The sequence below is a fragment of the Eschscholzia californica genome, unplaced genomic scaffold (assembly GCF_041429995.1).
Source record: "Eschscholzia californica isolate CP2 unplaced genomic scaffold, dmEscCali1.0.p SCAF_4, whole genome shotgun sequence".
Classification (NCBI taxonomy): Eukaryota; Viridiplantae; Streptophyta; class Magnoliopsida; order Ranunculales; family Papaveraceae; genus Eschscholzia; species Eschscholzia californica.
Window position 1 is genome coordinate 19594927 of NW_028238461.1, and position 72089 is coordinate 19667015.

General features: G+C 37.1%; 2 protein-coding genes, 2 long non-coding RNA genes and 2 pseudogenes across 4 annotated transcripts; 3 read left to right on the plus strand and 3 right to left on the minus strand.

Annotated features, from left to right (window-relative positions):
- Positions 1-208: 208 nt before the first annotated feature.
- Positions 209-9547, minus strand: LOC147543476 (receptor-like kinase TMK4; annotated as a pseudogene).
- A 3149-nt stretch (positions 9548-12696) lies between these two features.
- On the minus strand, positions 12697-16408 carry LOC147543477 (DNA binding / DNA-directed RNA polymerase). The gene is made up of 5 exons (XM_086634957.1): positions 16282-16408; positions 15712-16179; positions 14577-14699; positions 13446-13751; positions 12697-13334 (listed from the first exon to the last, which is right to left on the minus strand). The coding sequence occupies exons 2-5, from the start codon at positions 16162-16164 to the stop codon at positions 12918-12920; spliced, it is 1299 nt and encodes a 432-aa protein (XP_086491083.1). The 5' UTR covers positions 16165-16179; positions 16282-16408; the 3' UTR covers positions 12697-12917.
- An 8238-nt stretch (positions 16409-24646) lies between these two features.
- On the plus strand, positions 24647-26936 carry LOC147543478 (BTB/POZ domain-containing protein At5g17580-like). The gene is made up of 3 exons (XM_086637383.1): positions 24647-24786; positions 24858-24927; positions 25118-26936. The coding sequence occupies exons 1-3, from the start codon at positions 24758-24760 to the stop codon at positions 26690-26692; spliced, it is 1674 nt and encodes a 557-aa protein (XP_086493509.1). The 5' UTR covers positions 24647-24757; the 3' UTR covers positions 26693-26936.
- Positions 26937-49635: 22699 nt separating this feature from the next.
- LOC147543479 (protein FAR1-RELATED SEQUENCE 5 pseudogene) lies at positions 49636-50217 on the plus strand (annotated as a pseudogene).
- Positions 50218-52384: 2167 nt separating this feature from the next.
- On the minus strand, positions 52385-53769 carry LOC147543480 (uncharacterized). The gene is made up of 3 exons (XR_015224312.1): positions 53368-53769; positions 52655-53110; positions 52385-52568 (listed from the first exon to the last, which is right to left on the minus strand). It is a non-coding gene; the product is annotated as an uncharacterized LOC147543480 (long non-coding RNA).
- Positions 53770-53795: 26 nt separating this feature from the next.
- On the plus strand, positions 53796-54471 carry LOC147543481 (uncharacterized). The gene is made up of 2 exons (XR_015224182.1): positions 53796-53973; positions 54068-54471. It is a non-coding gene; the product is annotated as an uncharacterized LOC147543481 (long non-coding RNA).
- The last annotated feature ends 17618 nt before the right edge of the window (positions 54472-72089 follow it).

Sequence of the window (72089 nt, forward strand, 5' to 3'; positions counted from 1 at the left end):
GAGCAAGAAGTAGAGCAGAAAGCAGGAACTCGAAGCTAACAACACTCAACTTAACAGAATAATCAAACATAACGGAGGCTGTCATGCATCAACTCCCTATTTCATGTTGATCTGACGGAAAGTCATTTTTTGACATCAGCAATGACGAACCAGACTAATGATAAAAAAGGCACCCGCCTTATTTTTTTGTTATAGGAATTATCATTTTTTATCTGCAATGAATTAAACCCAACGTCTCGGCAAACCCGGGTGGCTTATCGGATAAACTTCTTTGGGTATCCCCTAAGCTATAGAAGTCCGTATCCATTGTTGAAGTTCCTACATTTGATTGCCATCTTTGTAAAGCTTGGAGCAAGCTCATATAGAGATCAATGCCATCTCCATCTTCTTCATCTTGATCATGAGAAGGCTTCTAGTGTCCTACAAGAGGACTCAAGACATTTACTGCATGACTAATTTTCAGGTCTTTGAGAAGGATCACGAGCTGTGCAATGGGCCCATCAGTTCAGCCATTGTGAGAATCCTCTGGAATGATTCCTCATTAGGGTTGGGTCTACAACTTTTATGATGTTATCTTTGTTGATGAGCACTCTTAGAAACCATGTAACTAGACAAGATTGTTCTTATGGTAAGTTCATGTGTAGTGCTTTTCTACCTGTAAGAAGCTCCATTAAGACCACTCCATATACATGAACATCAACCATTCTAGTCACCCTTCCATTGCCTGTAACAATATGATAGGCATTAGATTCAACATCAGTAGAAGTTTCCAATTTAGTTTTGGAATTCCACGTTTTAAAGACCAATTTTAAACTATAATATGAGGAAGGGTATAATTAAATTAGAAATGATAAAGCTGAGAAGGAAAAGTAAGCTACTTCACCTTCACTTCTTAGTAGATAAAACCAAAATCTTATTTCAAGTTGGTCTAATGATCAAATTTTATCGTTGAATATATTTAATCATATAAAAAATTCAAACGTCCAAAATGTTGCACAGAAAAAAAGGAGAGACTACAACCTTCTCTAATGGTAAAAAGACATCTAATAAAATAAAATTGATGAACCATCTAAATATATGTGTTACAAGGCAGCTACAAATAAAAGATCAGCCATAGTTGCATACTTGGGTGCAAGATATCCAAATGCCCATGCTAATCGCATTTCTGGGGAGTATTTCGTCTGAAATAGAATGATATTTCATTTATATATTAAGAGTTGTGTTACAATGGGTACTTATACAAAGTGAGGCAATATACAAGAATGGAAACTACCAAATTCATATTATTCTATACTCTAATTATAAAGATATTATATACTAATTAATACTCATTGATACTAGGCCTGTAAACGGTGGTCCGAAAATCCGAATCCGATCCGCATCCGCACTCAAATAATCCGACATTTCGGATTTCGGATTCGAATTTCGGATGTCTTGTCGGATAATTTTCGGATATCGGTTTCGGATTCGGATATAGCTATATCCGACTTCGAAAAAATCCGATCCGATTCGCATTTGAAATCAACGGTTAAGATTCACCCAATGGATTAAAAAATAAACAAAACTTTATCCTCAAGTAGTCAACTTAAAGTCTAAGACTAAGTCTTCAGACTTCAAAGAATCAAAGTTCAACTTCAAGTCTTCAACTCTTATCGGAATTTCGGATCAGATAATATTGTATTTGAATTTCGGATCGGATAATATTCGAATTTCGGATAATATTGTGTTATAATGTTATGGCTTAAAATTCAGAATTTTGGATCGGATAATATTCGATATTCGAATAGCATTTCGAATATCGGATTCGGATGTCATTTTTTACCATCCGTCGGATATCGAACCCTTATCGGATAGTTCGAATAATTTCGGATTTCGAATTCGGATAGTACTGTATCCGGAAATAGTTCGGTCCGTTTACAGCCCTAATTGATACTCTCCCTCAAGTTGGAGCGTAGATGTCTTCGAGACCCAATTTGCTTAATGCGTTGGAGAAGATTTGACTGTTGATTGCTTTGGTTAGGAAATCTGCTAATTGATCTTCAGACCGGACAAACGACACCTTAATAATATTTTAATCAAGTTTCTCTTTTATGAAGTGTCGATCTAACTCAACATGTTTGGCCCTGTCATGTTGCACTAGGTTATTTGCAATATCAATTGCAGCTTTACTATTAAAATGCAATTCCGTAGCTTGTTTGGATTTAAAACTTAGTTTTTCCATCAAATTTCTAATCCATAATGATTCACATATTCCTTGTGACATATCATTCAGATTCAGCACTTGACCTAGATACTACTTTTTGCTTCGCCAAGTAAACAAATTTCCTCCTACAAAAGTGAAGTACCCAGATGTAGATCACCTATCTGTTACATTCATCTGCCCAATCTGCATCTGTATAACCTTCAACATCAAAATGACCATGAGAAGAAAACATCAATCATTTACCAGGTGTTGACTTCAAGTACCTCAAAATTCGAGTTATAGCATCCATGTTTGCCTCACTCAGTGCATGCATAAATTGACTTGCCAAACTTACCGCATATGCTATATCAGGTCTAGTATGTGATATGTATATCAATTTACCGACTAGACGTTGATATCTATCTTTGTTGGTGGGCACCTGGTCCGGTAATAACTCAAGTTTGTGATTCTCCTCCACGGGAGTGATTGTTGGCTGACAATCCAACATGTCTGTTTCAGTTAAAATATCAATGACATATTTTTGTCATGACAAAAAAAATTCCTTGATTCGAGCGGGCGACTTCAATACCAAAAAAAAAATATTTCAAAGCTCTAAGATCTTTTATCTCGAAATCTTTTGCCGAATGATGTTGTAATGCTAGTCTTTCTTCAGTATCATTTCTTGTTACTATCATACCGTCAACATAAACACTGAGGCACGTAATCATGCTATTTTTATGTTTGAAAAATAAAGTATAATACGCATTAATTCTCTGTTCGTATCCAAAATTTCTCATTGATTTACTAAACCTTCCAAACCACGCTCTTGGAGATTGTTTTAGTCCATACAAAGATTTCTTCTGTTTGTAACTTTTAATAGAATTCTTCTTGCATCGTGTAGGGTCCATGTAAACTTCTTCTCCTAAATCACCATGTAATAATGCATTTTTTAAGTGAAATTGTTGCAAATGCCAATCAAATTTGTTTCTAATGAGATGAGAACTCGAACTGTGTTCATCTTAGCCACTAGAGCAAATGTCCAGAATAATCAATACCATAGGTTTGAGTGTAACCATTTGCTACAAGTCTAGTTTTGTAGCGTTCAATAGTTCCATCTGCCTTATACTTAACTGTATGTATCCATCTGCATCCTACTGCTTGTTTTCCTTCTGGGAGGGTGGTCACTTTCCAAGTTGAGTTCTTTTGGAGTGCCTCCATTTCTTCGTGCATAGCTTGAGTCCACTTCGGGTCCTTCAAAGCTTCTTGCGCATTACATGAAATCAATACAGCAGACAATTGACATGTAAATGACGCACGTGAAGGAGACTATTTATCCATAGATACATAATTAGCTATGGGATATTTTATGTTCGAGTTAAAATCAGGTTCATATTATTTTTTGGGGATGCCTCTAGTAGTTCGAGGAGGTAACTGGTAGCTTGTATTTTCTATGCTTCTACAGTTAAGGAATTACCAGAGGAATCTAGTTCAGTTACCTGTGAAGGATCAACTGGATCCGCATAATCCGATTAGATGAGTGGCGGTAGTACTACATGAGGAGTTGTAGTTGGAATGATATCTTGTTCAACATTTATTGTACACTGATCGGAAGATATCACATCTTCAAATACATGAGAAGTTGGAGTTGCAATGATATCTTGTTCAACTTTTATTATAGATTGATCGGAAGCTATCACATCTTCAACTTGGGTGAAATAGTGTTGTCAATAGTATCCTCTACAAATATATAGTTCTCTCCCTGCAGGAGATACTCAGAGTCTCCCCCTGAGAAATAATATTCACTCTCACAGAAAGTAACATCAGCGGTAACATACATATTCTGGGTAGGTGGACGGTAACACCTATATCCCTTCTGAGTATTCGAGTAACCAACAAATACACATTTACGTGCTCTTGGATCAAGTTTACTCTGTTTATGAGGATAAATCTGAGTGTATGCAACACAACCAAATATGCGTGGTTCTAAACTTGTTGAAGAAAGAATTTTATGGAATGAACTCAATGTCTGTCAAAGAGTTTGGTATTGGAGAGTACTAGATGGTGTTCTGTTTATAAGATATGCAGCAGAACAAAGAGCTTGATCCCAAAAATACTGTGGCATATGGGCTCCCAACAAAGAGGCGCGAACAACTTCCAAAAGATGTTGATTTTTTTGCTCAGCAACACCATTTTGCTGGGGGTGTATTAGCACGTGTCGTTTGATGAAGAATGTCCTTTTGAATAAAAAAATTACTCATCTTATTAGAAGTATACTCTCTACAATTATCGGACTGTGGTGCCATAATCTTTTTCGAAAATTATGTTTGAACATATTGATGAAACTGTTTGAACTTGTCAAAAACTTCACTTTTCTGCTTGAGAAGAAAAATCCATGTCATTCTAGAGCAATCATCAATAAAGGTCACAAACCACCTGAAACCGCTAATGATAGGGATTTTAGCCGGACCCCAAACATCAGAGTGAACAATCATAAAAGGCATAGAACTTTTATGCAATCTCAAAGGATAAGAAATTCGACGACTTTCAGCCAAAATACAAGTTTCATAATGAAAATCGGATTCCGTAAACTTATAAAATAAATCTGGAAACAAATGTTTCAATTAACTAAATGATGAGTGCCCCAAACGCCTATGCCATAACCAAATTTGTTTCATTCTTTCTGATTCATCTCCTCTAACATGATGTGCCTGCCTCAACCTTTCACTACAACCTTCTGTCGACTCCAAATAATATAGTCGTCCTCTCTTTGTACCACGCCCAATCACGACCCTGGTGAGAAGATCCTGAAAAAGACAATACGAGGTGTGACGCCCCGTGTTCCGAGTCACGGTTTACCCGGCAGTTTATAAAAGAAACTCGGTCTAATACAAACTCAAACCAGTTTCAAATATAAACCCAAGCCAATAATCTCCTCACGGGTTATAAATCAAGAACAAACACAGCGGATAATCAAATATAGTTTAAACCTTTGAAAATATGTTCGGAAAATGTGTAACCCAAAATAGTTCTTCATAAAGATAAAATAATTTGAATTCATTTATATGAACAATTCACAGAAGGGACTGGATTTGGACAGAGTCTCCTCTATAAATTGAACATATCAAACCTGAAAAATATGTCAAACATACATACATTTTTCACAAACTCCAACATATCAATAACATCAAATTCAAAATGATAGTGTGCACAATATTTACATGTGTACAATCACAGACATGTGAGAGAACGATCCTAACTATTCTAGATGATACATATATAATATTAACGTTGTGATTATGTTGAAAATATAATAGAAATTATAATCTTACATAATGTGAGTTGTCGAAGTAAATTATGTCTCTCCGGGTCCCCAATACCTGCAAATGAACAACAACAAATAGGAATGAGATAACCCGAAGGTCATCTCAGTAGGATACCTAGACATCCTACCCGCACTACACACATCAGCATTTTAATATATCAATAGTTATAAGTGTTACATATATACAGAGATATCAATATGCACACGAAGCAAATCAATATAGCAAGATAATTCTTCTAGCTTACCAAGATCACGACTGAATACGCCCTCAGTCGGGGTCACCTACTATTCGGCTAGGAAGAACCGGTAGGCCTTTGTTAGTGCGTAGCCAGGCGGCGCCTTATCGAACGTTTGACTACTGCAGTGTACACATGGATCCACGTAATACCCCGGTAAGAGCTTCCGTAACTCTCCCTTCGTCATCATCGCCCAACGGGCTGGCTTGTGATCTCAATACGCATCGAATAGCAAATCCCACCTAAACAATGATACGCTTAAAATATGTCATGACTTACCCAGATGCCTATAAGAGTATCGTCGCTTAATAGAGCCATATACCCACGGCGATACAATTATCTCATCTTGAGGCGCGTCCTACCTCCGGTCAGATCTGACGCTCCCTCGCAAGGTACCTCATTAACCATTCGAAGAATACCCAAACATATGCATGCACCTATAATAATATTAAATGATCTGAAGCTACAAGAACAGAGTCCTCCTAACAAGTCCCATCAACCGAAAGAGGAGAGCGTTCTTGTGTATCAAGGTAGGGTAAACCCTGTTTAAAGCCAAACTTTTACAAGTGTCCACTTTCAGGGATCAAGTATTTTCTTATTAAGAAAACATGGACAAACACCCTCTTCCAGTTCGGTGAAAACATTGTAAGTATCAACCACAAGTCATTACAAAATTCAAACCACACTCACCAGTGGCTTAGCAGAATAAATAAACCAACATGGCACTGGTCAATCCCCTAATCACTCTAAGGGTCGGAATACCCCAACTCTCAATCTCTCTCGGACCCCATTCTGGGTAAACAAGAATGGTCGTTACCAAACGGCTAGCCACGCGCACCGAGTGTAACCCTTGACATGAATTCATGGCTAATCCATAACAGAAATATAAACAAGGGGACCAACCAATGCCCGACGTCAAACAATCAATACACGTAACACAGATCAAGCGATTCCGCCTCCATGTCATACACGCAGCTCGAGCGATTCCGCCGCCACGTGTTTACAATTCACACAGAACGATCACACAGATCAAGCGATTCCGCCTCCATGTGATTATCTTTCAGAAAAACTAATTTGTTTTAAAAAGAAAAACATCCATAACATAGAGCACACCACATACATTCACGTCATCACATATCATATCATAATTTGATTTAGATAAAGATAAAAAGAAGATAATAACTGAATACATATATAATGGTGAAACGGGGAATACCCGTGCTCCAAGTAAGATTCATAAGATCCTACCTCTCCTTGCGCTTCCGATAGTGTCTTTCACTAAGCTCCACCTCTCCTCGAGCTCCCTATAGCAGTATAGTAGTCTCGCTGGAATATAAAAGGACAAAACGGTCATTTGACAGTTACATAACTGTCAAGACTCCTCTTGCAAAGCAAGAATGCATAAAATGAATGAAACTATACTAGGAATGTCCTATTGGGCACTAAAGAGATCATTGAGACGTTCCATCGAACACCCAATACACCTTACGGACCAACCCAAAAACCCATGAACTCTATTTTACATTTCCGAGTCTTCATAAGCTGACAACTTATATAACGAACCCAATACTATGAAGCTAGAACTATCAAATCATAAAATTAACCCAATGGTACGAATCCATAACTCAACCTATCCATTTAGGTGAAATATGACAAAGTTCGGGTAACCATCTCTATTCCATTTCATTACCAAAACTAGTTCATATATGAAATTCGAGCCGTAAAATAATTCGAGCCGTAAAATAATTCGACAGCACCCCGTCTATATTTGGACAACCCGAAATAGTCTACAATCTCCTAAACATGTTTCTGGACACAAATCATTCGAAGAAATTGAATAATAATCGTCTAAACAACTTCAAATTTTGATCCAAAATGAAATTAGTACAACTATACAGTTATCGAAATAGCCATCAAATAACCACCAAATACGGACAAAACTGAAAATTCTAAACGGATAGATATGTAAAACAAGTCGAGTGGAATTACCTGGAACAAGTTTCATTGAATTCCGACGAAAACTCGCCAAGAAATGGACGACTAAAATTCATAGCTTTTATAACCTAAACATTCACTCGGTTTCTCAACTCCCTGCCTACACAAATGAGTTTTGACGAAATGAATAGGATGGGATGGGTTTATTAATGCTTGCAACGTGTACAGGTGAGGTGGGTTTGTTTCTTTTAAAAACCATAGCAATGCCATGTGTCATCATCTAAAGTGCCCATGTAAATAATTGCATTCCAACCCCTAGTTTATATATCCATCATAAATAAATCCCACTACATTTATATCTTACTAATTCAACCCTCAATTTAGACTTTTTCTTTCTTTTTCCTCCCAAAACCAACCGTGAAGAAACTACATGACCCCAATAAATCTGAGAACGAAGAAAACTATCAAAAACAAAACGATACCCAAATCATGTCCGATCTTTATGTATGACTAGTCAAAATTCATAATTTTTCAAGAACTATCCGATAAGCAGTCTGAATCAATCAAAATATGTATTCAATACGAAAACCCAAAGAAACCACAGAATCTGCTCGACGCTCTAACTCGTCCGATTCTCCGACTCGAAGGTCTGGCTGCTACACGAGGGCCAAAACCCACAGTGCAATTTAAAGGTTCATTTATTTGTGGAACTAATAATAAGTCATAATCAAGAGAGGGGACAACCAAGACATGATCATGACTCAATGATGGAGTGAGAAAAAAAGATCCTTATCCAAGGACATAAGAAGTAGTTCCATTAGCACTAGTAATACGGATTTAGCTAGATGGTTTAATGGAATGTAGACCGTCAAAGCTAGATGTCATGTTGTCAGTAGTACCAGTGTCAATTATCCATGATCTATTACAAGTAAACGAGGGATCTCCTGATATACCTGAAGTGGCTAAAACCGTAGCACTCGAAGTACCTGCTGGAGATGACCCATCGGTCAATGATTGAGTGTCTTTTTCACTAGCCATTAGAAAACAAACATGACGACTAAGAAACCTTCTTTTTTTAGAAGAAGAAAAGAAAAAATTAGAAAGAGAAAGCTAAGTTAATGGTAGAGAACACAAAAAACTGTGTAAACTTAAAACTGATGGTGTTACCTGATGAAGAAATTGATTGTAAATCACTGATTTGATGATGATATGAGAAGTAGACAGATTTGGTGTTGAATATATATTCAACTGGGACCTAAAAATTAGAATGAAGATGATCCGACGAAGAATTTCGCACAACTATTGTGAAGCTTCAAGATCGATGCTCTGATACCATGTCTGAAATAGAAAGATATTTCATTTATATATTAAGAGTTGTGTTACAATGGGTATTTATACAAAGTGAGGCAACATACAAGAATGGAAACTACCAAATTTATTTTATTCTATACTCTAATTATAAAGATATTATATACTAATTGATATATTTACTATCATGGGCATTTCTAACAAGACTAAAATCAGCAACCTTAACCCTCGTATCATCTCCAAGAAGAATATTTGGCGGCTTTAAATCTCTAATGCAACTAGAAAAGAATTTTTCCCACTCTATCTTTTCAGCCAAATTTTCTAAGAGGGAGGTATGTATGTCGAAGAAACAATATTTGCCTAACTTCTAAAAGAGTAATTCTAGTTGTTTGTTCGAAGAGCTATAATCTTCACAAGTTAAAGGATTCACCATCATAAGGAGAACCAGAAGGTTTTGGTTTGTGGTTTTAGCTAACCTCCAGGGGCAATCAAGTTGAAGCGTTCGTGTACCTCAAAGTAGAGGAACTCGACTAAAGTTCTTGATCTTTGGACAAGTAGAAGCATATTTATGTTGTTTATTTAAGGTAGCGAAAGTGAAGTATACATTCCTGGCTTTAGCTAGTTTATATTGATGGTGTGTTTGGTTGCAGGATTCCTAAGTAGGATTCCTATCAAAAGTGGAATTTGGTAGGAATCATGAATCCTTGGTCTGTTTGGCTACCAAGAATCCTAGGACTCTTGAATCCTAAGGATTCTTAATTCCAAAAATTGTATTGGACCAAAATCCCACCTTACCCCCTAGGATTTGCTAGGATTTTTTGGATTAATGAACCTAAATTTCAAACTTAAAATCAACAAAAAAATATTTCTTTCTACAAAATCATTATTTCTTTTCAAAATCATTATTTTTTTCAAAAATCATATTTTTTCTAAAGACTTTTAAAAATACTCAAATAATAATAAATCATAGGATTCTTAGTTGCCAAACAAGCCAAAAAATATTACTAGGATTCATGCATCCGTGGAATCATGAATCCCAAGGACTCATGAATCCGCGGATTCATGATTCCGCCATCCAAACACACCATGAGTTTGTTTTTGTGATCCTAAGTACCTAATGTTAGATGTTAGGCATCTGCAATTTCGCTTATAGCGTTAGGGGGCATTATAATTGAAAGATCGGCGTCATAGCAGGAGCTCAATACTCGCGTTTCTGTTTTCTCTCATAGGGGTTATTTCTTGTACTGGATTCCCATCTCCGGACATGGTGATGACATATTCGAGCACTCAAATATTTTGAAGATTGTTGGATTCGCGATAAAGAATATTTGGGATTGTTGGATTTGTGTTAACGAATGTTTGGGATCGCCGGAGTGACATCCCTTTCCTCTAGCGGCAAAGTGGCGATGTCGAAAAGCGGTTTCCCCGTAGCTCTGGAATAATCATCATTCTTACCTTTGATATAACTGCTTTCTAGTATTGATAACTCGATGGGTGCGGGGGGGGGGGGGGGGGGGGGGGGGGGGGACCTGCAAAAGACAATCCGACGCTTCAGTCAGCCCAATGTTACATGTTGAAAGCCAATGAGAAATCAAAGGTCAATTATTGGATCCCTTTTCAGGGTAAAACTGTGTCGTTTATTTAGGTTAGCTTGGTGGCGGTCAATCACTGGATTAATGAACGTCACATAGTAAGGTCGTTAATTACTTTCTGATCATGGGCATATGATCGTATCTTCGAATATGGAAAGCAAATACTCAACGCTATCTGGCCTTCCGCGCAACCGTCATTTTTCTCAGGCATAGCGGTGCTCAAGGTGTTGAGCAGATTTCTACATACCTCGTGTTCCAGGGTTTAGGTAGCAGAGCTGACTCAACTCCACCTTTCCTATGGTCTTTAAGTTGTGACATAGTTCAAGGAGACTCGTGCATACCTCTGACTTTATGGTTCAGGTGGCAGATCTCTTTCGGGTTCATCTCTCTGTTAGTTTAATCAAAGTCTCGCTGGTGCGTATTCAGGATTCTGACACATGTCGCACTACTCAATGGGATGACTTCTTAACTGGTATGGCTTACCAATATTTGATTCAGCATACATAACCTTTGACTTTATGTCTCTCTCCCTTGTGTTGTTTTTAATTATTAATCATTTTATTATGTTATCTTCTTTGTTCTTACTTAATCTGAGTTGATTTGTTGTTATCTTCTTATTCTTTTGGTTTTCGGCCGAAACCACCATTGCTGCTCACTGAAATTCGAAATACCCTCACAGTGAGTTGTTCTTTTTTTTTTCTTTTCTTTTTTTACTTTTCAACATCATTAATCATTTTATTATTTGTTCTTTGTTTTCTGACTTATTTTCAATTTATCTGTTTTCATCTTCTTCTTCTTTTCTGCCGGTCGGAACTACCGTGGCTTTTCTTTTTATGCTTTGCTGCCACTGTTGAATGGCTTGTTGCTGTTTTTGTTGACTTGTTATTGCTGCTTTGACAACTTGATGTCAGTGCCTTAATATCAGTATCAGTTTTTTAATTTTTGGACAACTTGAATTTGTAAGGCTTAATTATTCAGATGGATTGATACTTTGATACGCCTTTGACACTACCACTGGTCAATAAATAATTAGTACCCCGGAGCATGTGAGGGTAGAACGGCAACACACGAAGTGTGAATGTTCTATATCTAGGTTTCGGCAGAATGTGTTTTGTAAGTCCGGTGCCTGACCTTACGGCTGAAAGAAAGAAAAACTAAGGATGGGCATTTTCATAGAAGAAAGTGTGAAATGTCTATTTGATTTATCCAGTTGTCTGCCCGACAAGGCTGACTTGTGTCTGTTTCGCCCGGACCAGATTGTCCGCCCGGACTGATCCCTAGGCGAGTTGTTCATTTATTGGAGGGTGAAGAGAGAACTAATAACTTTGGTGGACTCTCTTGTTACCTCCATTTAGAGGGGATTGCTCTTTTGTAGTAGAGCATAACTTGAGAGGATGATTTTTTTTGTTTGTGAATTTAAATAAGTTAAAGCAATTACAAACAACCCCTAATTATATTAGGATTGTCTATAAAGTTCGAAGTGATTGTTTTTATACCCTCTCTACTCTTGTGCATTACCTTAAGGTTGTGGGTGCACGAGAACAAAATGCGATTATCAAGAACTGATAATGGTATTTGGCACACATGAATATACCATGAATCAGAAGGAAAATAAATTGAATAGGTTTGCAAGCAGTTGGAATTGTCAATTTGATGTTTACACGTAAGGTTAATCTCTAAGTCTACTCTTGACAAAACCAAATATTTCAACCAGATATTGCAATGACCACGAATCACATTATGCCAAACATAGCTAAAGGTGCTTGCACAAAGCCCTAACTTTGCCAAGTCCCCGTTCCCAGCCCATATCTTGTTCCTTGGAGAAACACATTGCTGTTCCATCTTTTTCCATATATCCTTTCAACACGAGAGAAGCCGAAGAAGGAACACAAGAATCTAGTTCACTAGCAGGATAGTTCACTGAATTTATTCCTTTTCTAAGTCAAATCCAAAACCTAACTTTATGTCTAGATTGACTCTACTCGGATTCCAAAATACTTGTTGGTCTGACCCAACTGAATGACTGATTTAGGTTGCTCTTCTTTTCGTTTGAATTTGAATAATCAAGATTCACACAATGAAAAATAAACAAAAACCACATTAATGATGATGCACCTATGGTTGGTCAATTTAGCCCTTTCCAGCAAAAGCTTATAGTCCTATTTTGATACAAGACAACGAAGATTTATAAAATACTTTTAAGAATCTTTCCTTTTAGTTGTTTCACAACATGTTGAAATCAAATAACTAAAATTCTTAAGATTCACTAGGCAAAATGAACGCCCCAGTGGATTGGGAAGTGAAGTATTCAAGCGAGAGAGAGCAAGAACACTGGTATCTGTTTATCTTCTGCGCCTCTCGTACTTGGATGCGGGGAAGACAAGAGGAAGAGGAAGAATCACCTCTTTATGAAGCTTATCCACCACTGTATACTTGCAACCCAAGTTCTCAAAATAATCTCTCAATGGAGCGTTCGACAGTCTCAAGTCTATCCCAATATCAGTTGGATCAGTCCTGTATCCATCTGCTATCAGACTCAGCACCAAAACGTAACTGATCAAGAGATTTTTCTTTTCTTGTGTAGGTTCAAATCTTCCTCCTTCATCAGTGAACATCGTTGCAAACTTCTGGTATAGAACAGCTGGGATTCTATGGTTCCTTACCGACTCAGAATGGTCTTTCGATTTTTGATCCTTAAACTTCACTAGATGAGTTATATAAGACAATATCCCAGCAAGTGCATCTCTCTCCATGGGATCCTATTTTTACCCGAAAAAGAAACCCAGAAACAGATGAGTGTATAAGCAGCGATGAAATCTGGAAATGTTGAGCAGAAACGAACAAGTTCAAAAAACAAAACAAACACAAACCTTGATCTTCATTAATTTCTTAGCTCGTTTGCGAACAAAACTTGGATAAGCATCAAGACTATTCCCTGATTGCACACAATTCAGAACATCGACAAGGGAATCCCAGTCCCCTTCGGAAATAATCCTGTTAAGAGGATAAGCTTTTTCTGGTTCTGTGGCTGTAATATTGTGGGGTGGGATATTACGAGGAGTATACGCATCAGCACTCTTCAGAGCATCCTTATTTACCACAACCTTCTGAACTTTCTCGTCCACATATTCCTGGGTCTCTGCGGTTTCTTTCCGGTTCGAGACAGCTTTTTGAGTCTGTCACAGTCAAAATGGATTTTATTTATCATGCAGGAAATCTCTTAGTAATGTATTGAAAATCTGTGACCAGCTGTCATTACACCTTAGGTTTTCAAAAATATTCAAGTTTGATCATGTCTATAGAAGTTGTACTACTACATGCTATTTTGTAGTTGGCTCCAAATTTAGTTTTGTTTCTTCACTCTCTTTTGTCAATCTAATGGAATAATAACAAAATAACTCGTGTACTTCTTCGAGAATAATATCTAGAAATGGAACTGCAACATAAAATAGCCCTTGTCTTATATGATGAAATACATGCTCCATGGGTACCTAGAAAATGGTAGTTACACACTAATGCTGAACTTTGATTGCTGATTCTTCTACTTCAAAGTTAATGCCCCGAATTTCATGGAAAACTAGTGTCTGGAATAAATGGACAAGGCAACTTAGATAAATATTCAACCTTACCCGAAGTCTCTTACGTTTGAATAATGTATGGACTTCAATAGTAGAGCTATAAACTACTTAAACTATTAAAGCTCGTGAATACCTCATAAATAAAAATTAATAGCTAAATTATTTATAATGCTTGCATGCCACACAATCTCGGCAAACACTGTGAACATATAGGCGCATTGGACTCGATTTTATAAATGTGTTCTATCTGTGGTCTTTATGTCATTCTTTCAAGGGTCCATACACTGCCTCATTTTCATGAGGACACGACTGATAATACTGCAGACTAATAAGTAATAACAGAACTGCATTCAGCAGATAGCCTCTTTAAGCAAGATCACAAAAACTGTCTTTCAGGAAATAACAAGAAAACCAAAAGCTTACCTTTACTCGGGCCTTCTTTGTTCCATACGCATTGGTAGCCTCATTTCCAGTTTTGCTAATGTCCGACTCTTTAGGTCCGTTGCTAATATTTGGCTCCTTAAATTTCGGTTCCATTCTAAAGATCTATTATCACATAGCCAACACCATTGAGTAATATATCTGTATATATAATTAATATCAAACACATACATTGTATGGAATTGTCATACAATGCAACCTTACAAAAATTGATATGTTTACTTGTTGATACAGTAGCAAGAAAGTCTACTACATTCTACCTAGAATCTTGAAAGGAATAACAGAAAATTAAACAGAACCACACGCTAAAAGCAAGGCTGGATAATACCTAAAGCTCATTGAGTGATGTCAAACGTATATGTGGAAGCTTAAACAGAGCTACCTATACACCATTAAACTCTTTTGAGCATGATATAACTAAAAGACTTATAAAAATAACTAAAATCTAATCCTACTATCCTAGTAAAACAATAAGTAACTAAAAAAATCCTAGTAAAGCAATGAGAAGTAACAAGAAGAAAACGAAAATTGTAGTAACTTCGACCTCTAAAGTGGCCCGCCCTCAGCAGAACTCGATTGACATCATTGTGTCTCCTATTGCAAATTCCTAAAATCCCAATACAATGAGATGTACCTTAAGACTCCAAAATTGTTTTTAGTGAATTCATCCATAGACATTTCAAGATGACAAAGATATAATTTCCTTTTCAGTAGTATCTACACGAAATAGAAGTCAATTACTAGAAGCTGTTTCGAGGGACAGGAAGGCCTATCTAATGCTACTTAGTCGCTTACAGACACGCAGTATTCTACCCACCTTTAGAATGCTATACAGGTCTTGGATATGCAATTTTGAGTTGTTTACATTTTTTAAACTATCATTTGACGAAAAGAAAAACATCATCATTATTTCTCAGCCCTAAACTCATTTGCTATGAGGAAAAAAGGGTAGATTTCATTCAAAACTCAAAAAGAAAACTTGATATATGAGAGACAAAATTCAATATTTAAGAACCCAAATGCAGAATCAAGTTCAATTATAGTCAATTAAAGCTATCAAACTTCAACTAAAATGGAAAAGAGAGATGAAACAGAAAGAAAATGGGATTGATTTTACCTTATTAGACGCAAATGGAACAATCTTAAGGGTTCGTGTCTCCTTGTCGAGAATTCCAAGGGAGTAACTGCAAATTTGAGGAGTTAAAGCTTCCCCAGTATAATTGGTTCCAACGAAACTGGTTTTCGATCCTTTAGGATTAACAACGAGTTCTAAACGTTTCGTCATGACACTGTTTCTGAAAACCCTAACTTGTGATTCAGTCTTGTGGGGATTAAAACCAGAAGGAAAATACCCTACCAAAGGAGCTATTTTATCAGCTTGTTCAGATACTTTCTCTATCTTCACGTCTATGGTTGCTTCTTCCTCCTCCTCCACATGTTCCCTCTTCCTCTTCTTCTTTTTCTTCTTCTCGCTTCGCATTAAGGTATTTTCTTCCTCCATCTCTGCTTCTTTTCTCTCCCTTTTCTTCTTCTTCTTCTCGCTTCGGCTTATGCTATTCACATCCTCCATATCGTCTCAGAAACCCTAAAATTTGAGTTGTTACAAAACTAATGAATCAATATCATAATTCAACAAGGAATTTGAGTTCTTAACAACATCAGAATCCAAAGAGAAAGCGATTTGTACCTGTTCCGAAGTTCAACGACGGTAACGGTGGTAAGCTGCGGCTGTTCGGAGTAGGAGAGAGAGAGAGAGAGAGAGAGAGAGAGAGAGGTGATTTAAGGGAGGAGAGAATTAGAGAGGAGGGTTTAGTTGAGTTCATATTGACCGTTGGATGGTTCAACTTAAGGTTATTTCCATGTTGGTCCCCTTATTACGACCAGCTCTCCAAAATGACCCCCTTAAGATGACCAGCTTCTAAAATAACCCTTTCACTTTGTCTCAGCTCTAACGGTTATTTTTTACCCTTTCATTTGTCAACTTTTATTCAAGTTTCTTTGGTATAGAGAGTCACCTGAAGTGAATCGGGACACTCGATTGTATAGAGACATTTTTCATTTTAGGAAATATCCATTAAACATATGTGTGTTTAATATACCTTGTTTAAGACACTTGAACCGTTAAACTCAACCCACTCTAAAGTAAAATCTTGAACATATAAACTCTCGTTTTCTTTTTAAACACCTAAATATGTTTAATGGAATTTTCTTTTTAACTAATCATTCCAATGGACCACTGGGAAAGATGCCCAAACAAAAAAAATGTAGGTCTTTTCGTTCCCACTACATAAAATTTTATGAATTCCTTTTTTCCATGGCTAACAGGTAAGAGGGTCTTAATATCTTTGTTTCAAACCTATAAAGTCGATTGTAAACAATTTCTACCCGTTGGACCATAATTTTGTCACACACTGCGTAAGCAAAATTTTTTTATTAATAAATCTTCTTGGTTTGAGAATCTTCTTAAAATCTGAAAAGAGTATTCACTAAATAATCAGGACTCGAATTTTCGTTGAGAATGGCATTATCCTATATGTTAAAACAACTCAGTCGGTTATCCAGAGGATAAGTCTGGCCGTCCATTTTATTTTAGAGATTTGGTTGGAATCTGATCTAACGGAGGATAATTAATGAGTAGAACCCGTTCAAGTAATTACACAGATATTTTTAGGCTAATTAAGTAAATATTTCTCCATGATATTCACGGTTACAAATCTCTCCATGGTATTCTATCCCACGTAATTATCTTTCAATTCAGTTTCTCCGAATATATACTGTTTTATTATTTCGCACGACACCCACTCTTTGTTCTCCTTCGTTGTTTAATCTTCCCATTTGGAACCCTAATTACCCTCATCAGCATCAAACGTGTCCACTTGATTTGCACAGAGATCTTTGATTAGCATAAAGATCACACAGAGACCATTTGGAGACCATCTAAGATCGAGGATGTGTATCTAACCTCTTCGAATTTCTGACGACAGGGGAAAAAAAAGGTTGACCTAAAAAAAAATACTTCAACAAAAATACTTTCAAAATAAACATCAAGGATGTGTTTCTAACCTCTTCGGACAAGTCTTTACTAACACTTTCTTTAGTTGAGTGAAAGAGTAATAGTTTGCAAAATTGAGAGAAATCTTCATCTTAGTGGAGCATCATCTTCCACGAATACGAATGAAGCATCATCTGTGCCTTGAGGTATAATAAATGCATTAATTAAAATGAAGCAAATGAGAAGAATCGAATAGTTATAGTTATCATGTTTATTGTTTGTGGTGGTTGCTTTATAAGAGATCAAAACTTGAGTTTGCGGAGTTTCTAGGAATCAAGGAAAAGAAAATCGAAAATGCTAGGGTGCCTTAGAGGATGCCCAGTCCAGTCAACCTCGTGACGTGGCGGGTTGAAAATGTTGACTGAGATCTGGTCGTTCAATCTTGAATGGCCAAGATTTAAAAAAGAAAACCAATACCTCAATAACCCAACAAACCAAAATCAGATCATTCATCTTCCTACCTCTCGTCGCTCTCTTCCGTCTCTTTCTCTCGTCCCTCACCCTTTCCCTCTCAATCTCTAAGCAACAACTTCAATAGGTGATTGATACATAACAATCAAGACTTTCTCCCTCCCTCTCTTTCTTTCTCTCTCCCGTATCTCTCTCTGTAGATCAAGGCCAAATCGAAAACCCTAACACCAAAGAGAAATTGAAGTCAAGAGCTTTGAGTGATGATCTTTCAAGATGAGTTATTGTTGAAACCAGAATAAAAGACGAATGTAAGTAGATCAAAGACGAATGAAGTCAGGAGCTTTGAGTTTGGTGATCCATACATGAAAAACAATAAATCAAAATACAATACATGATGATTCAAACAATAAACCAAAACATCAAAGCACAATACATGAATATTCCAATATAACATTTTCCATCCATGAAAACAATAAATCAAAATATCAAACAACAAATCAATAGCACTCCTGGATTCTCTTGATTATAAACAGCAAAGCAAATAGCCAATCAATATCACTATTGGATCCTTTTGATTACCAACAATTTTTCTAAGTTCAAAGTCAGAAGTTGTCATCTGGGGTTTCTCTTTTTGAGTTTGATATGAGGAACAATATAGTAAAGTTTGTGTAAGAAAATGCAAAATAGAGCGAGAGGTGAGAAAGTCTTTATTGTCATATCAATCATCCATTGAAGGTGTTGCATAGAGAGTGAGGGAGAGGGGCGAAGAGAGAGATACAGAGAGACTGTTGGGAGGGAGGAAGATGCCCATGATCAGATTTGAGTTTTTGGTTATTGGGTTTTTTTTTAAATCTTGACCGTTCAAGATTGAACGCCCAGATCTCATTCAACATATTTGACCCGCCACGTCATGAGGGTGACTGGATTGGGCATCCTCTAAGTCACCCTAACATTTCCGAAAGAAACATGAATATAAAAAAAATTGGCTTATTTTTATTCCTATTTTTTTATTTTTAGTTTTATATAAAAATGTATGTATTTATTTAATTTTGATTCCCAGAACATGTCGTCGAGGGACATAAAATCTAAAACAAAATGATATATTATAAATGTCCCCATATTATTTAACCTTGTCGTCTCCAACCAAACACCCTTATCTTCAACAGTCAAAAGAGTTACTTTGTGGCTATTGTTTTGTTTACTTTATTATGTCGATGCTTCTTTTGTTAATAGGATAGTGTTTTCTGTCATGAATTCATTCTTTGGGATGACCAATGTGTTATGAATATGTTGTTGGGAGTTGTTCCAAATCATAGTGCAACTTATGAGTTGTTTGATGTGTTACATTCATGATTATGTGATAATCGGAGATAGACATTGAAATAATGACACGATAATATAACGCGGTTAGGTCGGTTAATCACGACCTACATCCACAGAGAAATAAACTTTTCATTAAGAATCACCACAACTCGTGAGTTTGACCGGTTACATTGGTCAGACATAACTCGATGATTTAAACCCTAAAACCCTCTCTTATTTATAGATAACTTAGAGGTTAGGGTTTCCTAGTTTCCACTAACTAAACTAGAAAATAATATAAAATCTATCTAATATTACCGTTAGATAGTTACAAGATATTCTAAATATAAGAAAGTAAATATTATGGATCTTCATATGTCTTCTCGATCCGTCACGTATTATCACATATCCTATCCCCCCCCCCCCCCCCCCCCCCCCCCCCGTCGCAAGTTGGACCACGTAAATTTTGAAGTTTCTGACTTGGAGAGAAAAACTTGTTGATACTTCTTATTTGTCTAGCTACTTGCAACTCTCGGATTTTGGATGCTAGGTGAAGGATGATTAAGTCACAATGAAAATCTTAGAATTGTGGCCATAAATTGAACGATAATGAATAACAACGAAATTACATGTATTGTTGTCATGTATATAAAGGTGGTCATTGTGGGAACAATGTGAAAGAAAATGTCAACAAAAATGTTGTGAAGATGAATCTCGACAAGAGAGTCATTGTCGGGTGAAAATGGTCAAGAAGTGACCTAATGCGTAACAAAATAAAGTTGTTTTATTTAAAAGCAGCAAACATCATTGTCAGGATGCCAAAAATTATTGGATAAGTAACAATCAAAACGATGGTCGACATGAAATACATTGCCAAAAAATGCAAGATCATGGATATAATGCCGAAATTAAAAATAGAGATATTCTATCCGTTGAAGAGATATTCCAAAATGTAATTTGGTAGGAAAGAGAAGTCATCGTATACAAATGACGGTGGTAAAAATGTCACAGGTGAATCCGAAAAGACATTAATGAAATTAAGTTATTAAGTGTCACAAATATAATGGAAAGATGACAGAAAAATTACGTCGCAACTAGAAACAATTGGATACAAATGACAGTTAGAGTCTGTCGCAAAAGAAATTTTTCAACAGTTGAAAACTATGGCAAATGACTGTCACGAAACAATAGTAAGAGAAGCTGTCTCAAATAAGTAATTTGGGGAAATTGAAATTTCTAACAAAAAATTAGGATTTTCCTATAGTTAGGGTTTCTCAATCTCTAATTAGGATTAAAATTAAATAAGAGAAATCACATGTGATGTGTATTAGACTCCTAATCCATGATTGGTATAGTCCATATTTATCAAACTTGACCAAGAATTGACCGGTGATGAATCGAGTTCTAAAGAGGGAAAACTCCAAAAAAATGAATTTTTGGGTATGAAATTCGTCAAGGTGATGTCGCCCGAAGGGGATAAGAGACCTTATAGGTCCAGGGTTCGTCGAGAAGTGTTTCGGAAAGAAGTGAAATGGCCGATCAAGGCTGACTCGTCGCCGCCGACAGAAAACTCTAGAGAGAGTTATCGGTAGTGGTTTAAAACCGAGAAAAATGATCGTTTCTTCACTAAATCGAAAGGGGAATTGCTGGTGGTTTATCCGAATCGATGGAAGCAATCAATTGGTAATGGAAAACTCGTCGGAAAGTAAGTTGAAAGGCGTCGAGGGCCTAGGTGGTGGCAGCAGTCGGAAACCCTTAGGCCATGTTTGGCGCGCGAGAATCGCGTGGGAATGGAATGTGATTCCTGGGAATCACAATCCTGATATTTTTGCCTCGCGAGAATGCAGGGGGAATCCTATTCTCGGAAGAATAAGATTCCCTCAAAATGGGGTAATAGCAAACCCAGGGAGGGGTGGGTTTGTGATTCCCATTCCCGGGAATGCTTTGTTTTAATATTTATAGACCAAATTATCTTTAATAAAACATTAGAATGACTATTATTAAAATCGTCCTCCACATAATATCACAACTAAAAAACTTAAAAACCTATAGTTAGCCACCACCATAGCAATTCTTTTTCTCGCTCAAATGTAACCCTCTCTCTAGTTTTTTTCCTTTTCTCTTATTCTCTTTTCATTCCAATCAATTTCATAATGTTTAAAAAGAAAAGTTTTTAGCTGTGACCTTTATTTATTTTAAATAAAATTTTAAATACTACTTAATTGGTGTGTCATGTTACTATTTCATATCTACAGATTTGAATAAATAATACTGATTAAAGTATATAAAAAAATTGACGTTTTATTTATGTAGTTTAAGGATATAATAGGACTTTTATAAAAAATTATATTCCGATTCCTACACGAACCAACACCAAGTTAGGAATCTATGGAGAATCGAATTCCTATTCCTTGTCAAACTGAATGATCTGATTCCCAGGAATCGCGTTACGGGAATGCAATTCCCGGGAATCACATTTCATTCTCGTTCGCCAAACATGGCCTTAGGGTTTCACGCGGGAGAGAACATCTCTCGGGAAGATGAAGAAAGAGGTGGTAAGGGTGGGCTGAAAGGACCGGTTGGAAATGGACCAAAAGTAAATTCTAAGGGCATTAGTGATGCAAAGTCTAAAAGGGGTCAGTCAAAATTAATTGACTGAGTTACCAATGTGGTCACGGGTCAACTAAGTTGACTCAGTTAGGGGGTTCCATCAGCAAGGACGATGGTTCGAGATAGCTAGGGTTTCGTCAAACATTAGTTCCGGTTACCCTAGGTTTTTTGAAAAAAAAAACGAATCGGTTGATGGGGGAAATGGATGATAATGGTGTAGCTTAGGGCTTCTGTTCATTATCGACGAGAAGAGAGACCGATTGTGGTATGAATCGTCACTGTCCACGAGGTTTTCTTGAGAGAGAAAGAGATAGGTGGTGGTCATAAAGGACAGTGAAAGAGTCGATTTTCCATCGAAGTGAAAGGGAAAACGTTTTTAGATGATGGTCCAAGACGTGGGAGGTATTCGTCTGGTGAGAAAGGTAGCCAGAAAAACAATCGGCTGAAAGCTCTAGATGGCATTCGTCGAAGAAGACGACCCAAGTGCAAGGTCAGATGATGTTGACCTGGTCAGCAAAATCAAATGGACGTTTTGGCTTGGGTGCGTCCACGGGTCGGTCAGTGCGGGTCCACGGGTTGGTCAGTCGAGGCAACTTGGTGGACTGTGAACTATTTGGGTCAGGCGAGTCAAAATCTTTTGACTTCGGTCAGCGTCAGAGAAAACCAGGTTAGGATTTTTCTCTATAGGTCAGGAACGGGTGAATTGGTCGTAAAGGAGAACCAAATCTGATGGATTTTGGTTCTCAAACTTGTATTTTGAATTTCAGACCTATTTTAGGTATAAAAAAATCGATTTTTTTTTAAATTTAGAAATAGAAGTATAACTAATCTTTGTCGGGGAGGAAGTCTTTAGCGCATCCTCTAAGAGTACAAATAGAATCCCAAAAAAATGATCTTCTCTAATACGATGTTGAAGGAAATAGCGGAAGTAAAAAAATTTCTATGATACAGGATGTGATAAACCCGTTGATGAGAATCATAAGGTTAACTTGGAAAAAAATATCGACAAAGTGATATGTCGATTACTTAATCACAACGATTAACTACATGCTCAGATACCATGTTAAATTCAAGATTATGTGATAATCGGAGATAGACATTGAAATAATGACACGATAATATACCGGTCGGTTAATCACGACCTACATCCACGGAGAAATAACTGTTTCATTAAGAATCACCACAACTCGTTGGTTTGATCGGTTACATTGGTCAGACATAACTCGATGATTTAAAACCTAAAACCCTCTCCTATTTATAGATAAATTAGGGTTTAGGTTTTCCTATTTTCTACTAACTAAACTACGAAATAATATAATATTACCATTAGATAGTTACAAGAGATATTCTAAATATAAGAAAGTAAATATTATGGATCTTCATATATCCGGACATATCTTCATACATCTTGAATTATTGTTGATCGTCAGATCATGTCTTCTCGATCCGTCACGTACATGTACGTGTTACACACGTATCTCTTTTCTTGAACTCATCTTGATCATCAGATCTCTTAGTTTCAATCTGTCTTATATTACATATCCTATTATTATGATGTCCAACACTCATGTGTGTATAAAAACAAATAAAGTTGTTGGTTTCCTACCTAGAATTGCCAGTGTTCAGGTGAAGTAAAAGATACCCCTTTTCAGTTCTGTTAAAGGAATTGCAAACAAAGATAAATGAAGATAAAACACGTGTTAGTAGGATCAAAGCTAGGAAATGATGTTCGTGTATATGTTTTCTTGTTTTGTTTCTTGTTTGCTGGTTTGTGTACATGCTAGGGTTTATTGTATGGGTAACTGATTAGAATTCATGGTTTTTTGTGAGTTGAGAGTTGAGCGTGTGTGAGGATACGCAAATGTTGCCTTTGTTTGAATTGTATTTGATTTACTCTTTGTAATTGATGGGTTCTGCCTCCCTTAGCCGGCTGATGTATGCAAGAAAAAAACACTCAAAAGAAAATGGGACACTCTCCCTTAATCTCCTAGCCAATAAGTCATTTTCTCTCTTTCAATTCCCTCATCTCTCATCCTCCCACTTCTTTCTTTCTTAGGCGAAGGTGAGACTTTCCCCTTAGTTTGATCAAGATTAAAGAAAGGGACAATCTCCCATTCGTCTAAGTTAGAAAGGCGAGGGATGAAGAGAATGGCGAGAGAAAGGAAAAAAGAGAAATAAAATGATTTGCCTGGAGAGATGGCCAGTTGAGAATCTAACCCCAAGTCTTTGTGACCATCTCATCAAAAAAAAAAAGTCTTTGTGACCAAAAAGTGGTTTAGTGGGCCACGTTAGATGATGGTCATTCGAGGAGGTCATTTTGGTGGGTTGATCATTTGTAGGGGGCAAAATGGAATTAACTCAGGCCTAAGTAAAAATGTAGAAGGACAACAAGAAAGACCTTTTTCTTCCCCTCTCTTCTCCCTATTAACAAACGCCCCACGTTTTTCTGAAATACAAATACGAGAATTAATCTTACTTCTAATTTACATCATTTCCTCTCACTTCAATTTCATTGTGGCCGTTAGATTATTTTAATGAGTGAGAATTAACCGTTGGTTTCATATAACCGTTTGGGACTTAGTCAAACGAAATATTTTTTGAATTTTCAAAAGAAGATACAGGGGCAATCCCATCTAACTAATTCTGTTATTAGACTTGTTGTTCACCATTTCTCTCTCTCTCTCTCTCTACTCTCTACTCTCTACTATCTCTCTAAACCAAACACAATCAATAACAGCACACTTCAATCTCCCAAAGTAAGCAGAGAAAACCCACACTATACTTGTTAATGGCCACTAAAGAAAACAAAGATTCTTGGTAATAACTCTCTCTATATCTCTCTGTCTTTCTCTCTCTCTGTTGTTGCTTATTGTATATCTTTGTTGCAGGTTTTCTAAGTCCACATCCCCACCAGATGTTCATTTTCATGTTCATGGGAGGTCTTATCACTTTAACAGAGTAAGAACAAGCTTTTCTCATCATACCCAAATTGTTCCTTTGTTTCTATCACTAACAAAAAAAAATATCATTCTAAATAAATAGTGATAATCAAACCCACTTGTAGTAACTTATGTGTTTATATCTTTCTAGACAACTTTTTCTTTTGATTGGCATTGATTAGTTTTCTTTCTTCTTGTTGTTTGAATAGAAACTTCTGATGTCAAAATCAGGCAAATTAGCTCTCTTACTCAAAGACAAGAAGAAAAATGAGGAGGTAACTTATACTTTTAAAGACATTCCGGGCGATTCCACGACTTTCTATATGGCGATGAGGTTTTGTTATGGTATCGAACCAAATCTTACCGCCGATAATATCGTTCCTCTTATTTGTCTAGCTAATTACCTCGATATGACCGAAGATATATGCCCTGGTAACCTATTAAATAAGACTTTAAACTTCTTTCATATAAAAGTTCTCCCTATTTGGAATCAATCCATTAAGGCTTTTCAAACAATGGAACATCTTTTTCAAGAATCAATCCATCTTGGTCTTCTTGATTCTTGTTTGAATTCTCTATTATCAAAAGCTCGTCTTCATCCCCGCTTACTTGGAGACCCATTGAAGAATCCGGCCTGTCATGACAATGGGAAGGAGAGTGATGATTATCGTCCAAACGCAAGAAAGAAACTTTTTTCGGTTAATAACTATCAATCAGAAGATATAACTTCTTTAAGTCTTCAATTTTACGATCTCGCTTTGTCAAAGATGACTCAAAATGGGGTCCCGTCTGAATATATAGCCGTGTCGGTTTTCAAATACGCGAAGAAATGGGCTCATATAGATATTGCAGGGGAAGAAGCTCTACAAGATTGTAGAGAAGTTATCGAAACTTTAGAAAAACTTTTGCCGGATGAGAAAGGAATACTTCCTTGTAAAGCTTTATTCGAGATGCTTCAATCTGCAATTGCTTTCCAAGCTAGTTGTAATTGTAGATACGGGTTTGAGATGAGAATAGGAAAACAGCTAAATGAAGCTAGAGTTGAAGATCTCTTGATTCCGTCTCAAGGTTATGCAATGGAAATGAAGTATGATACTGAGTGTGTGAAAAGGATTTTGAAGAATTTTTATGCAAACTATAGTTCTTCGGGTCTTGCAGGACTAATCAAGGTTTCAGAGCTAATCGAAGAGTTCTTGCTTATGGTAGCTACTGATGTTAATCTAACAAAAGATGCATTTATCTCACTATCTGCTATATCGATAGCAATATCTCTTGAAACAAAACGATATTCAGATGGAATATATAGAGCGATCGATGTTTACTTAGAAAACCATAGTTATCTTACTGAGGCAGAGAAAGAAGAAGTTTGTCAAGGGTTGGATTGCTATAAAATGTCGCCCGAAGCTTGCACACATGCTGCAAGAAACAAGAACTTGCCGCTCCGAGTGGTGGTGCAGGTATTGTTTGTGGGACAGTTGCAGATAAGAGATGTTATCACTAGTAAGATAGATGATTCTGAGAAATGTTCACAGAGAGGAGGAAACTTGGTTGAGGAGAAAGAAAGTGAGGTAAAACTAGAGATAGAAAAAATGGACAATAGAGTTATGGAGTTGGAAAATGAATGTGATAAAATGAAGAAACAGATAGAGGTGGGTGTGGTTGTTAAGGAGAAGGGAAAAAGCAGGTGGAAGTCATTGAAGAGGAAGTTTGGATGTGCCACCGGCGTTCATGACAATGACGATTGTCAAGTGAAGAAGAAGGTTCATCCTAGAAATGGTGTCTAATTGTTTTATGCAGGCAAGATTCAAGACGTCTATCTAATGAACCTCGAAATATATCTCTTTTCGGGTTTTAATTGTTTTTGTGTTAAAAAGACAAGACTAGAATATAGCTAAATTTATCTGTTTTGTAAGGATCAAGCTAGGGTATGCAGTTTTGAAGTATGTCTTGTTCTTCAAACTCGATCGTTTCTTTCTGTTTGGATTCTTAATTGTTTGAATAATACTTTTAGCATTTTGAGTTTTCCCCCAGTGAGACTTTATCTTATATGTTCTTGCTAAGCATGTAAAATGGGGTTGCAATATTAGAAAGCCAGTAACAGACTATAATGGTGTTTTGACATTTTTTTCTCATTGATCTAAGTCGTCGGATTCGTACGAAACTGACTTATCTAAGTCGAATGGACCCAAAATCATTCCCAACCTATTGTCCAAGAGAGTCTGAAAAAATAACGGGAGTGCTACAATGACAAAATCCTTGACGCAATGAGTCATTTTCACTAAAAGACAAAAAGTTTCTAAAGTTTTTCAAAGTTTAACTTTGATCTGGACCGTTCTTTTACCCGTGTCACTAGGTTTCCGCCGCGTCCTACGTAAGAAATAAAGAGAGGAATCGTGGGTGTTGAGAGATATTTTAGGGAGATCTTAACTTATTTAATTATTGACACTACTACCTGTAGTGGTCAAAAATCGTGTTGGGCCCACTTCGTCTAAAGGTCGCCTAGACCGAGCCTACTTCGAACAAATATCACTTGGGCCCGACCCACTTGCCTACTAGTTGGACACTCTCCAACGTAGAATTCGGCCAACTAAAGGTCCAAACGGCTCTAAGCCCTTGTGAACGTCCATCTAGACGAACAATAACCTATTAAAAGCAACAACACTCCAAGCACCCCTTGGTCGCCCTCAACCGAGTCTGCCGGTTACCGAGTCAACCTCAACTCCGGAGACCTCGCCACGTATTCATTTGACGAAGTCCCTCTAAAACCCCACGTCGCCTTAAGTACCGTTAGGCGATCTCAGACTACGAAGAGCCTGAAGTCGAGGCGGCGTAATCGTACGATCGAGTTACTCTAGGTGACAGATCGACGGCCAAGAACGAGTCTCCCTTAGGGTTTGGGGTCACCCTCGACCCCAATTATCTCGGATCTAACGGACTCCACGAGTCCATCAGTCGCCTATAAATAGAAGGAGACTCAGACTCCAAAGGCATGGAATACCGACTAGAAAACTACAGAACATTCTTCTCTCTCTCTCACATTTAGTATCTTCTGATCAGTGCTCTAGACGACTATAATCGACCTTCGAATTCCAGAAGACTTGAAGGGTAATCTTCTAGGGGATCACTCTAGACGACGATATTACATCTTCAAGCTCCATCACCCTCGAAGTCCTTCTGAAGTCCTTTCGAGACGACCTCTCGACCTGCTCCAGGAGATTAATCTGACCAACTATCCCGTAGAGTCGAAGCTTCGGCTACTCTACGAGTCTAGCCACCCTCCGACGATACAACACGGTGACACCCTCAGCATTCAATCGTTTAAATACTTATCTTTTACAGTTTGCTGACTTGACCGTCGGAGTGCCCATGGCAAGACACCATCCCGGTGTCCCCAAGACTTCACGGTTTTACTTGTTTTTGTCTGTCTACAGGTCCAACCGGAACTTCGTCCATCTCGAGGTCTAAAGCCCAAGTTGTCGGTGGCCCACCAATCGACGATCTATTAATTGTGTGATTTTCTACCGTCCACAGTTTGGCGCCCACCGTGGGGCCCCTTCAACTAACATCTCAAACGACCTCATCAATGGAAGAAGGAATGGTAGCCTCACCAAACGATGTCTCGACCCAGATCGCCGAACTCACTGCTCAGATGAAAGAAAATGCCCAAAAATTTAAGGCCTTGGAGGAGGAGAATGCTCTGGTTCGAGCAGAAAATCAACTACTTCAAGAAAAAGTTACTGAACTCGCCATGGTGTATCCAACAGGACCTAGGTTTCGAACTCCAGTCAACCCGATGCAATCCTTGGTGACCCCTGAAGCAGGAAACTCCTCTAGCCAACCAACCGTCCAGTCTGGCACCATTGGCGTCTCGATTTCGAATCCAGTGACTAATACTACGACTCCGACAACGACGTTATTACCATCTTTCCAAAGCTTAGCTCAAACCAATCAACAATCGCAGTCGATGACTGCCCCTCTTTTCTCATCCTCCCTTACTCCTCTTACTTTACTACCTACTAGTGTACCCTTTAGTCTGTTGACTGATGGTCTGAACTCTGGCTTTGCAGGAACCTCCTTGGAGCAGGCGATGGCTAAAAAATTGGCGGAGATGGAGGCCCTGATCACTCGCATTCCAGGAGTCCCAACCCCCCTTAGAAAGAGTCTACCACAGAGTTATGCAGACTCCCCTTTCGTCGACGCCATCGCCTTAGTAGAGATGCCGAAGAAATTTTCATTCCCAAGTATGAGAATGTATGATGGCACCTCAGATCCAGACGACCATATTGCATCCTACAAGCAAAGGATGTTCACTGCAGCCATACCCAGGGACCTTAGAGAGGCTTGCATGTGCAAAAGCTTCGGGTCGAGCCTCATTGGTCCAGCTCTCCAGTGGTACACCAACCTGCCGAACAACTCCATCGCCTCATTTGCCCAGCTGACAGACACGTTCGTTAAACAGTTCGCGAGTAGTAAGAAGTTAGAGAAGCTCTCTGGAGACCTTTACCGACTTAGCCAGAGGCGAGGTGAACCACTTAGAGATTATGTAGGGAGGTTCAACAGAGAGAAAGTCTCGATCCCCTATTGCAACCAAGAGACGGCAGTGGATGCGTTTCGAAAAGGGTTACTTCCAGATAGTGAACTCTACAAAGAACTCACCAAGTTCAACTGCACCACCATGGAGGATGTCCTTGCTCGAGCTTGGGTAGAGATCCGTTGGGAAGAAGACGAGTACCATCGAAGCAGACACTACCTTAGCGATGAGCGATCCCGAGAACGTCGCTTGAGACGAACAGATCGTAGGTCAGATGGTAGACACTTAGAGCCCTACACTACCTCAAGGCGACCTCAATCCCGAGACGACAGAAAACCACTTGATCCACCAGGTCTAATTGCCGAATGGACCAGTTCGCATCAGAGTTCCAGACTACAACATGAACATCGAACCATCTGAGTAGTAGGGCAAGGTGGACAAACTACAACTCGAAGATGAACTCAACATTAATAAGAGTTGGGATGCAGCACATCTAAAGTTGTACCATTTCTGAACTCTAAACTGTTTTTATTACATTTCATCTTGAATAAACTTACTGACTTAAGCATCGGAGAGTCGGTGGCGAACTTTTTTTTAATTACATTTCATCTTGAATAAACTTACTGAGTTAAGCATCGGAGAGTCGGTGGCTACGCCACCGACCAACCCTCTAGCTCGATTTTTTGCAGGTTAGAGCATCTTACCCAGACAAACAGACGTCTCGCCAGAGGTGTACCTCTAACCTTCTAAAATTCTACCTCAAAAGTTTACACTGTCTTAAAAACTCTACTGAGTAACTTTTGTACTGGAGGGTCGATGGTTCCACCATCAACCTCCCCTCTTACCCAATCGCAGAGCGACTAAACACGACCGGGGGACAAACATGGCTGGAAAACAACACCTCCATCATCCACCAACTTTAGTCGACTCTAGAGACAACAGTCTGGAAAAGTTGATTCAACTTATAGGCTAAAGGGCACGAAACATTCTACACCTACAATCTGGGGCAAAAAACATCAAATAACCCCTTGGGAGCACGACCTAGCTGGAACCAGACCTGAATCTTGCACTATCCTGGACTCCACACAAGGTTAATCGATATTCATCTCGACTCCCATACTGATAATAGGAAGTATTGAATGTCTTCACCCATTATTTCTATCATTCTTTGTTGATAGAAAATTACTAATTTGTGCGCCGGAGGGCTGGTGGTGTTGCCGTCGACCTTCGCTTTTGTGTGTGCAGCTCGGTCAAAGCTCGTGGACAAACAGGAGAAACACAACCTTCACCCATCCACCGAAGCTAGCCAGCAAATAATCAACCTAAGTCCAGAAAATAATGTTCTGCACTTAGGCTGGGGGGACAAATGGTGCCTAAAATGCGAGCTCGAATTCCCTCAAAGCTAAATGGAGACTAGAGCTATCAACCTTAAAACTTCAGACGAAGAACATAAGACTTCAACGAAAAACAAAAAATTTCTAGAAGCTTACTGTCGCTTCGACGAAGCAGCAAGGTTCACGCTCGAGCTCCAACTGGCCTAACAGGGGACAAATAATACCATGAAATGCAAGCTTAACTTCCAACATAGCCACACAGAAGACTAGAGCTATCGACCTCATACTTCAGATGAAGAACATAAGACTTCGACGAAAAAACAAAAATTCTAAGAAGCTTACTATCGCTTCAAACGACGCAACGAGGTTCACGCTCGAACTTCAACCGGCTTTAAAGGGAGCACTACAATATTACATACCTTTTTGTACCCCCCACATGATCCACACAAGGCGCCATTAATCTCCCTTCCTCTAATTCTCTTTCTACACATTGTAGCGGGTCGAGACGTCTCCGAGACTCCACCCGGCCTAAGGAAGGTTCGAGATAGATACATCCTGGGGAATATAAATACCTCGGGTGTTACCGAAAGAGAAGGAAAGCTCGAGACCTCAAAGTCATCAAAATAACACAACGGCTTCGAGATCTCACTCTCTTCTTGAAAGAATTCACCCTCGAGCTCTACATGGCAGAATGACGCCTTAAGGCTCTCGACTCTAACTCCAACTACAAAGTCTCAAAAGTCTACCATTCTAGATGAACACATTAAAAAATGCTAGCCCCTGGGACAACTCAGTAGACGATAGAACAACCCCGAAGGTCAAGCTCGAGAAGAGCACTGGAGAAATTCTCGCCACTAAGCTCGAGATGACAAACCTCGAGTCTGAATTACTTTGTAATACTTCTTACTCAACTCATTCTTACTTGTTTTGCAATGTTCCTTATACGTACTTTTTTTTATTGTGTAACTTAACTCATGAAATTCATTGAAGAAATCATCGCCCTTGCAAATATTCTGATGTTCAATACTACAGTCCCGCTAAAGGGATTGAGCCAACACTTAGTCCAGCTAGACTATATTTGGTCTCTCTATGGCAACTAAAGTCCCGCTAAATGGATTGAGCCAACACTTAGTCCAGCTAGACTATGTTTGGTCTCTCTAGGGAACTAAAGTCCCGCTAAATGGATTGAGCCAACACTTAGTTCAGCTAAACTATATTTGGTCTCTCTAGGGCAACTAAAGTCCCGCTAAATGGATTGAGCCAACACTTAGTCCAGCTGGACTATATTTGGTCTCTCTAGGATAACTAAAGTCCCGCTAAACTTGAAATGTCTAGGCATCTAATACTATCATAACACCTAAGGAACGAGCCGACACTTAGTCCATCTAGACTACTTCAAGCAAATTCAAGGCCAATATTCCATAAATAGCAAAACACGGATTTCAACAAGTGTACTACCCAGAAAAAAGGTATGTGTTTCACACATTGGTCGAGACCTTTGAAAATAAATGTGTCATATAGTTGTTGAGACCCCCCACAAAAATCATTTGTTGTCTATTTAATTATATGTCACTTGAGCACATTTGTTTACACACATGTATATAAATGTTCACACACACTTGTATGTAAATGTTTACACACACATGTATATATACACACACACACACACACACACAGATATATACATATATATATATATATATATATATATATACACAAATTTTTCAAAAAATAATCAATTTTGATTTAAAAGAAAAAAAAAAAAGTTAATACCGACCTCCAGACTGCTTAACGACAGTCTAGAGGAATGCCTCCGAACTACCGTGAGCCTCCAAGCTACCCACGGTAGTTCGGAGGAAAAACCTCCAAACTGCCGAAAGGCAGCCTGGAGGAATTCCTCCAAACTACCTCACGGTAGCTTGGAGGGAATCTTCCCCCAAACTACCGTTACGTAGTTTGGAGGAATTAATTCCCCCAAACTACCACCAGGTAGTTTGGAGGAAATTCCCCCAAACTAACTTATGATAGTTTGGGGGAAACCTCCAAACCACCTTGTGGTAGTTTGGAGGAAACCCTCCCCAAACTACCTAGGGGTGGTTCGGAGGAAACCTCCTCACCCACTAACTGTGGGCAATTTGGAGGTCCTCCCGAACTGCTTTTCGGTAGTGTGGACCGGATCTGTCCGACCAATTTTGCTATATATTCGTGGTGACAACCCGATGTTTTTTTTAGATCCGTAAATATTTGCGTATTTTTTAAAATCATTATAAGATCGAAGACCAATTTCGACACTAAGTCGTATTTCACTCGAAGTGGTCAGACAATCAATATGTTCGACGAGAGAACATATTTCGGACACGTCATACACTTTTCAAGAATACCGGAACTTCCCCGATCGAATGCTAAACACCGACACCTCCTCGGAAATACGAAATCTACTCTCTAAGCGAGCAAATCACTAACTTAGAGAGTGGGGGACAAACTGTAGTGGTCAAAAATCGTGTTGGGCCCACTTCGTCTAAAGATCGCCTAGACCGAGCCTACTTCGAACAAATATCACTTGGGCCCGACCCACTTGCCTACTAGTTGGACACTCTCCAACGTAGAATTCGGCCAACTAAAGGTCCAAACGGCTCTAAGGCTTTGTGAACGTCCATCTAGACGAACAATAACCTATTAAAAGCAACAACACTCCAAGCACCCCTTGGTCGCCCTCAACCGAGTCTGCCGGTTACCGAGTCAACCTCAACTCCGGAGACCTCGCCACGTATTCATTTGACGAAGTCCCTCTAAAACCCCACGTCGCCTTAAGTACCGTTAGGCGATCTCAGACTACGAAGAGCCTGAAGTCGAGGCGGCGTAATCGTACGATCGAGTTACTCTAGGTGACAGATCGACGGCCAAGAACGAGTCTCCCTTAGGGTTTGGGGTCACCCTCGACCCCAATTATCTCGGATCTAACGGACTCCACGAGTCCATCAGTCGCCTATAAATAGAAGGAGACTCAGACTCCAAAGGCATGGAATACCGACTAGAAAACTACAGAACATTCTTCTCTCTCTCTCACATTTAGTATCTTCTGATCAGTGCTCTAGACGACTATAATCGACCTTCGAATTCCAGAAGACTTGAAGGGTAATCTTCTAGGGGATCACTCTAGACGACGATATTACATCTTCAAGCTCCATCACCCTCGAAGTCCTTCTGAAGTCCTTTCGAGACGACCTCTCGACCTCTTCCAGGAGATCAATCTGACCAACTATCCCGTAGAGTCGAAGCTCCGGCTACTCTACGAGTCTAGCCACCCTCCGACGATACAACACGGTGACACCCTCAGCATTCAATCGTTTAAATACTTATCTTTTACAGTTTGCTGACTTGATCGTCGGAGTGCCCTTGGCAAGACACCATCCCGGTGTCCCCAAGACTTCACGGTTTTACTTGTTTTTGTCTGTCTACAGGTCCAACCGGAACTTCGTCCATCTCGAGGTCTAAAGCCCAAGTTGTCGGTGGCCCACCAATCGACGATCTATTAATTGTGTGATTTTCAACCGTCCACACTACCCTTTTATACTGAGTCGAATTACAAAAAGAAAATTTTATATCGGTCGCCGGATTTAATCTCTATCAACTCCTAATAGAAATGGAAGGTCAGATTTATCACTAGGATAACCGACTGACCTATTTTATTATAATAAATATATGGGGAATCCAAAATAATATGTACCGCATAAATAATGGTCAACCAGATTTGAATTAGAAAAAAATCGCTTACATCCAAAAGTTAACTTGTTTGAATTTTACGCTTTAGGTGTTTTTTTCTCAGACCTGAAATCCAAATAGAGTCTTAATTCTGATTTCAGATGTTTGTGTTTTTAATTAATGAAAATCTACAAAGTTAGTTGGATTTAGTCATTGTATTAATGGGCCGAATAGTCCACATTTTTCAGACTTTAAAACAAGTCTGAAATAAATGCTCAATATTTGAAATGTGCGGAATGACTCTTATGCCCCCATAACTTAGAAATTTCTCATAGTTATTTTACCACCACTGCCCCCGCCAACACAGGAGGCAATTTGAGAGACCACCCCAACAACAGGCAACCACCACCACCAACAACACGCCACCACCAAACAAGGAGGCAATTTGAGAGACCACCCAACAACAGACAACCACCACCACCAACAACACACTGAAGGAGTTGAAGGAGATGTCCTTCGACCAAGGTGACAATGCGAACAAATTGTCGGATAGGACAATTGATGTGGAAGATCATCAAGTCCGATTGATTTAGGGATCGTAGAGTTGTAGCTAGAGACCAACTACGATCGTCGAATTACGAAGTAATTCGCGGCTAACTTCGATCGGATCCTACAACGGGTTACACATAAGAGTGAAAAATTGATGTAGGATATGACTAGTGGGAGTAAGATATAATCATGGGAGTGTACCATAAACATATCTCATAGGCCTAAAAAGGAATTAGGCAAAGATAGTACAAAAAGGCCAAAAACAGGGTTTTTGGGCCTAGACCGGTTCGGGTACTTCTAGGACTCGGATTGGGCTGAATTTTGGAGGGTTAGTTGCTGATATAATAAACATTATATCTGCCAATTTTCGTGGTGTTTGGGCACCTCCTCCTTAGGTAATTGAGAAAATACCAATAGTTGCTATTTTCGACTATTTCCCTAAATCTTATTCTAAAGGGTGTTTTAGGAAACCTAAAAGGAGGTGGATTCTTATTAGGGTTCTATATAAACACTCTTAGGGCAGAGAATAAGGTGTGGAATTTCTCTCTAAGCTTTCTTACTCTACCACATCAAGTAGAGAGGAGAAAGTGAGCTAATTCCCATTAACTATCAATCTAGTCAAAAAGAAGGTGTTCTTCCTTTCCAACCACCATTGGTGTGCTAGCTATACAACAAGGTGGGAGATCAAATTGATTGCTCGTGTCCCAAGTAGAGGAGCTACACTTGAAGCTCTTGGTCTTCTTCAATCAATTCAACTAGTTCGAGGGAAAAGCGATTAAGGTAATCTACTATCTCCATTAGATTAATTACTAGTTTTGCATGTGATCCTGGGAATACTAGTGTAGACATTAGATGTCATATTTCCGCTATAAACACTAGTAGAAGGGTATAAATCCCTACAGTGGCGTCAGAGCCTCTTGCCATTAACTAGTTTTTGCTAAGAATCGAACTAATTCATATGCTTGATAGTTTGAAAATTGAGTTTATAAAAGTATTTTAAAAGGTGTTTTAAAAGGTATTTTTAACTCATAATTTGATGGGATTCAATAAATTTTCAAATTGAGAATCACATTGATGATTAAAAGTGTTTTAAAAGTCTCAATTTGATTGAATTTCAAACTAATCCATGCTTGATTAAATTGATAGTTATGTTTAAAAAGATTTTAAAACATAAAATTTGATTAATTATGAATTGGATTCAAAGATTTTTCAAATTGATTTCAAAATTGTTCTTTGAAAAATTTCAAAAACCTAGATTTTGATCCAAAATTGGTTTGATTAAGAGTTGTTTTTTAAATTTTGGAAACTTTTGAAAAACAAAGATTTGGAATTTTAGAAGTGTTCTAAAAAGAGTAGTTTTGAGTTTGGGAAACTCTCAAAACAAATTTGGAAAAATTTAAAAAGTTTCTAAAAGTTTTGAAAATTTTTAGAAGTGTTCTAAAAGGAATTTCAAAATTTTAAGAAAAGTTTTAAAATTGGAAAATAGCAACTTAAAGTTGCATAAGAAAAAAAAAAAAAAAAATTTCTTTTTGGAAACTAGGGTTTTGAAAAACCCTAGTGTCCGGCCAGGAAGCTTCCTGGCCGGACCAGAAGCTCCTGGATGCGTCCTCTGGACGCGTCCAGAGCAGCTGCTGAGACGCGTCTTGAAGACGCGACCAGCAGCTGCGATAGAAGCTTCTGGACGCGTCTTGAAGACGCGACCAGCAGCTGCGAAGGAGCTTCCTGGACGCGTCTAGGACGCGTCCAAAGCACTCGACCAGACGCGTCTTCACGTCTGGGAGGTTCTGGGTGTCTCGGACTAGTCCGAGACACCTAGTGCTGGTCCGGTCCAGTACCAGACACGTCTAGGACGCGTCTGGTACATGGACTAGCGTCCTGGCTCCGGCCAGGACGAGACCAGGCCTTGATAGGCCTCGGCCAGGACATGCCGGCCCTATGGGCCGTGCTATGTCCGGACCTTGTCCGAGCCCTTTTTGGGCTTGGGCCGGGACTTGTCTAGGACTTGTCCCGGGCTTTTTTCGAGGCTTTTCGGACCACGAAAGGGACCATCATTCGAGTGGGAGTTTTTGCCAAAAAAAAAAAAAAATTTCCGATTCCAACCAAATAATTCCAAAATCAATCCGGGCCATCCAAGAGCCCAAAAAGGATTTCTCTTTAAATTGATTTATGAAATCATTAAGAATCGAACCAATATTTTTTCCGAAATTGACCCGGGCTTTCTCGAGCCCAAAACGGAGTTTTTCTAAAAGATGATTTTAATCATAAAACATAAAACCGGAAAGCACCATTAGTTGAATTCTTCGAATTTAGACTTAAGGTCCGCAATGTGACATGTGATGTCAACAAAAGTATCTCCCAAGATAATCATGCATATATAATTCTTAGCCTTGATATATTATATGATTGCATGTGATGTGAATGCGGGAAACTAGTATGGCCATAGATTTATTTCCTTATTCTTGTTTTAAGCACGGATGGGTGCATGCTTTGTAATTAATTTTAATTTCAAGTTTATACGATCTGCGAATCGTTAGAGTCTTGTAATTAGAGTTTAGGGTCTATGAGTCCATTGAAGAAACTCGAGGATGAAATCCAAAGGCGAGTGGGAGAAATCAATGGAGGTTCAAAGATGGCGATCCAAGACGAACCAAAAGGCGAAACAAGAAGAAAACCAAGGGAGATTAGATCTTCTAGGTTAGGGGCCATACTAGGATCCATGTCTGCTTGATTTACTTTCTCGCTCGCATTTACTTACTTATTTACGCTTTATGTCGTGGATGTTAGTTAGGCTAAATAGTTCACTATAACAAACGCCAGACTAGCGTAAAAGTCCCCAAAAGTAATCTTGAGTAATCGCCTATCCAGATTAAGACACTCGTTGCGCCCTTGTTCGAGGAAGGTGGGTCGGCCTTCGCAGAGTACCTCCTCTACCTTGGGACAATGCGGGTAGGCCTATAGAAGAGGCCTACACGCCTAAATGGTTCTACTCAACGAGATCAGCAAGAGAGTCTTGGATACTCGAGGCAAAAGGATAGATTAGTCATTCATTAATGAAATCTATCAACCAAGAGTCATAAGGTATGATCAGTGAAGTAGTTCACTCACCCGGAACGACGGAGTCAAAGGGTAGGGCCTTCGTCCGCTTTACTTCGAAGAACTGGGGTCTTGGAATCACTTATTCAATCGGGGACGATTTTTATTGAATAATGTGGGAAAACTAATGTTTTTCAAAAACGATAACGAGTTTTAAAACTTTGCCATTACTTTATGTAGTTTTAAAGATGACACAAGGAAACATGTTCGACCTTGGAACGTGATGGGTCATGAAAATGTCCCATCTAAGTCGTTTAATTTAGTCGAGTTAGTTCGTTTCGGGTCTTTATTATAATAAAATGGTTGATTTTCTTGATTAGGTGTGTTTTGTGGAGTTAGGTGTAAAAAATGGTTAAAAACGAGGAAAAGACGCATGAAGGGTATTTTGGTCATTTGGAGTCAAGGACATTCTGGTAATTTGGCCAAGGTCAGTGTGTGGTTGAAAAGTAGAGGTCGAGACGAGTCCGTAGGAGAAAACGGAAGTCAAATCGGAGTCCGGATGGAGGAATAAATCAAGGTCAAAGTTGGGTCAACATTTGGTCAACATTCGGTACAAGCTCGGGCTAGTTTCTGGCCCGCGGTACGCTTAGGAACACGTGTCGACGGGAGGAGGCCGGTATACGCGATTCCCGTGTTTCCGCTAAGCAGCGAAACGAACGCTATAGGCTTGATTTGGTGTAGCGCGTTGCAGTTAGTTACCGTAGCCCCTTACCCAAGTTTTAATCCTGACCGCTACATTCCGTGTTTTTGAGATCCAACGGCTGCTGAGATTCAGCTCCATTTCTTATGATCCCGCGCAACCGAATTCACTTAGCTTCCATGATCCCAAGCCCACCTTTTAATCTTGATCGTTCACTGCCGCGTCATGAAGATCCGACGGTTACTGAGCTTCCTCAATCTAATGCTTCCGTGTAAACCGTAGCAACTTAATCTGGTAGTCCCGTGGCCACGTTTTAATCTTGACCGTCTCCTTCCGCGTTTTCGAGATCCAACGGCTGCTGAGTGTTTGACCCAGTTTCTCATGTTTCTTTGTAACCCGAGACAACTTATTAAGGTGCTCCTGGACACGTGGCCTTCTTCCGACCATCCAGATCCGTGCTTTCTTCCATCCAAGGGCTGCTGCTCCGTCTCACCCTATTAACTTATAACCGGCTACACCAAATCAGCCGAAATTCCCACAACTAACCCTAGCCGCCCAGACTTGTCCTTTCTTCATATTTAACCCATTAATTCCCAAAAGGACCCTATCTTTTAAATCTTTTTACCATTCAACCAAACCAAAACCCTAACCCAATAAATAAATCCCTTTCTCCTCCATTAGAGGTAGACTTCAACAACCCTCTCAAAAGGCTTCCTTACCTAATTTCTAAGCCACTTCTTATCCTCTCTTAGCCTCCTTTTCTCTCTACCTCTTCTATCTTCTAACCCTAATCCCCCATTCTTTTCTTCTACTTTCTCTACCACCTTCATCTATTCTCTACATTTTCTTTCTACTTCTAACCTTCTAATTTCTCCTACCTTCTTCTCTAAAATCTCTTCTTCTTCTATCTCTCTTCTAAATTTCTCTTCTTTTATCTTCTACTAAGCTATTATTTGGAGTTTTGGGCAATATTCTTGATATACTTGGAGCTTAAATTGGACATCAAAATGGAGATACATGGGAGTATGGATTGTGAACATTCTTGGTGATTTCTTTCCATTAATCTTTTGTAATTCCATTTATTTTATGAATTCAATGAATATTATTTTAGATTCCATGAGTAGCTAAATTTTGTATTTAGGGTGTAGAGGAAACCCATATTTGGGCTTATTTTGAGATATGTTATAAATCAATGAATCCTTATTTTGAGCTTCAATGCCTATTGATTGTCATTTCATGTTGATTCTATAACCTTATTATCATTCATGTATTATAATTAGATATTTCATGCTTTTATTGATTTATTAGATGAGATATGCCTTTTTGATCTTGAATGATAGTGTAGGAAATTAGTTTTATATGGTAGTCAATCATACATTCTTGATTTTGAATTGTGTTATTAAAGAATATATTCCGAAATCTAAATAGTTTATTATGTTAGATTTTGAGTTATACATGAGAAAAGGGATTTGTTAATTAATGCATGTTTTAAGTAGTCCATTTATGTGGTGAAATCGAAAACCTTAGATTCTTCTCACCTCTCACTTAGATAGTTTATTTAATTTTATTTGTTTTCTTATTTCTCATATATCAATCATCAATTTTATGTGGGGTGTGTGTGTAGTCTAAGTTAGCTATTGGCATTTTGATTATTGGGCTAAACTCGCCGTCAATATCCGAAGTTACCTACCTATCTCTTGGGACGATACTCGATCTTATTATAAATACTATAACTTGACCCCGTATACTTGCGGGAATAGACCTATTTTTAGGCCCATCAGAACGTACCTAAGGAAGGTGTTAAACGAAAACATCCATGAAGGAAGGAATTGGGAGATACTTCAAATATTGGATGGAGAGTTTAAAAACAAGCTAAATGTCTCAGACTATCCATTTTCAAAATTGGATTTTCTGACTGCTAAAGAAACAGAGCATCAAGAGGATGATCAAAAGAGGGCAGAACCAGAATCAATGACTTCTCGATTGTTATCAGCCATGGAGGCTACTCTTAACGAGAAACCTCTGAACATGGAAGTCCCCTCCATCACTCCGAAAACTGAGGATTCAATCCGAAGCAAAGCGAGAGTGGAGAGGTTTGATGCAACCAACAAATTATTGCGTCTGCGCCTCGAGAAAGGAAAACCAGTAGGTCCTCATGTTCGGCAAATGATAGAACTCTTTGCTAAACTAGAAGAGCTGGGTTCTCCTGTTAGCCAATCGGCGGCTAATGACATGATCCTCTATTCACTTCATGAAGGGTTCAATCTATTTAAGATGGAATATGCGATGAATGGATGGAACAAGCCTTTAGAGGAACTTGATGTAATGCTTCAGGCAGCAGAACGACTAACAATGGACTTGGAGCCAAAGAATAAGATTCTTGTGGCTCAAGACAACAAGAGGCAGAAGAAGAAACCCGCGTTAAAAGGAAAAGGCAAACGTATTGCTAAACCTCAAAACAAAGGTATTCAATCTACGTCAAGATGTTTCTACTGCAGTAGCATAGGCCACTGGAAAAGAAACTGCCCTAAGTTCTTGGAGGACAAAAAGAATGGAACAGTAGCTTCCAATTCAGGTATAAACAGTTAACTTATCAAATACTGTAAAATTCCCAAATTGCCCTTTCATTGTGAATGTACAGGCGCAGCTGGGAACTGAGTATTTGGCTAAGGAAGACAAGATCCAAGAGGGAGCAGAAGCCTCGACTGCTAAGGATGCTGAAAGGGATCGAAGTCTACTTTAGGCACTATTCTAGATTAATCGTTTTTCTAGTTTTTTAACATCATCTCTGTACTAAGTATTATGGAGAATCAATAAAGAATTTTATTTCTAAATTGAGATGTTAATAAGTGCTAAGTTTAACAAACTATACCAAAAGATTCTAAACTTGGTCAAAAACCTATAAGATAGGTTCATCCCAATCGAAAGGGATGAGGACAACAAGTCCACTATAACCAAAACATGAATCAAACTGACAAGAAAGAAAGCCTTGAGTCAAAAACAGAGATTGATCTTCAAACGTACTTCTAACCTATCCATATTTGGAGTGTCCAAAAGGATTAAGATGAAGAACACGAATCAAACTCTATCCTCCAAAATCCATTTAGTCTAGACATAGCTTCTCACAAAACTACCAAAATTCCGTCTAACAGCTAAGCTTGTAAAAGCATTACAAAACTAGCTAATATCTGACGCAATTTCTTTTAAAAGAAATTTGGGCTTCTTCCATAACTAATCAAGAGAACAAAGTGTTTGTTGCTCATGATAGTATTCTTCTAATAATTAGCACACCTAGTAGTCTGGGAGAAAACACTAATTATTAAAAGAATAAGTGGGAGAAAAGTACAAGTCGATTTAATTCGATCATGAGAAAAATCATGGAGGGTCATGAAGAACAATCATGAAACTTGTACAAGTCGATTAAATTCGACCAAAGCAACAAACTGCGGCTCCTCGGAAAAGGAAAGGTTAAAGACATGATCTAATAAACTCACCGCACAAAAGCGAATGTCATTCGCCGGAGAACTCTCAAAACAAGTGAAAGTGTCTCTAAAGGAATATCTCAAAGTAGTTGAGAAAATTCCAAATTGTTGTTCAAAAGCCCTAAAAGGTCAAATCTCAAAGACACAGAAAATAAAGGTTATTTCTGAAGAGATAAAAGACCTGCGCAGAAACGGAAACTGACTCTAGATTTTGGCTAGAACCCAAAATCATCGTGGAATCCATATCTCGTCAAGACATGAAGCTTGATAATTTAAGTCAACAAAAGACCTAAATTGGTTTTCCAAAATAGAAAACTGAGAAGGATGGAAACATTCGTGTTTCCCGAAACAAGACAAGAAGAATAAAGATTCTTCCAATCAAGTTATGTCCACAAGCATGCTTCAGAAATCTATCGACGGATTAAAAGCACGCAAGAGTTAGAATCTTCGATTCAAAAGGCAATCAGAGAAATTTGATTCCTGGAGAATGAAGAAAATCTTGAATCACGAGTTTCAAGAAGGTAAGTGGGAGTAAACAAACCTTCCGGGTCCGTATGCAGAGTACATACAAAAGATTGAGTACGACATAAGGTGTTGTATAACAGTAACGAACTGACTCAATAAAGGACCACACACAAAAGGATAAAATGCCATTTTGGGCATCTGAAGATCTATAGGCATAGATCAAAAGGATGATAGGATTAGAGAGACTCAGTACGCTGAGATGCTTGAGATCCGAAACAGAAAATCTAAGACTCGGAAAGTCTAAAAGAATTTCGACCCAAAAACTCATGACAGAGGGCGTTGCAAAAATCGGAGTCTGAAAAGACACCGATGAGCTAGCACGCATGAGAGAGACATTTATGTTCGAAAACATAAAGTCAATCATGTTGGACATGATTAGCATTTAAACATCCGAATTCGGATTGGAAAACCGAAACACTACTTAGTACATCCTAGAAGGCTAAAGGATGAAGTAGTACAAAATTGAACATGTCATCGTAGCAAACTTTCAGACATGGAAGGAAAGTAGGGTAAAAGTGTTTAAGCCGGGAACTGTTGCAAATACTACATAAAGAATTAAAAGCCTTAACTCTAGTAAAAGTTACTAGAAATTATCAAGGTTGAAGATAACCGTCTTCAAATTAATTGATAATTAGCAAAGTTTAAAACCGACTACCACGGTAGTCAAACTGAACTGTCACCTAAGACATAGTATGAGATTCATACACAGTCTAAGGCATGAGGTATAATTTTAAACCTCGACGAGTAAAACTGAGTGGGTAAAAAGAGTTTTACGGAAGAGGCTCAGATTTACAACTCTCGTTATCAGAAATAATAAGAATTATTTCACCAGTCGTCTAAACTTGGTTTAGTGTTTAAACGACAGTCCATCGATAATAAAACGTTCCGAATAGGTTTGTCAGATACGTGATCTGATGAATGAAACCCTATTAAGTGAACTTGGAATAATTATTATCAAAAATCCCTGGTCCAGGTCATTGCATGGACAACAATGACTCACGAAGACTAGCACGGGAGTCGATGGGATAGCGCAGTTTCATGGGCTATATGAATAGTATATTCTATTCGACTACGTGGGTGTGTAAAAGGTTTATACACTGGATAACCCGCAAATGAGAAGTACATCACTCGTGATGAACGTCAATACTTCTCATAAAGACAATTGGAGAGATTCCTCAAAACATGAGTGCTCCACTCATCTTATGTAAGGAATGCCCGACTTTGGTTCCGTTAAACGCCGCGCCGTAAAAGGAGGTTATAAAGACGGATACTGGGAAGGACAGGATAGACATGAAGTTAAGTGGGAGCGCAAGAATGGATTGTGTCACCCTAATCCCATTAGGTACAAAGTGTCTCAAGGCCACTTGATGAGTAGCAACTGAAAATGCGTGGCCGCGCTCAAACGGATTAAAGTTAATCGTTTGTCTTTTACAGTTGTACTCGGATATCAAGAAAGTCTGAATGACGTGACGTATCAGATGGGATACTAAATTGACACGGGAATCGAGGCATTGCACTTGTTCTAAGTCCAAGTGGGAGTCTGAAGGAGTTGAAGGAGATGTCCTTCGACCAAGGTGACAATGCGAACAAATTGTCGGATAGGACAATTGATGTGGAAGATCATCAAGTCCGATTGATTTAGGGATCGTAGAGTTGTAGCTAGAGACCAACTACGATCGTCGAATTACGAAGTAATTCGCGGCTAACTTCGATCGGATCCTACAACGGGTTACACATAAGAGTGACAAATTGATCTAGGATATGACTAGTGGGAGTGAGATATAATCATGGGAGTGTCCCATAAACATATCTCATAGGCCTAAAAAGGAATTAGGCAAAGATAGTACAAAAAGGCCAAAAACAGGGTTTTTGGGCCTAGACCGGTTCGGGTACTTCTAGGACTCGGATTGGGCTGAATTTTGGAGGGTTAGTTGCTGATATAATAAACATTATATCTGCCAATTTTCGTGGTGTTTGGGCACCTCCTCCTTAGGGAATTGAGAAAATACCAATAGTTGCTATTTTCGACTATTTCCCTAAATCTTATTCTAAAGGGTGTTTTAGGAAACCTAAAAGGAGGTGGATTCTTATTAGGGTTCTATATAAACACTCTTAGGGCAGAGAATAAGGTGTGGAATTTCTCTCTAAGCTTTCTTACTCTACCACATCAAGTAGAGAGGAGAAAGTGAGCTAATTCCCATTAACTATCAATCTAGTCAAAAAGAAGGTGTTCTTCTTTTCCAACCACCATTGGTGTGCTAGCTATACAACAAGGTGGGAGATCAAATTGATTGCTCGTGTCCCAAGTAGAGGAGCTACACTTGAAGCTCTTGGTCTTCTTCAATCATTTCAACTAGTTCGAGGGAAAAGCGATTAAGGTAATCTACTATCTCCATTAGATTAATTACTAGTTTTGCATGTGATCCTGGGAATACTAGTGTAGACATTAGATGTCATATTTCCGCTATAAACACTAGTAGAAGGGTATAAATCCCTACACACACAACCACCATCACCAAAAACAGACAACCACACAGGCCATGACCACCACCGAAAGTAGACAACCACCACACACCATGACCACCACCACATACCGCGAGCACCTCCAACAGTCTACGACCACCACACACCACGAAAATCGGTAAACCCTCGCCGAAGCTGGCGAGGGTCATCTTGTTCGAATCCTCGTCAGATGGAGGGTTGGAACTCTCGCTGGATTTAGCGAGGGTTTAACTTTTACGTTTGAGATAGTGACTGAGAGAGAAAGAGGGCGACTAAAAGAGAGAAGTAGGGCGATTGAGAGAGAGAAACAGAGAGCGGAGAGAGACATAGAGCGATTGAGAGAGAGAAACCAGATCTTTCATTAGAGAGATAAACCATTGTCGAATATTCCATGAGAGAGAGAGCGATTAAGAGACCCTCACCAAATCTTCCATTAGAAAGAGAGAGAGAGAGAGAGAGAGAGAGAGAGAGAGAAAGAGAGACTGCAGAGAAAAGAAGAAAAACAAAGGTTCATTAGGGTTTGGGTTTTCTATTTATTGAGACAAGAGAGGAGTATGAGAACTAAAATTAGATTTTTTTTCTGCCAAAACATAAAATAGGGTATAAATGTCGATATTTGTATTCATACCTTTATTTCAGATTTAGAAAGCAAACATCTAACTATCAAAATAATTCAGAGTCAACTAATTCAGTTCAACTAATTCAGATTTAGCTAATTTAGTTCAGCCAATTCAGATTCAGACACAAATAAAAATAGATAAAAGACACCTTAATTTTCAACTCACCCTTACCTTTAATCACAACCCACCATCATTATTTATCGCTTCAAACCACTACCACCATTTATCGCGTCAAATCACCACCGCATTTCTCTTTTTTATCATATTCCCCTCTCCTTCTGGCTAACTTTTGATAAGGGCACTCTTTTGTCGAAACAACCGATTTTGTTATGGAGGCATTCCCAAACTAGATTGATTGTTTTGTCAAAGAAAACTCCTTTGCCCTAATGAGAAAGAGCAAAAGACAGAACGAGACATGCTAGTGATAGAAGATAAAAGTGAAAACGTCGTTTTTTCATAATAAATTGATTTATACGCAAAATAAAATTGTCTTAAATCAAAATCAAGTGACCAAAAATCTATGTCCCACACAATATATACAATGCCAAGAGCAAGAGGTTGGACACCCTCTCTTAAGCTCATGAGGTCGTGTGATCGAGTCCCGGTAGAAGTAGTTTGCCATCAATATTTATCTAATGTAATTTAAACAATTAAAATCAAATAAAGATAGAAGTAGATGGACTCTCAAGCCCCATAGAATTGTCATAAAGTTCTTTATATGACCTTTAGAGCTCAAAATATCTTACGTACCGATTATAGTTCTTATCAGTATTATATTCATCATATATGACTGCCCAATGACTCTCAAGTAAACTAAAATAAAACAAAAAAAAAGAGCAAGAGCAATGTTAAAATGTGGTTGAAAGCCTAATGCTCCACCACGCAGTATAAAAAGAAGAGAATGGAACGAGGCAGATGACAGGTGTTAGTCAAGAGAAAAGGGAGTACTGCCACCTTTGCCTTACATCGACGACACCTGCATCCACTAGACCTACCTAGGGGTACAAATTATTTTATCGGAAATGCTATGGTGCCCAAGGAGGGTGACTTAGAGGATGCCCAGTCCAGTCACCCTCCTGACGTGGCGGGTTGAATTTGTTGACCAAAATCTGGCCTTTTAAGATTGAACGGCCAAGATTAAAAAAAAAAGGTGGCCAATACGTGGACAACTGTTTTTTTTATATGGACAATTATTTTCGGGTCGAGTGTGAGTCAATTATGCTTGACTTAGTTGACTTTGATTTAATAAGGGGACAACTCCATAAAGTCTTAAATACTAATAGTTACTAACTTGTGGACCATTAACAAAATAATAGTTCAAAATTAAAAACTTAAGTTGTCGTCTTCTTCTTCATCTTCTTCTTCTTAGTCTTATTCTTATTCTTTTACTGCTACCAGGGGTGGAACTATGTGGAGACCAGGCTGGGCAGTTGCCCGGCCTGATCTCCACATATACTATTTAAGGTATTAGTATAGACAGCTATTTACTTTAGCTCAAGTGGAGGAGTTGTATGCTTCCAACACCCAGACATGGGTTCAAATCTTAGTGTGGCTGCTTTTGGTTCATTTTTGTTTCAACGACTAAGGGCTATTAAGTGACTAATTGCTAGAGAAAAACTTGTTTTTACTTTGGTACACTCATGTAATGTTTTTTTAATTTATAGAGTCTTTAGGCTTGCCCTCTCTAGTTTTAAATCCTGGTTCCGCCCCTGACTGCTACTAAAAGTAAACTATAGTTTCTACCACTTCCTTTTGTTTTTTTTTTATCAAACTCTAGATGAATGAGGAAGATAAAACTCATCAATCTCCACTTTCCTTGTTTTTTAGTAAACTATAGTTTCTACCACTTCTCTTTGTTTTTCAGTAAACTATAGGTCCTACTACTTCCCTTTGTTTTTTTATCAAACCCTAGATGTGTTTTAATCAAACCCTACATTGATGAGGTAAAACTCTAACTTTTTTAATTTTATTTTGTATTTTCGCTTGGGTAGTTTTAAAGAATATACAACGATTTCAAGGCAAAAAATCGAAGTGAGAAGAAATTCCTAGAATTTCGTGGGAAATTCACGAAAATATGGTAGATTTTCGTGGCAAGTTTCCTTCTATCTTGCCAAATTTTCGTGGGAAATCTACGAAATTGGCAAGTCAGATTTTTTTTTTTTTTTTTTTTTTTTTTTTTTTTTTTTTTTTACAAAAAGTCAGAAATTAAGATCTCTCATGTTTTGTCGATTTTCCACGAAGCACGAACAACTCTACTTGTTTGTAAAAAAATCTAGGGTTTTGAAATTTTTGATTTCTAGGTTTTAAAAGTTTAACGAGTTTTAGGATTTTTAGATCTGATCTTTCTGGTTAGGAATATCCTTCAACAATTACCTTCTCTTTGTTTGATGTCATAATCTTCTCCAAAAAAATTCTCTCGCTAGAATCTTGGGTTGATGATGAAGTAGTAGAAGAAGACCAAACTTATTTAGGGTTTATGGAGAAAAGAGGGAGGTGTTAAAATAATACATCTAATTCTAAGAGGACTTGAGTGAAAATAATAGAGAGTTGTCCCCTTAGAAACTGGTGTCCATATAAAAAAATTTAATTATTTTGGTTGTCCACATAAGATAGTTGTCCATATAAGAAAAACGGTTGTCCACGTAATAAGAAAAACGGTTGTCCACGTAGTGGCCCAAAAAAAAAAACCCCAAAACCCAAATTAGAAATCTCTTTCCCGTCTCTATCTCTCTCGTCCCTCTCCCCCTCCCTCTCTATGAACACCATTGATGATCTTTCTCCCTCACGTATCTAGGGTTTCTCCATACTGTATCTCTCTCCCTCTCTAAATCTCTCCAAATCAAACTCAAAAAGATAAACCCTAGATGGCAATTTCTGAATTTGAATTTGAAGGTGAAACTCAAAACTCTGTATTGGATTTCGAAGGGGAAAGGTTTTCAGATGGTGGAAGTGAATCAGGAAGATATTTTTCGGATTTGGGTTGTGAAATTCAATCACATAACTCTGAATTTGAAGGTCAGTAAAGCATCATTATTTTTCTTATTCATCTCTTACTTTTGAGATTTATATCTATGTAATAGTATATGTTTTAATTATCTTGTTTAATATTTTATTTTACTTAGTTTTATAATCTATTAATGTAGTTCAAGAAGAGTTTCCCACTGATCAAAATGTTGAACAAGCCACAGACAAAGAACCATTAGTTCCACCTGAAATAGGAATGAAATTTAGTACCGATGATGAGGTATTCGAGTTTTTCAAAATATATGCTAAGAAAAAGGGATTTTCTATAAAGAAGAGATCAAGAGTGAAAAATCTCGACGGGAATGACACTTATATAACATTTTCGTGTTCTAGAGAAGGCAAAAGAGTTTCTAAGACTACTAGTCTTTGAAGCCTAGACCAAGTTGTCGAACAGGTTGTCAGGTTAAAATTTCTGCAAGATTTGACTTAAATGGATATTGGATGATTTCAAAATTTCATCTAGACCACAACCACGACATTAGTCCTACAACATCTCGGTACTTTAAATGTAATAGAACAATTAGTAAGCCTGTGTAAAGGCAACTCGAGTTATGTGATAAAGCAGATATTACAGCAAACAAAAATTTTCACCGACTCGTTGTAGAACCTGGTGGGTACGATAATGTCCCATTTACAGAAAAAGATGTGAGGAATTTCTTAGATGAAAAAGAAGGGAACGATTTGGTAAAGGTGATGCAGAATCATTATACATTTTTTTCTTGAAAATGGTCGAACAAAGAAATGGGTTCTTCTTTAAAACTGATTTGGACGAATATGGTCGGCTAAAAAATGTGTTTTGGACGGATGGGCGAAGTAGAGAAACATATAAGGAATTTGGTGATGTTATCACATTTGACACCACCTACAAGACAAATAGATATGAGATGCCATTTGCGCCATTTGTAAGGGTTAATCACCATGGACAGTCGATCCTTTTTGGTTTTGGCTTAATCACAAAAGAAGATACTGAATCATTTGTTTGGCTCGTTACCGCTTGGCTTGAATGTATGGATAATGTTGCTCCTAAAGGTATCATTACTGACCAGGATGCAGCTATGAAACTTGCAGTTGAGAAAGTATTTCCAAATACTAGGCATAGATGGTGTTTGTGGCATATAATGAAAAAAGTGCGTAACAAGTTTGGTAGTTACACCAATTATGAGGCAATAACTAAAATTTTAAAAAGGTTGGTATTTGACATCCAAAATGTAGAGGAGTTTGAGAGAAAATGGAATGAGATGATCAATACCTTTCACTTGCATAATAATGAATGGTTAGATGGATTATACGGAGAGAGACGAAGATGAGTTCCGTGCTTTGTGAAACCGTATTTTTGGGCCGGTAGCACTCAGAGAAGTGAGGGGATCAATGCTTTTTTTGATGGATATCTAAACTCAAAGACGACACTAAAACAATTTGTGGAACAATGTGTTTATGCTTCGTAGAAAAAAATAAAAAATGAGAAATTAGCTGACTTCAAGTCTTTCTCGCAAATGGTTCCATGTTTGACTACATTACCCAATGGAGAAACAAATTCAAAATGTATACACAATAGCAAAATTTCAAGAGTTTCAGTCAGAGATTACTGGAAAGATATATTGTTATTCGATTTCAACCCGTGAGACCCACATGGGGGTAGAACATGAGATAGGAGAGGAAATTTCGATAGAAGGTTATTCAAAGAACGTGACATTTATTGTGCTCTTTGTGAGGTCTACTACTGAAGTTCGATGTTCTTGTCATGCGTTCGAGTTCAAGGGGATAGTATGTAGGCATGCCCTTCTAGTGTTACAACAAAACCGAATATCTTTATTACCCGAAATATATATTCTTAGACGATGGAGAAAAGATGTACGTAGGTCTCACACAAAGATGACGATTGAAGTGGAGGGTCAAAAGGGGACTGAAGAGGAATTGCGATACAATATATTATGCCGCAAATTTAATGAACTTCCAGACTTTGCTTCAGAGCATAAAGACCATTTCTTGAGTCTTTCAGAGTGGGTTGATGATGCGTTGGGGATGTATAAAACGATTCAACCAACTGCTCCAAGTGTGAATGAAAAAAAGACTGATGAATCATTTGAAGAAAGTAGCAGAAACATTAATATCGATGATCCATTAGTTACTACTCGCAAAGGACGCCCACGAGAAAAAAGGTTAAAACCAATCAAGAGGACGAGCAGGAAAAAATTGAAGGGCGACACTCTTCCGACCGATTGAAGTAAGTTCATAATTTTATCTACTCATTTCTTTTTTCTATATGTTTATAATATTGTTCATTGTATATGGTTGAATGTTTTGTTTTTGTTTTTGTTTTTTTGGATATGGTTGAATCATCATGGTTAGTTGAACGCGATATTTGGTCAACTACTAGTAGTGTGTTGGGCAATTTGACATAGGCAGTTAAGGTAGCTATGTCAATGTGAACAGTGATTTTTGCACCTTTTTGAGTCTTTATGTTTGTTGGTAAAGAGTGTATCTATCACTCTATAGTGATCTCTTCATTCTCTCCATCAAACTTATTTTCTTGTTAAACTGGTAGCTCCTTAGAAACAACTGTTTCTTCTTTATATAACTATATTGTTGATTGTTGTTATAGTTATTATAGTAACTGCTGCTGCTGCTATTGCTTCTAAATTCCATCTTTATCTAAGGAAGCTAATCCATGAATACTGTATATATAAGAGACATATAGAGTATGTAGTGTGTATGAAAACTTTTGATGTCCTAGTAGTATTTATTGCATTATTCGGTAATGTATTGTATTTTGATTTATTATTTTTCAAGAATGAAACAGGTTTTATTGGATGCAACTTTTCATGGAAGCCTATTAATTCTTTTGTGCATATGGGAGAGACAACCCTTAATTTCCAGATTGATCATTCATGGCGGTGCTTGATTTTGATGAAGATGATAGTAAGGCTGAAGGTTACATGACTACAGGCAGTTTCCCTTTTTTCCTTCTTTATCTCGTTACACCAACTGTCACATAGTAGAATTGGTACAGTGGATTTTAATTTCTTTGGGATGGAGCCAAATTGTATAGTGGATTTTAAATTCTTTGGGAGAGAGGCAGGTTGTACAGTGGATTTTATATTCTTTGGGAGGGAGGCAAGTGTGAGAAAGTTTTTCACATGGTTATGAATCCATAATTACCTAAAAAATTCAATTTCAACATTACTGCTGCTTGGTTCTTTGGATTTACATACAAATTCTCAAATTCTTAATTCTTAATTGTTTAATTATTTTTCATCAACAAACATGAACCTGGGGAAACAACTTGTAAAGTTTGCATATAACCCTGTATACTTCAATTAACTCTTCGAATCTCTTAGTATAACTACTGAAGTATGTCTTTGGCCATCAAAACAGTCAACTTCAAATCTCTATACCAAGACCTCGAATACATAAGAATTGTAGTTTAAAATCACCAAAACTATGAAGAGTGAGTTAACAAAGACATTATCATGATTTTTAAACAACAAAAAAGTCTAGTTCATAAATTCATATTAAATAGTAAGTACATAGATAAATCTCAACAAATAAAAGTACATAGATAAAGGGAACTGGAATACAAAGTGAGTGGACCAAGTAAAAGTAACTGAACATTTCTTACTAAAACACTACATCATAGTTAAAGAGTTTGTCAATAACTCTAAACACGACCATCCATCCCATACGCACTCCTTTCCAACCTTCTTAGTAAAGCATTATATCATAGTCAAAGAGTTTGTCGATAACTCTAAACACGACCATCCATCCGATATGCACTCCTTTCCAACTTTCACTTCTTAGCAAAACATTATATCACAGTCAAGAGTTTGTCGATAACTCTAAACACGAGCATCCGATACACAGTCGTTTCCAACCTTCACTTCTTACTAAAACATTATATCATAGTTAAAGAGTTTGTCGATAACTCTAAACACGACCATCCATCCGATACACAGTCGTTTCCAACCTTCAATTCTTACTAAAACATTATATTATAGTTAAAGAGTTTGTCGATAACTCTAAACACGACCATTGGATACGCACTCCTTTCCAACCTTCACTTCTCTCAAACAACTTTCGACCTCCTTAGGCGGATCCATGCCATTGTTCCCATCGAGCGAGTCTAGTCATTCCAATGCACGGTTCATAAGTCATGTTCATGTTGAATTGGCTCAGCATTTCCTCGGTTTCCACCGTAATCATCTAAAATAGAAAATCACAATAAATTGATAAGATTACTCCATTGGTCACAATAAAGACCGTCGCCGAACCAAAGTTTACATTGATTTCTAGTCAAAATAAGCAACTTTACTTTCTAATCCAAAAATTTGAGGATTTGAACAATGGAGTACAAAGATTACAATAGCTAAAAAAACCCTATAAAGTCTAACCTATAACTAAGTGAACAAGAAATGATTACTTCAATTCGTCTTTGATTCTAGTTTAAGCAAGAAACTCACCTTCAAAGATCACTAAACTCGAAGCCGGTGACTTCAATCCCTCATTGATGCTAGGGTTTTTGATTTGGAGATATTTAGAGAGGGGGAGAGATACAAGATGGAGAAAGAGAGATACAGGATGAAGATAGAGAGATGCGGGATGGATAAAGAGAAACACGGGATGGAGAAACCCTAGATACGTGAGGGAGGAAGATCATTAATGGTGTTCAAAAAAAAGGGACGAGAGAGATAGAGATGGGAGAGAGATTTCAGATTTGGGTTTTGGGATATTTGATTTTTTTTATCTTGGCCGTTCAATTTGAACAGCCAGATTTCGGTCAAAGAATTCAACGCGCCACGTCATGAGGGTGACTAGACTGGGCATCCTCTAAGTCACCCTCTTTGGGCACAGTAGCATTTCCGTTATTTTATTCTCACCGGATCGGAATAAACCAACCGGGTAAGTAAATGATCAGTACGTTTGAGAAAATGAAATCAACAGCAGTAGCAGCAAGGATGAGATTGGGAGTTGTGGGTGGGCCTGTGGTGATCAGGATGATGGGAACCAGACTACCCACTCGTGCCGCCGTCCATGGAACCAAGGATCCAGTCACTCGCGCCATTAACGTATATATATATCTATCTGTTTCTATTAATTTGTTAGTAATTGAACTTGGGTAATTGAGTTGATTTGTGGGTATCATTTTTGGTTAATATATAGATAGAAGAAGTGGAAGCAGAGATAGAGAAAGGAAAGGAAAAGAAAGAAAAGAAGACTGAGGAAGTGGAGGATAGCATTGATTCCCAACTCAACCACCACACTCCCCCATCTTCTTCTTCATCAACATCATCCCCTGGTTCCACTGCATCTTCTTGATTCCTAAAGAGGCAGAGACAGAGAGACAGAGAGAGAGAGAGATAAAGAGAGAGAATTAGTTGGTTTTACTAGCTAGTTGTGTTTGTGTAGTGTGATTTATCTTTGTAAAAGGAAAAGAACATCCAGACGTCGTTTGTTGCTCTGTTTGCTAATTCTTCGGTTCCTCTCTGTTTATACTTAACGCTTAACCCTGGATACTGCCGCGCGAGGAGCAGATTCTGTGCTTGATTTTATCAGGAAAAAGAAAAGGGTTATTTCCCTAATGGCCCCCTACTTTGTGACCAGCTTCCCGCCTGGCCCCCTACTTTACGAGAAATACCCATATGGCCCCCTATTTCCGTTAACTTTAACTTTCCATCACTCTCTCTCCTCCATCTCTTTTTCTCTCTCTGCCATGTCACGCCACATCATCTGTTACGCCACTTCATCACCTTCTCCGGCAAGGTCGCCGGCGGGCCAAATTTCCGGCCGGCGACCTTCAAACTAAAAAAAAAAAATTTTTTTTTCTTTCTCTCCTCTCTCTCTCTCTCTCTAAAATATCTAGCGAAGGATATTTTTATCATAAGTAACGCATGTGGTCGGCACGTGAATCACTTAAGTAATATTTAAAGGAAAAATTGATAACGGGGGTCAACGTCATACAAATTTTCATTTTAGAGGTGTAGTCTTAATATCGGTAAATACCACCACTAATTATTTTTTTCATAGCAAGGCCTTATTTCTGGACCTTAGAGCATAATTTCATAAATATACTCAAATTAATGTTTGAGAGGAAGTGCATCTCTTTTATACTTATTATTGGTATTCAAATTAAACTCTATTTATACTATTTCATACTCCCTCCGTCCCAATTTGTTTGACCTTTTGGGAGATCCAACTTATTAAGGATTTTCATTTATTGCTTCCTAACTAAATGTATTTTCCTATATTACCCATATTTACTTTAGAGTATTTGATGCAGGCGCATAGGCGTGTGGGCCCACGTCCACGCGTGCCCACACCCTATTAAGTCTTAATAGTAGTCTATTTAGTAGAATAGAAGTTACTTTAATTTGATGTTTCTTTATTTTAAAGTTTCTATGTTTGAATAGTTTATTATTTTAGGAATCCTAGTTTGAGTCTATCTAGGAAGGTTTATTATCTTATAAAAGGGGATCTAGTCTATGTTATTATTCACCTTGAAGAGAAAATCAATTGAAGTTAATAAGAATTTAAGTTTAGTTTATCGTTTTCTTTAATTGTTCTTAGTTTATTTTATTATTCCGCTGCGTCTACATCAAGTGGTATCTAGAGCCATTTTTTTTTAACCAATCACAATGGTTAATTCTACCGTTCCTACTCCACCAATCAAAGAGAAGACACCAACTTTTGCCTCCGAATGGGATAACATCAACAAGAAGTTATCCTCGGTTACAAATTTGGAAGAAGCTTTCGAAAATTACAAGAAGGAAACCATGGAAAAATTCGATCAAGTCAATGATTCAATCATGAAGCTATCCAAACAACTCGAAGGCATATGTAAGTCTCCCTCTTCTACCACTACTCCTTCTTCTCCTACTTACATTCCAGCTTCATTATCACTTCCAACCACAACACCAACTTCAAATTCCATACTTGGTCAACCTAACATCAACCCTACATCACCACTATCACCGGTTTTCCCACTCATAAACCCCACAACACCACCTTTCTCTTTCCACGATCAACTAACATCAAACAAACCCGATTCATTCTCCCATTATTCCACTACTAACCCAAGTACCACCCAACCATACCCTTTTCAAACACCAAGGCCACACTATTCCCCGAACACCACCCAACTCGAAACCCAACCCGAAAGCCACCGAACCGAAACTACCCGGCCTATCATGGATACACCTATTCGTCAACACTCTCGTGCCATCTCACCACATCTCACGCCCAACCGAGGAACACCTTCTCATCACCACCAACCCGATTATCACCACTCCTCTAATCAACACGATCCGGAAACCGTCAACCACCCAACCCGTGATTTTACGGATAACTACACCCCTTACCAAACCCGTCTACCCGATTCGGTCCCGAACAGACCCACTCCAAACCGAGACGTGGGTTACCCATTCATCGATAACCAAAACCGTGAAGATCAATTCGAGGCCGACTACAACCCTTACCAACATGAAGCTCGTCCACCCAACCGATCCAACTATTATGAACCAACTAGATTCAAAAATCGACCAACCTATACGGAACCGAACCATAACGGTTCCATTCAACGTAACTATTATATTCGTCCCCGTCACAAGTATAATGATCCGGATGACTACCACCTAGAGGATGATCACGATTCTACACCACCTTCTTCTAAGTACCGTATTCGTATGGACGTCCCGGCTTATGACGGTTCCATCAACATTGAAAACTTTTTGGATTATATAGCTCGAATGGAAATCTTCTTTGATGTTATGCAGGTTTATGGTTAAGAACAGGTTAGATGTGTCACTGGCTATCTTTCAAAAACAGCGTTAACATGGTGGAAACAAGAATCTGAACAGCGACGGTTATCTAATCTTCCTCCCATATCCTCGTGGTCTGAACTTAAGCCACTTATGATGGCCCGTTTCCTCCCTCCAGATTATGAAAATCAGTTATGTCTGGAATATCTTCGTTGTCGTCAAGGACGACGTTCAGTTGAGGAATACTCCTCCGAATTTCAGCGTTTAAGTATTCGGCTTAATCTACCCGATACTGAATCCATGAAATTGGAAAAATTTAAGGATGGTCTTCGAGGTGACATTAAGGATCTCGTCAACCTCCGTCCTTTCTCTTCCGTATCGGAATGTATTAGTGTGGCTCGATCTTTTGAATCGGATTCTAGATCAATTTTCAAGGGAAACTACAATCGTCCTAATTATATTCGACAACCTACTGATGATACTGATCTTTCGAAACAAACAGATGATGGAGCTAAGATTGTTCCCGAAAATCCTTACAAAAAACAACCTCCAGGTAAGTGTTATCGTTGCTTTGAGACAGGTCACTATTCTAATAATTGCCCATTACGCGGTAAGACAAATTTAGTGGAAAAACAGGATTACTTGGATGAGGAGGCCGACCATGTCAATATTGACCCGGATTCAGGTGACCGTGTTATGTTAGTAACTCGTCGGGTACTTTTTACTCCTCTTGAACATGATCTTTCTCAACGGAAAAATTTGTTTGTTACACGTGGAACGGTCTTGAACAAAGTCTGTACAATTGTTATTGATAATGGGTGTGTGGAAAATTTGATTTCTTCTAAACTTGTGGCTTACTTGGGTATTCCTACTATCCCTAAACCACAACCTTATCATACTGCTTGGATTCAATCCGGTACTGCAACCCGTGTTGATCGAATGTGTACTTTTTCCCTCTCTTTTGGCTCTTTCTATTTCTCTGACATTACTTGTGATGTTACCGATATGGATCTTTGCCATATTATTTTGGGACGTCCTTGGCAATCGGATGTGGATGCTATTTACAAGGGTCGTTTGAACGTTTATGAATTTCCGTGGATGAAGAAAATTATCACATTGTTACCGATTACGAAAGGATCCGATGAGCTAGCTTCCATCATATATTCGGTTCGGGACGAACCTTCTGGGGAACGGGGTGCTGATGCAGGCGCATAGGCGTGTGGGCCCACGTCCACGCGTGCCCACACCCTATTAAGTCTTAATAGTAGTCTATTTAGTAGAATAAAAGTTACTTTAATTTGATGTTTCTTTATTTTAAAGTTTCTATGTTTGAATAGTTTATTATTTTAGGAATCCTAGTTTGAGTCTATCTAGGAAGGTTTATTATCTTATAAAAGGGGATCTAGTCTATGTTATTATTCACCTTGAAGAGAAAATCAATTGAAGTTAATAAGAATTTAAGTTTAGTTTATCGTTTTCTTTAATTGTTCTCAGTTTATTTTATTATTCCGCTGCGTCTACATCAGTATTACAATGAAAACTACATTGGAACTAGTGTAGAACCAATAGAAATTTTTTATTAGTATTAAAAGTAAGGGTAGATCGGGAAACATCAATTAAACTAGTAATAAATGAGTTTTATTTCAAGTAAGTGGACAAATATTTTGGGACTTCCTTAAAAGGAATAACACCCAAACAAAATGGGACGGAGGGAGTAAAAATTAGTGTGCTTTTTCAGTATAAAATCTTAACAATCAAATAGAAGACCAGTTTTTTTTTTTGTTGAACTTTTTTTTTTGTTGAACTAATAGAAGACCAGTTGATATATGGAAATGGAATTGCTTATGTTGAAAAAATTGTATTCAATACAAGTTCCATGTAACTAATATTCAATGAATTGAAGAGATAAAAGTTTGTAGAGAGTAATATACATGTATTTGAGTCAAATACTACAAAACAACAGTTGTGATTATTCTATTTATTATATTTGAACTATTACTGTTTCCCTAAATAAAAAATTCCCCGTATAAAAATGTTCTGGCATCGCCACTGCATGCCTCTATGCACCTATAACACAAAGCCACACATATATATATATATATATATATATATATATATATATATATATACACACACTATACTCATATATGTTTACTACATATAAGTGTGGCGGTTAACGTGGAAGTGATGGTTGTACTGTGGGGGTGACCAAAGTTACAACATATGATTGTGACTCGGTGAATTGATGTATAAAATAAATGATATATATATATAAATAAATGATATAGTGGAATCAAGGAATGAAATTTCGGTAGACATAGAAATCGAAATATTTATGTTATTTCGACCGAAATAATTTGAAATTTTATTACTTGGTGAAAATATGATTAACGATCGCCTAATACTCGAGAAACCTGAGAGGTTTGACGAGTATAGATGGGTTTTGGACAATAGGATTGATTTTTTTTTTTTTTATATAACTCGTATTGAGACAGGGAGCCCGAGTCGGTAGGGAGTTTTAGAGCCTAACCAACCTGACCTGATGAATGATAAGCCTAATTGGCCCGACCCAAGACCAATTCCACCCTATTTACTCAACTTTATTTTGTTATGTACATTTCTTATACAAAATATTTATAAATTTTATTCTTTTCGCCTACAATTATATATACACTTTTTTTTTGGAAGGTTGACTACACAATCATTACAAAGGAGCTGATACATCATCAAGATGTGATAAGTGATGCATCAAACGTAACAATGTTAGTATTTTATAACAAGTGGGGTCATGATAAGACATCGGTGCAGAAGGTCAGAAGCCCTGCCCCATAGCTCAACCCTGCTTTAGCAAGGCAGACCTACTGGAGGATTATCTATTTTATTTTTCTAGTTTTCAGTTTTAGCTAGTTTTTAACAGTTTTCTAAATTCTAATTATTTTAGAGTTTTAGTAATTTTAGACTTCTATTATTTTAGGGGGTTGAAGCCTATAATTATGACTTTTATTTTCATTGTTTAGTGAGCTTAGTTTATTGTATAAAATTTCATTTGATTTAATCAATCATAGAGGAACGATCTTTATACTTTTAATCTTTTGTCTACTATGCGCTGCATCAATATGCACATAATCGCCTAAATTTAAACATTCTAAACTATCGGAGCTAAATCCCAACTATACTAGAGCCTAGTCAAATTCAAAAAGACAGACTCTTTGATTCGATTCAGTTAGACTTATGTATGTCGATTCAGACAAGTCAAGTTTTATAAAATATTATGAGTGTTGAAAGTGTCTTGAATATGGGTTGATATCTAACTCAGTTTGAGACCCGACCACGAATTTTGGACCCATTAGCAAGGAAGATCTCCGAGGCAGAGCTGGTATGGAGAGGAAGGTTAAGTCAGTTATTAGAGTTACCGGTATCTATGTATATTTCAGAATTAAAATGAGAGAGTTGGTGAAGCGGTGTGGCAGTCGAATTAGGATTTTCGTGGTTATATAAACTAAAATCACAAAGATATCTTAATGTCGACTTCTCATGAATCCTTTGTCTGACTTGTTTGCTTGTTATGGTGGAAGTCATCGCACCGTTGTCACCGTGAAGTAGGTATCACCAAACGAACTACGTAAATCTCTTGTGTTTTGTGTGATTATTTATTTCATATTGCTTTTCTTGGTTTACTCAAATTCATGACAGTAATTACGCGAATCAATTACAACAATTAGAAAGTAAGACAAGTCAAATTAATAAACATTGAGAACATACCTTTGTCAACAACCCTGGTAGTTTTCTCAAGACCCATCTCTATAGCTTCCATGTCTTCCATAATGTGCCCCACACTTTTAGTTTTAGCCATATTTATCCTTAGACTCATCTCCTCAAGGATACAAAACATTTCTGGAGCATCAACACTTGATCACGGAATTGCAGACGCTTTACTATTTTTCTCTTTTTCCTTTTATTCAACAAGTACCTTGGCTTTCGCGGTCTCTTGTCCTTTGGGTTTTGACAATAAACCAGTCCTTCTTTTAGTATAAGATTTGGGATGTTGCTTAATTTTCAGTGCTTCCGTTGTAACATGTTGTTGCACATCATTTTATAGTGCTTCCCTTGTAACATGGGGCACATCATTTTCCAGTGCTTTTGTTGTAACATGTTGCACATCTTTTTCCGTGCTTCAGTTTTTACGTCGTAGTCGTAGCCATGAAATTCGTGGCCTTCATCCACAGTAAGGTCTTCCTGTTGTAACATGTTGCACATCATTTTTCCGTGCTTCAATTTCGAAAACCTGTTCAGAATCTGGTTTCTAGGACTGGTGCTTACGTCGTAGTCAACAATTAGTTGTAGTCATGAAATCTGTGGCCTTCATCCACAATAAGGTCTTTGTGTTGTTGAATTGGTACATCAGATCTTCCCTTGCCATCATTTTCGTTGGTTTTGGACAAAGAATCTTTCTCTTTTATCGGGTTCTCAAATACAATGTAGCACCACCTTTAATTGCGATCGTATTCACACCAATAATTTATCCTTCATCTGGAATATCATTAGCTTCCATCTATTTTTTTTCCTTCTTTTTCTTTTTTCTTGGCTTTCAATAACCTCCGAATACCTGGTAATGTTTATATCAGGGATCTTACCCTCCTATTTCTCTTGGCATGAGACATAGTTAAGATTCTTTATAGAGGAGCAATTCTAATCTTGGACCTAGTCCTATAGGCAATAAAATATAAAATATTATCTTCTAAATAATTTTCAACTTCTTCCCCATTGATATTTCCCCATAAATATTTATATCTTCTTTTAAATTGATATTAGTAGCTTCATCGACGTCCTCTAAATTGGTAAGGGTACCTTCAGCAAGCTCTCCTCAAGTTTCCTACGACATCCGCGAACTTTTCTCTTCCCGAGTCCATTTGATTGTAAGTGTTTGAAGAATTGATTGAGTATGGAAATAGGCCACTTGGTTTAGATTAGAAACTGATAACAGAAATGCTGTTTGAGGCCAAAGCCCCAGAGCGAATAAAAAAGCAACCCAATCGTGGTGAAGAAAACTGTGTGATTCTTCCAATTTTCAAAATCTTATATTTCGGTCCCTCATGTTACTGAATTTATTTATCAGTCCCTCCGGGTTTAGCTTTTAGTCCATCCGGGTTTAGCTTTCAGGTCCCTCCGTGTTTAGCTTTCTAAAATCAGATCTGGACCATTGAAAGGACCAGATCATATACCCAACAAACCTATGGCCAGCTGATCCTACTTTATCACTTTCGTTAACTTTTTTTTTGAGTAATCGACCAAGATCTACGTTAGTTCTTACAAGATAATGATACATCATGAAGATGTGATGAACACGATAACCACCTAATTTAAACCATAAATGAAAGAGGCGTAAAACCCAACAACCTGAAAGAGACCTAAAACTCGACAACTTTAGTATATTATTTACTATATATTGCCTAAAATACATGAGATAAATTTTGATGGCAAACGGCTTCCACCGAGACTCGAACCACACCCTCATGGGCTTAAGCTCCCCATACCATCTTTATTTGCTGGTTCACATTTTACAACATCCGAATTTGGTTTCTTCAAAGATAAATTCATTCACTTTTTGGTTAAATTGAGAAGATTTTGTAAAATTTTAACAGTAGTTTCTTGTAGTAATTTTAGCAGTAACTATCATTTATAGGTTAGGGATCTGAACCTAATTATGTTGATATAGGGCAACTTCATTTTTAGGTTAGGATGAGATTTCTGTGAGTACGGAATCTAATTGTATCTGAGGCAAGCAATCCAAAAGTAGAAGTATTCAAAAATATTTTGAGGTTCATGGTGGTCTAAGTTGGTCGATGGAGTCGCACCTAGCCAAAAACCAAGAGAGAGGGGTATATCTGTTTGGGGTCTGAGTTTATTTTTGTTAGATATGATCTAGACCGTTGAAAAGATTAACGATCCAGATCTTATTTTTGAAAGCCAAACACGGAAGGACTGAAAGCTAAATACTGAGGGACTGAAAGTTAAAATATGGAGGGACTGAAAGCTGAACACGGACAAATGGGGTATCAAAATATAAGATTTTGAAAATTGGACGAACCACGCAGTTTTTCTTCGCACGTGTGCGCATATGATTGGGTCGCTTTTTTATTCGCTTTGGGCTTTCCAAACAGCATTTCCGAACTTAAAAATATCAATCATGAGTAAATAATTTATCAAAATGTTTGGTTAGTAGAAACTGGTTTGATGGGGGGCTTTTATGAATTTCTAAGAATGACTGAATGCATCAACCACTAAGGCGAGAACTTTTATTAAAGATATCTTTTGTAGACGTTTTATGGTTAAAACAACGAAAGATTACATAATTTCTTCGGAAATTTACAAATATATGTATGTATATGTATGTATATATATATATATATATATATATATATATATATATATTAACTATGGCACCTATATGACATGTTTAATGCCTGTACGATGACAAAAACTCGAAAGTTAGGTTGTTGTAATAACATATTTAAATTTTTGTAGTTTACCTGTTAGATAATCTGTAATAATCCATATAAAGTTACATTAAACAAACAAATATATAGTAAAAGTATACATTTTGATAAAAATAGTTTTATATTTTGATAAAGAAAGTTTTATACTATATTTTATAAAGACTAGGGTATATCCTCTGGCCCAGGGTACGAACCGTTGTATCAATCAAATTTGACGACTTTCCATATTTATTATTGATATTGATATATTATGGATACCATAATTTTTTAGTATTTTAGTTATTGTTTATTTTACGGGGGATGTGTTTTAAGTCCAAAATCGCATGATCAATGAGTCTAGAGACCAAAGATAATCTGAAATAGAAAATAAATCCACTCAAAGTAAATTACATGTCTATCCTCTCATTCTCTTTTACTGCCTAACCTATCCTAAGTTAAAAAAACTAACCTAAAATAATATATACCATAATATTTAGAGATTCATTAAATGATTTCCTCAAAAATAAACTTTCCTTCCGGAAAAATAGTTGCCTTTACCGTTTAGCAGAATACTTTCTTTTATATTTCTATTAGAATTAGGCAAAAGCAAACCGAAGAGAGAGAGAGAGCATCGTCACTTTATAATATATGAACTAGGTTTTGATTTCATTCATCATCGACGCCCAAATTAAACCGAGTGAAAAAGGTGAAAGCATCGAGTAGGAGAGAGAGAGAATCGATTGATGGTTTCATTCATCATCTACAGTAGTGAAGAGTAAGAAAAAACAAACGTTAAAATAAAATGTTAAAAATGTTGTTAGACTCGATAAGATTCTACCAGCATAAAATTTTATTAGAATCAACCTATTGTAACAAATTCATATCAGATGGTAACAGAATCAAGAAAATGCTAGTAAAATACTGAAAATGTAACAAAAACAATTTCACATAATATATTTTAATTACTAAAAAGTATTTGTTAACCTATTGTAACAAATTCATAAGATGCTAGCAAAATATTCTTGCTTTTTAAACTACTGTATTCAAATTTATTCAACCGATGCTAATAGAATGTAAAAGTTGCTATTAGAATCAATAAGATGCTAGCCAAATAGTATTTGCTTTTTAAACTACTTTATCAAATTCATTCATCTGATGCTAGTAGAATGTAAAATATGCTAGTAGAATCAGTAAGATGCTAGCAAAATAGTTTGCTTTTTAACCTCACAAAAGAATTTGTAGATGTTTAATTGGATCGAGATAGAGATAAAAAGCAAATCACAAATTCATACTTTCTTGAAGTTCAAAGAACATAGAGTTACAAAGAGAGAAAATCGTTTTTGGGAGAAAGCATCTCGTTTTAGGTAAATATTGGTTGAATTGGTAGGTTAATTTAGACAAATATCAGTTTTGGAAATAATATATTTTCTTGAATTCAAAGAACATATAGTTACAGAAAGAGAAACTCGTGTTTGGGAGAGAGAGAACTAGTTTTACGTAAATATTCATTGATTTGGTAGGTTACTTTAGAAAAATATAAGTTTTGGAAATAAAGATTAACATTAAATATCCACCATAAATATTTTTTCATAAAATTACTAAAAAGTATTTGTTAACCTATTGTAACAAATTCATAAGATGCTAGCAAAATATTCTTGCTTTTTAAACTACTGTATTCAAATTTATTCAACCGATGCTAATAGAATGTAAAAATTGCTATTAGAATCAATAAGATGCTAGCTAAATAGTATTTGCTTTTTAAACTACTTTGTCCAATGCATTCATCAGATGCTAGTAGAATGTAAAATATGCTAGTAGAATCAGTAAGATGCTAGCAAAATAGTTTGCTTTTTAACCTCACAAAAGAATTTGTAGATGTTTAATTGGATCGAGGTAGAGATAAAAAACAAATCACAAATTTATACTTTCTTGAAGTTCAAAGAACATAGAGTTACAGAGAGAGAAAATCGTTTTTGGGAGAGAGCATCTCGTTTTAGGTAAATATTCATTGAATTGGTAGGTTAATTTAGACAAATGTCAGTTTTGGAAATAATATATTTTCTTGAATTCAAAGAACATATAGTTACAGAAAGAGAAACTCGTGTTTGGGGGAGAGAAAATAGTTTTAGGTAAATATACATTGATTTGTTAGGTTACTTTAGAAAAATATAAGTTTTGGAAATAAAGATTAACATTAAATATCCACCATAAATATTCTTTCATAAAATTTATGGAAAGAATAATTGTATTAACTCAACCATTATAAACCTTTGGTTTACCAATGGTTAAAAAATATTTATGAAAAGGCAAAATTGAGAGAAAATTAAAGGATTGATGCATGGGACCCACCAAATAGTGAATTTTTGGACTTATTTTACATTTTCGGTTTATTTTGGTTTTATTTTATTTATTGATTTAGGAGTGGATATATGACTAATTACCCCTCTATTTTTGGACCTTAAACTCAAAAATCCTTTATTTTTTTTTGTTTCATTTTTTTTTCTTAAATTAGTTATTTTATTGAAAGAGATTCGAATTTTTTAACCCTTGCAATATCTTTTCTTTCCTTTTTTTCTTAAATTAGTTATTTTATTTCTAAGAAGGAAACCAATATTTTTTTTCGAATATGTTATTTTATTTCTAAAACTGACTATATTTTAAATTTTGGGAAGGACTTCTGGACAATATCTTTTATTAAAAAAAGATATTTTTCCCGATTAACGTTTTTTCCTTCTGTTTTATATTTTATAAAGATATTAAAAGATTTATATTTTATGGAGATAATAAAAAGTTTATATTTTATGAGAATATTAAAATATTTATATTAGTATATAAAATTATATTTATTAAAAATATATTCTTTTAGTATATGTTTGTTTGTTTAATGTAATTTTATATAGATAACTAGTCTTGGACCTAGTCTTATAAGCAATAAAATCTAAGATATTCTTTTGTAAATGTTTTTCTTCTGCAATTTTTTCTTATATATATGTTTGTTTGTTTAATAAAATTTTATAGAGATAACTAGACTTGGACCTAATTTTATAATCAATAAAATCTAAGGTACTATCTTCTTTGTCACTAGTTGTATTCCCTTTTCATCATTTGTTCCCTGGATAACTCTTTCTTCATCATCACCCTCTCCTCGATTACCTCAATCCTATAAAGTTTTTCCTTATCAATGGCTCTATGATTACCTTCTTCCTGATCATTGGACTGGTTGTACTTATTGCCAAATGGTATAAGCCACCTTCGTCAAAACCTGAAAAACACTAATTATGCGTAGATCATTAGTCAAAACCTTAGGGTTAGAAATTGATTTGGTGGGGGACCCCTATAAATTTGATGACAAAAACTCGAAACTTATGTTGTTGTAATAACTTATTTAATGTTTTTTTACTACTGCATAATTTATAGTTATCTATATAAAGCTACATTAAATAAACAAACATATACTTAAAGTATATATCTTAAATAAAGATAATTTTATATATTTTACAAAGATATTAAAATATTTATATTAATAAAGATAATTTTATTAATAAAGATTATGTTAAGTAATATAAATATTTTAATATCTTTAATAAAAATATACACTTTGAGTATATATTTATTTGTTTAACGTAGCTTTATATAAATAACTAGTATTAGACCTAGTCTTATAGGCAAACAAGTCTAAGATATTACCTTTTAAATGATTTTCTTCTTCAACTTTTTCCCAATCAATATTTATTTCCACTTCTACATGGTATTGGTACATTCATAGTACTTTTTAATTTGGAATTGTTACCTTAATCAACCTCTCTAAATTGGTGTTGGTGCCTTCATCGACCTTCTCTAAATTGGTACTGACCTGTAAAATGGTATCCTTTGACCGCTAAATTGGAATTGATACCTTCTTTAACACCCGATGAATAACCAATTGGAAAATTATTTGAGAATATTATGATTTTTGACGAAACAAATACTTCCAATTTTTTTTAAGAGAGTTGCGAACTTTTCTTTTCCTGAATCATTAATCAGGACGTTGGGTTAGAAACCGGTTTGATGGGGGGCCTCTATGAATTTCTCAACAAACTTCTTAATATAATGGAGGAATGTCTAAACGTCTCAACCACTAAGATGAGAACCTTTATTAAGGAACTGTTTTGTGGACGTTTTATGGTAAAGACCATATAAGATTGGTTTTTTTTTTATCGAAAATGGACTCACACATGGAATTTGTAAGTTACATGATTTACAATCTTCTCGTGAATCCTTTTCCATTTTTTCCTTTAATGCCTATATTTTTGCTCAATATCTTTCAACTTGTTTTCGCACCCACGAAACCATAAAAAAAAACATTTATACTTTCGCTACTTTGCGTACTAGACATTCTCACCCGACACTTATCTTTCACATAACTTGATGGTAAATGTTTTTTTCTCCTGGAACAAGTACTCTAACTAATTATTTTCATGTAAACCGTATTTTTTTTTATCATTAATCCAGACAAATAAACTAGTACACAATAATACCAAAGTAAAACACATCTCTTCATAATCTTTGTACTTTCGGAGTTTTTACCGGTACTTTCTTCATTACATGTCAAAGACACCATTAATATGTCATTTCTTGAGGAATACTTTTACGTTATGCATGACTTTATCTTGGTCCGTAATAATGGCATCAGAAGTGGTGTCCTCTATTGATGGGTCATGAAAATGTTCCATCTGAGTCGCTTAATTTAGGGAAGTTAGTCCATTTCGAGTCTTTATTATAATAAAATGATTGGTTTTCTTGAGTAAGTGTCTTTTATGGAGTTAAGTGTGAATAACGGATAAAAAGTACGAAAGGTACACAAGGGGTATTTTGGTCATTTGGAGTTAAGGGATTCTGGTATATTTGGTCAAAATCAGTATATGGGTGAAAAGTAGAGTCGGAGAAAAACCCGTAAGCGAAGACGGAAGTTAAATCGGATTCCGGGTGAGAGAATTAAGTAAAGTCAAAGATTGGTCAACAACATTTGACCAAGTGGGACACATTCGGTTAAGTTTCGGGCAAGCGAGATTCGTGTAAGCGAGGTGGCGAGAATCTGTAGCACGCGCAACATAATTCGGTGATCCGCGAAACATCAAATAGTGTCTATTAGGCCAGCGATTCAGTGTAACACAGAGCAATTTAGTTCAGTTGTCCCGGTCATCCATGCATGCCCAGATCCGCGTTTCTTCATGCGACGGTTGTTGTCTCTTCCGCAACTTAGTTGTTTAGCTTCGTGTTCCATTGTAGTTGCTGCCTTCCCTTTCTTTTCTCAGCCGTTAGAGATTACCTTATGACATTTATTAGGATTTTTGAATTTTGTGGGTACATTCTCTGTAAACCTTCACGAGACAACACTCGTCCACCAAGGCAACCTAGGGGTTTAACGCTTGTTGTGATGGGTCATGAAAATGTCTAATTTGAGTCGTTTAACTTAGGAGAATTAGTCCATTTCTAGACTTTATTATAATAAAAACGGACGAAAGGTACACAAAGAGCATTTCAGTCATTTGAGACAAGGGCATTCTGGTAAATTTACAAATTAGAATATAGGTGAAAAATAGAGGCCAAGACAAACCCATTGGTGAAAACGAAACTCAAATCCGAGTCCGGACGGGTAAAATAAGCAAAGTCAAAGTGAGAGTCAAATAAAGTTGACCAGTGGTATGCTTTCGGGTACGGTTTTGGCTAGCAGGATGGCATGTGATGATGTGGCACTTCCTGAAGCTTGGAGCATCATAGTTCTGTATACTCGCAAAGCAACGAAATGTCCCCAACAAGCAAGATCCAGTAGAGCGCGGAGTAGCTAGCGTAGCTTCCGTAGTCCCACACTAAACGTTTTAATCTAGGCCATCTGTTGCCGCTCAAAGCTCATCCGACAGCTCTGGTGTGTGTCGAACGTTATTTTGCGCGGTCTCGTCACACAGTTCGTGTTCCCATTGGTATGATTCCATGTTTCTTGAAGCATCTTAGTTATATGCTCCCACTACTTATCATCCGTCCAAATTCGTGCTTCCGTGATCTAACAGATGTTGCTTGCTGTCGCACCTCGTTTTTTCAACCGCGGAGCACGTTAGCATCTAGATTTCTCGGCCTCCTAAACCTTAGCCGTCGGAGATTTAATGAGAGAATATTAGGGTTATGAAATTTGTTTACATCCCTCTTTATTCCCTTTTTCTCTCATTTTGGTCCTAATAAACCCCAACCCTGTTTAATAGCTCTTGCTCCTTCATTAACACTTAGACTTGAATCCATCTCATTCCATGTTAGCCACTTTCTCTAGTTTTTCTTCTTACTTTTATTTTCAAACCCTAAAACCAATCTTCTTCTACTTTCTCTAGCCACCTTTATTTCTTCTTCCCAATTTCTTTCAATTTCTAATTTTTTCATCTAAACTTCTAATTTCTCCATAATTTCTTCTCTAAAGTCTCTTTTTTTTTTCTCTTCTAAATTTCTCTTCTCTAATCATTTGGAGTTTTGGGGTATTATTTTTTAGCATACTTTTTAAAGCAGACGCCCATTCAAAAGAAATTTCAGCAATCTTCGATCAAAGAGCGCTTGGTGATTCAATTGCTAGTGGTGGTTTACTCTTGATTCAATTCCACCAAACCTTCCACCGAGAAAGAGCCAAGCCAAAGAAAAGAGCTTCCTCTAGCACAACAGATTCTCTTCCTTATGTCCGTGGGTGTGGCTATCTTCTTCTACTAGTGATCTTCTTGTAAGGGGCATTGGCCGGCTTCATTCCTATCCCAACAGTTGGAGCTAATATCGAACATCAACATGGAGGCATATGGAACTATGGATCTAGATCCCATTTGGTGATTTCTTTCTATTTTCTCTTTTGTAATTCCATTTAATTTGTAATTTCAGTGAATATTTCCTTAAATTTCATATGTAGTTAATTTTTCATCTATGATTTATGATGAACTCTATTTTAGATCTTTTTGAGACATGTATTAATTGATTAAATCTTTTTATTGAGTTTAATGTATATTAATTGTCTTTTCATATAAAATAGTTTTAACAAGAATATCTTCTGCAATTAAAATAGTTTATTATATTAAATTTCGAGCTATAAAGAGGTTTAATTCGTTCATAACAAAAGGGGTTTAATTGATTCATTACATGTGTTAAAAAGTAAATTAATATGTTGGATTCTAAATTCTTTAATCTTTTCTCATCTTGCTCCCTTCATCTTTAGTTTATTATTGTTTTACCATTTTCAAAATCAACTCAATTTAATGAAAGGGGTTTGATTTAAGATTTAAAGCAAAGTTACCTGTCCTTAAGGATCGACCTCGGACTTCCGAGAATTATTATTACTTGACCTTGTATACTTGCGGGAATAATCCCTTTTTTTGTTTATCATCCATACAAGAAAGTCATGTGCTAAATACCCAAGCAAACGTATCCGTGTCTTAATTGGACGATAAACCGCAACCCAAAAGAATAGACATTATATGATGGTTTACGCCAGTACTCAGAGTAAAACGTAAGTCATACATATTTGTTAGCTAACAAAATACGTCTAAATCTATACTAAAAAGGAAACCATTATTTTATCTTTGTTGAGCCAAGAAATACTCCTGAGTCGCCACACTGTCTCTTTCCTTAAGATGTAACACCCTTGCATTTTTATGTGATGTCTAGCATCTTAACATCCTTTTCAGTCAGGTACATTTTCAAGTCCACCGGCGACCACGACTTTTTGCCCTATAACTTCGACTTGGTTTAATTTTTGTCACATCACAAACTTCTAGTTGCCTTCTCTAGCCACATATGGATTGATTTTTCTCATTACATTTGTAATGACAAACTTTTCTAGCACTTAGGGTATGATTGTGCTTAAATTGACAGTGGAAGTCTCCCATTTTTCGTAAGGTTGTAACTTAATGATACTAACTTTAGCTTTTTATTCGTTTGGCGAGGGACAAACCAAATTTTGTCATTTCGGTTTATATGTTACACTCTTACCACATGCTACAGTAACATTGTGAACTCTTTTATGAGATGTCTTCTTCACTGGGTATTCAACTTTTTTTTTCGCATAACAAAGACAATGGTCGTACAAGTGATCAACACTATCAAAATTCATCCCAACTCTAGGTATTTCTACTTCTGATGATTCTGATTCGACATGTTTTTTTCGTTATTCTTATATGTTATTTCAAAATTATCCATATCTTCATTTTCAGAGTTCATTTTGCACCAACAAAACTCAAAATAATAGAAAAAGTAATAATAATAAGCGACAAATTATTATTTCAAAGGGAGCAAAATACCGGAAATTTCATAATCTTGAGATTTTTTTAACATAAGTCACCAAAATGTAAGAAATTTTGAAAGTTTCCTTTATAGTCAGCTATATATCTCTTTTAAGAAAGTGTAAATCACTTAACCCTAAGACGTACATATTATTAGAGATTGGAACAAACTCAATACATAAGAATAAAAATTGGAGTAAGATTTCTTAAACATATATTTAGAGAATCGATTTCTCTTCCTTGCACGATTTTTTAGTTTAGTATGTCCTTGCTCTCTCTCGATTTTGGTTGGAAAGAAGATGTAGGGCTTAGAGAGAAAAGATTGATTAAAGGCAATCGGGGTTTTTGCGCTCTTTATTTTGGTCGATCAAATCGGGACCTTTGATCAAAGATCCAGATTATGAAGTACGAGGGGATTATTTTTAAAAATCATTGCAAATTACATACCACTTTCGACACCGGTGCCAAGCGAGCAAAAGTTCTGGCGCGACTTCAACACGTCTGAAATCTACCCAAATAACTCTGCCTGGGTATTCGTGCTCTTGTTCATTACTCATCGCTTTGTGCCTGTTATATATATTTGAACTTTCTAATTATGTCATCAACACATTAAGTGTATTTATAATTGTAGATGGAAAAATAAAAGTTCATAAATATTTTGTATAAGAAA

Bases quoted from the DNA above. Each gene is read 5' to 3' on its own strand.
- LOC147543477 (XM_086634957.1), bottom strand. From the start codon at position 16,164: ATGGAGGATGTGAATAGCATAAGCCGAAGCGAGAAGAAGAAGAAGAAA. The intron at 14,700-15,711 runs GTAAAATCAATC...ATGTGATAATAG, and splicing joins TTCCATTTGCGTCTAATAAG to ATCTTTAGAATGGAACCGAA. The intron at 13,335-13,445 runs GTTTGTGTTTGT...GGGTAAAAATAG, and splicing joins AGAAATTAATGAAGATCAAG to GATCCCATGGAGAGAGATGC.
- LOC147543478 (XM_086637383.1), top strand. From the start codon at position 24,758: ATGGCCACTAAAGAAAACAAAGATTCTTG. The intron at 24,787-24,857 runs GTAATAACTCTC...TCTTTGTTGCAG, and splicing joins AAAGAAAACAAAGATTCTTG to GTTTTCTAAGTCCACATCCC. The intron at 24,928-25,117 runs GTAAGAACAAGC...TTGTTTGAATAG, and splicing joins GGTCTTATCACTTTAACAGA to AAACTTCTGATGTCAAAATC.